The 58,123-nt window shown below is 41.4% G+C and overlaps 11 protein-coding genes and 1 pseudogene across 17 annotated transcripts; 5 read left to right on the top strand and 7 right to left on the bottom strand.

Moving 5' to 3' along the window:
- Positions 1–2,551: 2,551 nt before the first annotated feature.
- On the bottom strand, positions 2,552–4,724 carry LOC104445943 (annotated as a pseudogene).
- Positions 4,725–8,457: 3,733 nt separating this feature from the next.
- Positions 8,458–11,368, bottom strand: LOC104443566 (aluminum-activated malate transporter 12). The gene is made up of 6 exons (XM_010057042.3): positions 10,990–11,368; positions 10,611–10,748; positions 10,058–10,330; positions 9,860–9,981; positions 9,636–9,779; positions 8,458–9,146 (listed from the first exon to the last, which is right to left on the bottom strand). Exons 1-6 carry the CDS (start codon positions 11,240–11,242, stop codon positions 8,580–8,582), a joined length of 1,497 nt encoding a protein of 498 aa, XP_010055344.2. The 5' UTR covers positions 11,243–11,368; the 3' UTR covers positions 8,458–8,579.
- Positions 11,369–15,854: 4,486 nt separating this feature from the next.
- LOC104443565 (aluminum-activated malate transporter 12) lies at positions 15,855–18,785 on the bottom strand. Its single transcript, XM_010057040.3, has 6 exons — positions 18,270–18,785; positions 18,043–18,183; positions 17,635–17,907; positions 17,387–17,508; positions 17,148–17,291; positions 15,855–16,800 (listed from the first exon to the last, which is right to left on the bottom strand). The coding sequence occupies exons 1-6, from the start codon at positions 18,553–18,555 to the stop codon at positions 16,180–16,182; spliced, it is 1,587 nt and encodes a 528-aa protein (XP_010055342.2). The 5' UTR covers positions 18,556–18,785; the 3' UTR covers positions 15,855–16,179.
- A 2,601-nt stretch (positions 18,786–21,386) lies between these two features.
- Positions 21,387–21,958, bottom strand: LOC120293466 (putative ripening-related protein 1). Its single transcript, XM_039312808.1, is given in 2 exon segments — positions 21,387–21,862; positions 21,865–21,958. Coding segments are annotated over 2 exon segments (570 nt in total).
- Positions 21,959–23,193: 1,235 nt separating this feature from the next.
- LOC104445941 (MND1-interacting protein 1) lies at positions 23,194–26,396 on the bottom strand. Its single transcript, XM_010059870.3, has 2 exons — positions 24,735–26,396; positions 23,194–23,604 (listed from the first exon to the last, which is right to left on the bottom strand). The coding sequence occupies exons 1-2, from the start codon at positions 26,394–26,396 to the stop codon at positions 23,194–23,196; spliced, it is 2,073 nt and encodes a 690-aa protein (XP_010058172.3).
- Positions 26,397–26,710: 314 nt separating this feature from the next.
- LOC104443563 (eyes absent homolog) lies at positions 26,711–29,503 on the top strand. Of its 7 annotated transcripts, none has more exons than XM_010057033.3 (7): positions 26,749–26,909; positions 27,147–27,210; positions 27,316–27,622; positions 27,751–27,918; positions 28,491–28,584; positions 28,660–28,848; positions 29,025–29,503. In XM_010057033.3, the coding sequence occupies exons 3-7, from the start codon at positions 27,377–27,379 to the stop codon at positions 29,288–29,290; spliced, it is 963 nt and encodes a 320-aa protein (XP_010055335.2). In that variant the 5' UTR covers positions 26,749–26,909; positions 27,147–27,210; positions 27,316–27,376; the 3' UTR covers positions 29,291–29,503. The 7 variants fall into 7 exon arrangements, with proteins under 7 accessions (XP_010055337.2, XP_010055340.2, XP_010055335.2 ...); XM_010057037.3 differs by having other exon boundaries at positions 26,750–26,874; XM_010057036.3 differs by having other exon boundaries at positions 26,752–26,864.
- A 431-nt stretch (positions 29,504–29,934) lies between these two features.
- LOC104443562 (ferredoxin C 2, chloroplastic) lies at positions 29,935–33,208 on the bottom strand. The gene is made up of 6 exons (XM_039312583.1): positions 32,925–33,208; positions 32,510–32,573; positions 31,706–31,794; positions 30,804–30,872; positions 30,319–30,363; positions 29,935–30,141 (listed from the first exon to the last, which is right to left on the bottom strand). The coding sequence occupies exons 1-6, from the start codon at positions 33,174–33,176 to the stop codon at positions 30,097–30,099; spliced, it is 564 nt and encodes a 187-aa protein (XP_039168517.1). The 5' UTR covers positions 33,177–33,208; the 3' UTR covers positions 29,935–30,096.
- A 24-nt stretch (positions 33,209–33,232) lies between these two features.
- LOC104443561 (late embryogenesis abundant protein 6) lies at positions 33,233–34,601 on the top strand. Its single transcript, XM_010057031.3, is given in 4 exon segments — positions 33,233–33,342; positions 33,736–34,040; positions 34,137–34,307; positions 34,310–34,601. Coding segments are annotated over 3 exon segments (417 nt in total). The 5' UTR covers positions 33,233–33,342; positions 33,736–33,953; the 3' UTR covers positions 34,469–34,601.
- Positions 34,602–34,772: 171 nt separating this feature from the next.
- LOC104443560 lies at positions 34,773–38,351 on the bottom strand. The gene is made up of 2 exons (XM_010057030.3): positions 37,879–38,351; positions 34,773–35,236 (listed from the first exon to the last, which is right to left on the bottom strand). Exons 1-2 carry the CDS (start codon positions 38,152–38,154, stop codon positions 35,009–35,011), a joined length of 504 nt encoding a protein of 167 aa, XP_010055332.1. The 5' UTR covers positions 38,155–38,351; the 3' UTR covers positions 34,773–35,008.
- Positions 38,352–41,029: 2,678 nt separating this feature from the next.
- Positions 41,030–47,180, top strand: LOC104443559 (AP-2 complex subunit mu). The gene is given in 14 exon segments (XM_010057029.3): positions 41,030–41,343; positions 42,185–42,362; positions 42,832–42,922; positions 43,571–43,665; positions 43,786–43,875; positions 43,951–43,999; positions 44,073–44,211; positions 44,485–44,601; positions 44,758–44,848; positions 44,929–45,031; positions 45,034–45,070; positions 45,643–45,757; positions 46,586–46,630; positions 46,705–47,180. Coding segments are annotated over 14 exon segments (1,314 nt in total). The 5' UTR covers positions 41,030–41,260; the 3' UTR covers positions 46,786–47,180.
- A 3,180-nt stretch (positions 47,181–50,360) lies between these two features.
- Positions 50,361–55,739, top strand: LOC104443557 (AT-hook motif nuclear-localized protein 8). The gene is made up of 5 exons (XM_010057027.3): positions 50,361–51,262; positions 51,401–51,453; positions 52,854–52,985; positions 54,598–54,759; positions 55,132–55,739. Exons 1-5 carry the CDS (start codon positions 50,638–50,640, stop codon positions 55,414–55,416), a joined length of 1,257 nt encoding a protein of 418 aa, XP_010055329.2. The 5' UTR covers positions 50,361–50,637; the 3' UTR covers positions 55,417–55,739.
- Positions 55,740–56,732: 993 nt separating this feature from the next.
- LOC104443556 (auxin-responsive protein SAUR77) lies at positions 56,733–57,672 on the top strand. Its single transcript, XM_010057026.3, has one exon. It carries the CDS (start codon positions 56,975–56,977, stop codon positions 57,437–57,439), a length of 465 nt encoding a protein of 154 aa, XP_010055328.2. The 5' UTR covers positions 56,733–56,974; the 3' UTR covers positions 57,440–57,672.
- The last annotated feature ends 451 nt before the right edge of the window (positions 57,673–58,123 follow it).

Below are 58,123 nucleotides of genomic sequence, written 5' to 3'. Positions count from 1 at the left end.
TCAACACAACATTCCGGTCACCGGCTATCCCGGTATAATTTTCGAAAAATATTAAATAATTAATTAAATTATAATTAAATCATTTAAATTAATTATTTAACTAATTACCGTTTACCAAATTTAATTACTAGCTACAATCGATCACCATTTGAATCAACTATTTAAATACCTAACTAAACTAATTTATTACACTAACCTCCTAGGCTACTTTGCTAATTGAACATTTAAATTCCTAACTAAATGGCCTAACTAACTTAACTATCTAGTCTAACTATTTAGTTCTCTCCCAACTAACTTAGCTAACTAATACTTACCTAGCTAGGCTATTGGCTAATCATATTTAACTTAATCCATCACTTGATAAATGTAATTAACCCCTAATCAACACTTAGGAAATTAACTCACCTAAATTAAAAACTAATGATTTCTGGCGGCGGCGGAGCGACGACAACCAAGCTTTGGCCTCCGGGGTTCCGGAGGGGGTTCGATCGGCTCGGAACAGGACCACAAGGCCCTCAGCTCACGGTTGAGAGGCAGTCTTCTCGGTCGGTTCAGGCCGAGTAGCGGCGATGTGGAAATCGTGAGGGCAAAACAGCGGCACGGCAGTTCTGCTTGGTCAATTGGTGGGCTAAACCGACGCAACTAAGGTCTCAGCGATAGGGCAGCAACAACGGCGAAGGGGTGGTGGTCTCCGGTGAGGTTGGTGAGCTAAAATTGAAGAGGGATGAGCTAAGGAGACGCTGCAGCAACCGTGGACAGAGGTGCTGAGCTTTCGGCACAAAGATGCATGGGTCACGTCGGTTTTAGAGGGCTGCCAAACTACTAGTGGAGGTGATTGAGCAGAGATTAAAGGCCAAATAAAAAAGAAATGGAACATGAAGGGCGGCTTGGTGGAGGGTTGTGCTGGTTTAGAAACCAGCAACACCAAAACAGAGTCCCTCTCTAATTTTGGCTGCTGTTCGATTGGTTCAGCCGAAATAGGGGAAGTCGAAACACTTGAAGAAGGCCAAGACAAAAGAGTTGGTGGAAGAAAAGGGAAAGGAAAAAGGAAGGGAAAGTGAGAGGGAGAGAGGGACGATCGAGCAGGCAAGGGGGAAGGGAAACCGCACAGATGGAGGGGGAAAAGAGAGAAAAAAAAAACCATGGAGGGTCCCTCCCTTAGTTTCCACATCAAGTTGTCCATTTTCCATGGAATTTTTGGGCCATCTCACTATCAAGGGGCCTACCCCTCTTTAATGACTCAATCTTCCCCAAATGCACCTCAAATGAAGTTGAATTCCGCTTTGGCATGTAGAGCTCCGAATTTCATAGTCTTTACATTAGATTTTTCCCTTTTACACTTTGACATTTAATAACCTTAGGTAACAAAAATAAGGCCTCAATTAAATCCTTATAATTCTCATCTCCAATTTGAAGACCAAAAATCCATTTAAATTATGGCTTTTCCAATTTTTACTTAATTTGCTGCAATTTGAATTTCCCACCAAAATTTCAAGTTTGTAAAAAGGCCTTGAGAGGGTGCATCAATGTTCCTAGAATTGATTGTGACACGGTAGAACTCTTGATTTCTAAAATAAGATTAAATTTCGCGGTTAATTTTGATCTGACGCGATTTTAGCGTGACCTAAGCTACCGGGTAGTTTTTAGGGATTTTTGGTGCAATTGACTCGTGATCAATCTATCTCAAATCACAATGTACCTCTTCAACACATTGGAGACCCTCGATTACCGTGAAAATCTCAAAGTTTCAAATATGAGTACAAGGTACCAAAACGACAGAAAAATCGGTTTAGTGCTGTTCGACGAGAATTTTGTCATTAGGTGGAATCACCCACACTTAATCACACACCTCGGTCAAATCGGCCTATCTCCGATTTTTACTAGATTTTCGACTGTGCCATAATAACCCTTGCAGACTAACACAGCCGAGCAATCGATACCTGGTTGAATTCTTAAGCCCGTTGCATTAAAATTCCTTAACGACTTCCCCAAATAGACTATTTATCTCATGAGTGATCGGCTTAGATAATAGCATTATAAGCGCGTCGATAAAAAGCCCGGCTCATTCAATCAAAAACAGAAATGGAAAAATCATATTGTCACACGAGGTCTAGAAATCAACAGATTAAAGACTACTTTAATTAGTCCTCCGCCAAATGGCCTTAGATTCATGAAAATGTGTGTCTTATAAAAATCGCAACATACAATTTGCACAAACAACACCATAGTTTTGAGAAATAACAAAGAACTTGAAGCCGGTTCCATTTTAGAGAATAACAAAAAACATAGATTCTCGGCTTTTTTCTCATGAATGTGAGAAATTGAAGACAGATTATATAGTGGCATGATCGCCAGCCACTCGATGTTGGCATGCCCATTGCTCGCCGATCAACCATGTCTATCGGTGGACAATAATGATGTTAATTTTGACATCTTCGCTAATAAATGAGACATTAAAAGGATAAATGTATTTCTATACTCAAACATCCATGTAGCACATGACTGTGTAACCAAAGTGGCATAGAATAACTCCCAATTTAACATATCACTGTCACGAGGACATATAATATCTTTTACGCCTTGGTTCTCAACTAGCATGTAGTGCCTAAAAAGTTCATTGTACAAAGACGGGTAAAGTCTCATCTTATTTATGTCAATCCAAGATCAATATGGTTTTCTTAAAGGAGCAATGGAAAATGTCACGAGAGTCTCATTACTAGTCTTAAAGTCCAAGATGGCCTTATGACCCTTGTATATATGGTCTTCCAATGATTCATTCACCTATTCTGCTAACTTCACCTTGCTGAGTATCCGTTAACACATGCTACAAACAATATTTTCTCCGTCAAAGTGGTCAACTACTCTTCTTATAGTTATGAGTTAAGTGTAAATTTCAGTTTTTTTTATGCTGAAGAGTATGTGTTTGTCACCACATCAGCCTATTCCATTTACCTTCAATGGATCTTGCCGGGCCTTCTAGCTTAGATACCATAAAATTATGGAGATCTTCCCCTGACTAATTAGGAAATATCATCAGAGTCATGAAAAGGCAGATGGCGCACCCAATGGCAATTGTGTAGAGGTGCTCGTGGGCTATCTTCAACACATTTTGAACACCATAGCTCGAGTATGTGATCAAATTAAACGTCAAGAGGAATATTACGACTCCGTAACCATAGTTCTTCTTTATGTACGGAAAGAACTATAGTTGGAGCTCCTCTAAATATTGCGGCAAAAGGCAAAAAAGTTGTAAGCAGACTCATGATGAGAAAATATGACCATGAATGTTTGGAGAGAAGTCTTCAAGTGGATAATATAGTTTGTTTTATCAACCAAAATTACCAATAAGAAAAAATGCAGCTCCAATGAAAACGGCTTGAAGCACCTTACCAGAATTCGTCGTAACATATTTAATTAGAAATGCCAAGGACCCTGCCAAAACAGTGCCCAATCTTCCATTAAGTCTCTTGCACAAAGTTGTACCTATCAATGAGAAAAATAGTATGATCTATTAGGCTAAAACAATCTCATGACAAATTTGAAGGAATTGGAATATTATTGATACTCTAGCACCACAACCACAATCATCACAGCCCAAATGGAGTTTCAGCCGATCCCTTTAGATAATGGCTCCATCAAAATGGAATTTTGGTGATGAAGTCTTTGGTAGCTGATTTGGTCAATAATTTTCCTAGAAATTAGATCACAAGTCATATTATTGCAACTTGTCTGTAAACACTATCTATGATTGAGAAAATATTAGGTACCTTAAAAGTGCCACGCAATCTGTGCTCTGAACCATTCAGAGCGTGACACATGTCCGTGCGTCAGTCCACATCGTCCCATTTCTCCATTTCAAACCAACATGTGGAAACCTCTCTCTCTGCTCTCTCGAGCATAAGCCCTGGCCCACCTCTGCAGATCATCTCTCTCCTCTGACTAAGGAGAAAATCAGGCGCCATTTTGAAAAAATTTCGGACTAAGCAAGGGTTTCTTCTTCTTCTCTTTCTTCACGCCTCTCTCACTCTACCCTCCCTCTCTCTCTCCGACGAACTCTCTCACTCTACCATCCTCCCTCTCTCTCCGACGAGCAGGATGATACCTCATAGTCTCTCCATGCCCTCCCTCTTTCTGATCGGCGAACCATCGCCAGCAACTGACGAACCACCGCACTAGGACCGGCGAGGGGACCGCGAGACCTAGCTCCCTCCCTCTGCCCTCCTTTTTTCCAACCAGCGAACCAACGTAGGGACCGGTAAGAGGACCACGACCTCTCTCTCTCTCTCTCTCTCTCTCTCTCTCTCTCTCCCCTCCCTCTTTCCGACCGACGAACCATCGCATGGACTGGCGAGAGGACCGCGAGCAATCGATGAACCACTGCACGAGACTGGCAAGAGGACCGCAACCTCCCTCTCTCTCTGCCCTCCCTCTTTTCGACCGGCGAACCACCACGAGCAAATCAGATGTTTTTGTAGAGATCTCCCATCGTCGCCTTCATCTTCTTTTTCCCCATTTTTTTTTGTTTTGTTGTTTTTTTCCCCTAGTGTTCTTATGGTGGATCTCAAGTTGCATATGGAGGACGACGTGATGTCTCACATCAACCTCGACGACTTCTTCGGCGACCTCCCTGAGGCCGGCGACATCATCGGCATGTGCTTCTTGACGAACGCGTCATAGTTGTCTCTAGACTCGGGGCTCTCGTGATTCGACGAGATCGAGAACATCCTAATGAAGGATGATGAGGACGGCGGAGTTGTCGGCGACGGGATTAGGGCTAATTTGAGCCAGGAGTTCTATGATAGGTTCCTCACTAACGTGCTCATTGACTCCCCCAGAGATCAGTCCGCGGAGATAGCCGACGGGTTCGGCGACAAGAAGCTTGGATCGTCGGATGACGGTTGGGTCGAGGCTGCGAAGGTTGATGGGGCTAATGGTGGCGGTGAAGCCTATGATCCTGCTTCTAAGAAGCTCAAGAGGTACGTTGATTTGGTTCAGCGCCTTCTCTATTGCCTGTAAAGTTCGAGGTTAGTGATCCCCAAAGGGTGTGTGATGTCTACTGCGTGCGGCTTGAGTCTATCCAGCCTTACCTAATGTATACATTGCTGCAAAAAAACATGGATAGTATTCTATGATATTAACCGTTTTAATGTGATAGTAATTTATCTATTTTTATTAAGTCATAAGTGGATGCAATAACAGTCTCAGCACATAGAAAAACTGCTCATTTTGCAAAGGATTTTGTTCTCTCACTTTCTTTCTTCCTCATTTGTCTTTGTTGCTAAGGTGAGCTATGTAGTCTAGCTTGTATGGCATCCGACGATCCAGGCTCCTTGTCGCCGAACCCGTCGGCTATCTCCGCAAACCCATCTCCGGGGGAGTCAACCAGCACGTTAGTGAGGAACCTATCGCAGAACTCTTGGCTCAAATCAGCCCTAATCCCACCACCGACAACTCTATTGTCCTCGTCATCCTTCATCAGGATGTTCTCGATCTCGTCGAATCACGAGAGCCCTGAGTCTGGAGACGACGACGATGCGTTTGTCGAGAAACACGCGCTGATGACGTCGTCGGCCTTAGGGAGGTCGCCAAAGAAGCCGTCGAGGTTGATGTGAGACATCATGTCGTCCTCCATATGCAACTCCAGATCCACCATCAGAACACTAGGGGAAAAAAAACAACAAAACAAAAAAAAGGGGGGAAAAGAAGATGAAGGCGACGATGGGAGATCTCTACAAAAATATTTGATTTGCTCGTGGTGGTTCGCCAGTTGGAAAGAGGGAGGGCAGGGAGAGAGAGGGAGGTCGCGGTCCTCTCGCTAGTCCCGTGTAGTGGTTCATCATTGCTCGTGGTCCTCTCGCTGGTCCCGTGCAGTGGTTTGTCGGTCGGAAAGAGGAAGGGCAAAGAGAGAGAGAGGGAGGTCGCGGTCCTCTTGCTGATCCTGTGCGGTGGTTCACTGGTCAAAAAGAGGGAGGGCAAAGGGAGGGAGCTAGGTCTCGCCGTCCCCTTGCTAGTCCAATGCAATGGTTCGTCAGTTGCTAGCGTGGCTCACCGGTCGGAAAGAGGGAGGGCACGGAGAGACTGGAAGGTTCTTGTCGGAGAGAGAGAGGGGATGGTAGAGTGAGAGAGTTCGTCAAAGAGAGAGAGGGAGGGTAGAGTGAGAGAGGCGCGAAGAAAGAGAAGAAGAAGAAACCCTCGCTCAGTCCGAATTTTTTTCAAAATGGCACTTGATTTTCTCCTTAGTCAAAGGAGAGAGACGATCTGCAGAGGTGGGCCAAAGCTTATGCTCGAGAGAGCAGAGAGAGAGGCTTCTGCGCATTGGTTTGAAATGGAGAAGTGGGACGATGTGGACTGACGCACGAACGGGTGTCACACTTTGAATGGTTTAGAGCACAAATTACGTGGTACTTTTAAGGTACCCAATATTTTCTCATCCATGACTGGTGATAATTTGCACGTGCTGATTATGAGCAAAGGTCATGCTAATCATGAGCAAAGGTCAAACAAATATCAAGATATTGGTGCTGTGCTTGAAACGTTCGCCTAATGATGATCGTTAGAGGTAGTATTATGCTCAATCTATTCTGGTGTTTTGGTTGATCATCTACCTATTCTGCTCCAAGCAAATCATTGTGACACACATCCTCAGTCAGGCACTCACAAGTGATAGAGATCTGATCGGGTCTAAACTCTTTAAAGCATGCAACCTATCCTAATTCCTCAACTTCCTCGATCATTAGTTCAAGTCTAGCGACTAGGAGTGAGCATCGGTCTAGGTCGACCCTGGACCGACCCTGGACCGGCCCAACCCTACCGATCCTGGTCCGATTTCCAAGGAAACTAGGTTGGTCATTGGTCCTAGAATTCTTAGACCAGCACTGTGCATGTCGGTCTTTGGTCCTAAAAGTTGCGGGTTTGTCCAACCCGGACCAATATATATATATAATTTCTTATATAGAGAAAATCTTAAAATAAACGGTGTCAACAACATTAAACAGCTTTTTAATGAGGAGTTCAAATAATTTTACATTATTCTTTAATAACTTAGGTTTTTAATATATTTTACGGCGTTAATAGTCATAATTTACGAAATGGGAAAATGTTTTTGTGAGGAGTTCTCACGGCATCCAAAAAGGCATCTTATGGCATCCTCCTCTAGTATTCGTTCTTTTTTGTCTTATTTGTCTTCTTAGTCTTCAATTTGTTAAAATCGAAAAAAATAACTTCTCCGCTCGCCACTCAACATTCACCTCGCTCGCTTTGGGTCACTTGTGCCGCTCGCCGCTCAATGCTCGCTTGGCTTGCTCCCGGCTCAACATTCGATGCTCATTCTATTCAACGCTCACCCCACTTGACCCTCACTGCTTGCCTTTCTTAGCTGACCTTGCTCATCATCGAACTCATTGGATCGATACGGTCCTCGGTTGCTCTTTTAAGGAGTACAAAAAATGAAATAAAGAATTATTGGTTAGTCATAGGTTGACCTTGAAACCGGATCGAACCCATTGGGTCAGTCCAATCCTCAATCGCCTTTTTAAGGAGTACAAAAAATGAAATAAAAAATTATCAGTTGGTCCTGAGTTGACCCTGGAACTGGTCGGTCCGCTCCTTGGTCCCAAGCTCAATAGGATCGGTCCTCGATCCCAAAAATTAAGAACCAACACTATGCAGATTGGTCCTTGGGTTAGGAGGTGGATTGGCCCAACCCGGACCATGCTCACCCCTACTAGCGACCATCTCAACTAGTAGGGTGGCAAAAGCCATGAAAGGGACCGCCTTCAAGAACTCCTAGCTTGTGATGGCGATCTTGGTCAGCTGCAGCCTCAAGACCTTCCTCTCATTCTCCCTCGATTGCTCTGAAGCCCTTTAGGTCCTTGACTCCAATTAGGCGGAGGTGTCTCTTTTTACACAGAGCAATGAGACTTTGGAGGTCTCTTGGTTCTTTTCGCTGGCCTGTGCAGCTGCTAGGCAAGCATTGACGTCTGATTTTCAGCTGTGCTCTTCATCTGCCAAGGGCTACATTCTTCTTCAAATGAATGTTACAGCAGGACCACCAGTGACTTCATATTTGTACGACCATAGCTCAATATTGGCAGAGTATCACCAATCAGTTGATGCAGTGAACTTTTCAATCCCTCACTTGAGTTCCATAAATTTATTAAAAAGTTCACCACAAATACTATGCCACGTCGGACTTCCGGCACTTGGGTGAACATCTTTTATAAAAATTTTGCACATAAACGATCGATTGAAAGTTATAGCAATCAAGTGAACATTTTTAGAAGTTATGGCATTTAATGGTAAGGTAAAAAAATGATAAATAAGTCGTGGCACTCAAGTGAAAACGGTAGAAAGTTATGGCACTCGTAGTATTCTTATTTCAATAAGGACCGTGTTTCTAATACTACCATTATAACTAAAACAAATCTATCTGATCAATAAAAGAATAAGGTTCTGCCCTTTCAAATCAGTTGGTCTATACGAGACCTGTTGAGAAGATAATATGCCTAAAAGGGGCTACAAGAAGAAGAAAATAGCACCAGAACCTTAGAGGGCACTCATCCCAAAAAGTAAAATCCCCACTACTCTGCTTCCGATGGAGGGAAATGATTCTCTACGAAGTCCGATTTCGTTCTTTCAAGTGTCACAGCAACATCGTCACCCGCTCTATACTCCTTAAACCGAGCCATCCTCCCCAGCTGTTCAGCTTCCTCAATAACATGATCAAGCCTAGCCACGGCCTCTACTAGCAAAGAAGCAAATGCAGCGAAAGGAAGCGTCTCGGAGAACTCGAGGCTAGCTATAACAAGTTTACTCCTCTGTGGCCTTAACACCTTCTGAATGCCATGCACTTGTTCAGGAGGTCTTGCGGTTGCTGATTCGTGCACAGGAGAAGAATTGGCTTCCAAGCTTGCCGTAAGAGAGAATCCGGAGTCCTTTCTGTTCATCGAGTCTGAGAGAATCAGCGGCTCGGACTGTAGTGCGGTGTTGAGGTCCTGCAAAGCTATATGGAGATGACAGGAGAGAATTTCCGGAGAAAAATGGCGGCGATTCCTCATGCTGTTAGCAAGTTCCACCAACACTTCTGATACCTCTCCAGCTAAACGGGTGCACTGGTCCTTGAAGAGAGCACGTACAGATGGTGGAGTCTAGCAACATTACATTTACATTCATGAATATAGTACCAAAGAAGAAACATAATTAAATCCAATAATTAGGGAATGTTTCCTTAAGGCAGCGCAAATGATCATAGGTGTCTAGGAGTGCGCTTTAGTTAGAGAAAAGAACATACACAACGGATTTCCGGAGAAGAGATAGCCTGACAATGAGTTTAGTCTCCGATTTTATTGAAGGCAAAAATGATGCATCTATGGAAGGTAAATATTTGGTAGAATTTCTGTCGAGTAATCTACGCATGAGAAACTACTCTAATCTGATATGCCAGTATTGCGTGTAGTATAAATGAATGTCAGTAGCAATGATTTACCTAACTCTTTAAAAAATTGTCTAAATTGTTGGGCTATTGACAGTTGCCTCTACAGGACACAGACTTGCGCTTGTGGATGTCATAGCAACAGCTACTTAAGAAAACATTGGTCGTATTGATGATAACTCCAATAAGAATCGATTTTCAATACCTTGATTTCGGTGTGCAAACAACCGTGTAAAGCCATAACTGTGTAACCAAAACGGCGTAGAGCAGCTCCGAACTTCACATACTGCTGCCAAGGAGATTTGTAACACTTCCATCGGTATCTCGGCTCCCAACTTGCATTTAACGCCTGCAAAATTGCAACGAGGCTAGTCAAATATTGGTTTTTCGTATTTCAAATTGACAGTCACGAAACCAAGTGAGTAATACCATAGTTTCATCAGTGTACTTGGAATCCAATACTTTGATGCAGTTTTCGTCGATGGAATCCTTCAACAATTCGTCTTGGATTTCTTTTGTCTGAGCATCACCAAAGTACTCCCCAACACAGGCTGTGAGGAACCCACTTCAGTTGAGTTGAACCATTTCGCAAGAATACGAGCTGAAATCAAAAGATGCTTATCATACCTTCTACAGATTGTGCTAGTCCTTCAAGCTTGGCTATTGTGGATTTATGGAGGTCATCACCTGACCAAGTTGGAAAGATGAGCAGACTCAAGAAAAGACATATTCCACAACCGATTACGATAGTGTAGAAGCGGTCTCGCGCCATCCTCGTTGTATCATCAATACGGTAGTTGGACACTAGTATCAAACTGAAGGTCAAAATGAATATCATGACCCCATAGTCATAATTCTTCTTTATAGTGGGAAGGAACCTCATGTAGGTAACTGCAGCTCCTGTGACATTTACAATGTGGCACCGCCGCTGAGTGAGAAAAGAGAGAAGCATTGTATTGTATGGCGTACTTTGGCTCGAAACAGGAAAATAAAAGAACATTGACTTGATGAAATACTTGAGTAACAAAAGATGATCTATAGTTGGTATCAATTCCTTTGGCCTAATGTCTAATTTGAAATGTTAACAAGTGACGATGGAGCTTGGGATCTATCAAACTGCATAATTTAGTTTGAGGCCATTCAACAATGACTCGTAATACGCCTTAAACTTAGCGCTCACCAATGACAAAAACTGTCCATGCCATGACCACTGCTCTGGGTGTAGGCCGATCTGCCGTGAGACACTCAACAAAGAGCGCGAACAGTCCCGCTAACAGCGTCCCAACGCCCCTGTTCAGCCCTTTACGTAGTGTGGCCCCTGTCATACGAAGAATAAGTCAAGTGATTCAATGGTAAAAAATCTTTCCGATCTTGGTGTTTCAGCTGCAAATAACATATTCTCATCGCACAAAGGTAAAAGAACACGATGAAAAGGAAGAAAACTAAATCGCAAAAGCCATACACATGTTCACAAAAATTGTGAATGCCCATATCAGCAACGATCATTTCCTTCTTACTTTCTTTGTATCCTTTTTGGTTTTTGCTAAGATTGAAGTTACCTGCAGTGAACTCAAGGACAACAACAACAGTCATGACAGCCCAGATTGCATTTTGGCCAATCCCTTGAGACAGTGACTCCAACAGACACAGCATTGAAGCCAATGACAAAGCCAAACCAACTTTGATCGAGTGGATCACCCTTCTTGGATCTTCTTTGCCCACCTCCCACATCATAACACCCACCTCACCTGGAAATCTCAGCACTTTCTCAGCAGAAACTCTGAGATTTGATTTTTCATGACTCCCCGCCATTTGCAATGTAAAACTCCCTGATTAATCCACAAATGCTCTTTTCTACTTTTGTTCTGTGAAAATTTCCCAGCTGGGGAGAAGACGAATTTGATTTCTCTTTAAACGGCTGTTATTGCCTTCATTTATATAGGACACTGAAATGGAAAAGGCCCATCGTATTCGCACATCGTCAGTCAATTTAATATGCAAAATAGCCCTTCATCTTTTTAATATATACAGAGCAGACCGATCGTACATTGGCGAGCTTTTCAAGAAGACTAGTAACGTTTCTTCCTGTAAACCGGTCTTCCTAGTTTTAAATTCGGAAGTCAGTGTCAAACCAGTACCTTTTTAGCTGTTTATTTATGGGAATACATGGGTCAGGCAATCAACAATCGTGGAGCATATTAAATGTATGAAGCGGTGTCACCTGGGGCAGATTCCCAGGGTACCACTGCTTGATCCCGAGGGACAGATGGCTACGTTTGGACAAGTCTTCATGTTCTCGAAACTTGATTATGGGAATGGTGTTTCTGGGGGAGGTCAAGCTGGGCCGAGGTTGTAGGACCGGAAAAGGAACAGCAAAGATCCATCTGGGGTGGGTGAATCCTGCGGTCTTCTTTAGACTGCCTTATTTCTTCCAATCGAGGACGCGTTTGGTTTGGTTTGGAGAGACTTTAAGCCATACATGAATCAGCAGAAGTCATGAGCCAATCATGCCAAATCAAATCTCCCAGATGTCTAATTTATAAAGAGGGTGTAACGTGGGTAACATGAGCTATATATGGAAGGACTAGCCAATTGCCAAAGGTACACTTTGGCCCTATTTGATAACCGGCCAAATAATGTTTAATTATATTTTTTTATTCCTCGAAACAAAAAAAAATAAAAAAATAGAAATTCATTTGGTAACTTTTTTTGTTCCAAAGAGTAGATTGGAATAGAATAAAAAAGTTAAAAAAATTACTTCTTTGTTCCCAAAGATAACTCTAAAATCAAGTGCATTTTGCCTTTTTGCTCTTTTCTTTTCTTTTTTTCCTTTTTTTCTTCTCCTCTTCCTTCGGCCGGCCCTCACTACTTTGCTACACCCCTTTTTAATTTAGTTTATAATTTAATTTGATTAATATTATATTAAAAATCAATTTTGAGGGTAAAACGACATCGTTTTGCATATTGATTGTTAAGTAGACAATTTTAGCAAGTCATGTAAACCACATTTATTTTTAAAATAATTTCACATCGGATTCTTAATTACCTTCATTGGAGTAGGCACTTGAGTGTTTAATTTTTTTTTTAAAATGTCATTTAAGTGTACTTTTTAAAAGTTTTTGTACTTAAATATCTAGTATACTTTTGCTAAATGATTGAGGGCCCGTTTGGTTCGACTTTTGGGAAATGCATTTGCAAAAATGCAAATACCTTTGGGTGAATGGGGTTTTCCGAAATGCAAATATCATTTGGTAAAATTTGCATTGAGAAACAACTTTTGCCAAAATACCGTTTGGTAAAATTTACATTTGTAATTAACTTTTATTAAATTAAAAAAGCAAAAATATGTTTTTTTTTTTTTAAGTCCGGCCACCGGACCGCCGAATTCGGCGGCCGAATCGCCTGTTATATAAACATATTTTTATATAAAAAATGGATATGTTATATCTATATAAAATATACATAAATATATATTTTATATAAATATATAGGGTTAATACCCTAAAAAACCCCAAACCGGTACACCTATGACAAATTTACCCCAAACTATTTTTTTGACCACTAAAAACTCCAAACTGGTACATATGTGACAAATTTACCATCCGTTAGCTTCCGTTTGATTTTTCCGTTAATTTTGCTGACGTGGTTACTGACGTGGCAAGCCATGTGAAAATTCATAAGTTTAATACCATTAAAAACCCCAAACTGGTATATTTATGACAAATTTACCCCCAAACTGGTATATTTATAACAAATTTACCCCAAGCTGATATATTTACAACAAATTTACTCTAATTAATTTTTCCGATCATAAAAAACCTAAATTGGTACACGTGCGGCACATTTACCATCTTTCAATTTTCCCAAATTTGACTGAGTTGTGATGTACAATCAATTTTATTTTCCGGATTACTCTAACATTGCCTCCATATCATTAATACTTAATTTTTTTTTCTTTTTATTGGAATCATTATTAGAGAATATTCAAAGACTACCAAATGTGCACTTCATTATTGTGCCGAGAGGATGCCCATTAATTAAAAGATGGACAGATCGCTTGCGCACATATACAAAAGAAGTGCACATATTGTGATTGCTTCACTCGTTTTTGGTTTGTGACAAACTTAGCTTTATGTTTATATGTCTCAACCCCACATGGTTTACTATTTGTCTGCAATCTGTTTGTACGCTTACATATCACTTTTACTTTGCCTGGTCCTTATTAATTACGTAGTCTTTCCTACCTTGAATCGTAAGTGTCAAAATTTTAACATAGAACTTGCATGTGAATGGTATGAGTGACTCATACATCACATGCTCGTTGAAATGCTGGAACCAAAATCACTTATGTTTGTCGCTAATTTCAGGTGTGCTTTGAGTGTGATTCGTTTGTATATGTGCGCAAGCGATCTGTCCATTTTTTAGTTAATGGACATCTTCCCGCACAAAAATGAAGTGCACATTTGGTAGCCTTTGAATAATTTTCTAATAATTATTCCAATAAAAAAAAATCAAGTATTAATGATATGAAGGCAATATTAGAGTAATCCGGAAAATAAAATTGATTGGACATTACAACTCAGTCAAATTTGGGAAAATTGAAAGATGGTAGATGTGCCGCACGTGTACCAATTTAGGTTTTTTATGATCAAAAAAATTAATTTAAAGTAAATTTGTCGTAAATATATCAGCTTGGGTAAATTTGTCATAAATATACCAGTTTGGAGTAAATTTGTCATAAATATACCAGTTTGAGATTTTTAATAGTATTAAACTTATGAATTTCCACATGGCTTGCCACGCGCAACCACATCAAGAAATTAACGGAAAAATCGAACGGAAGCTAACGGAGGGTAGATCTGTCACATATGTACCGGTTTGGGGTTTTTGGTGGTTAAAAAAATAGTTTGGGGTAAATTTGTCACGATGTACCGCTTGAGGTTTTTTAAGGTATTAACCCAAATATATATTATATATTTTTATAAATATATATTTATTAAACATAAAATATAAAAATAGATATGTTTATATTTTTTTATTTAAAAATAAACATAAATATATGTTTATATATTTATACTGCATCACTGAATTCGGCGGCCGAATCGCCTGAATAAAAAATATGTTTATATTTTTTATATAAACATATTTTTATATAAAAAATATAAAAATATAAACATAAAATATATATATAAAATAGATATGTTTATATAAATATATAAAAACAATTGGAGAAAAAAATAGATATGTTTATATTTATAAATATATATTTATTTATTAAACATAAATATATTTTTATAAAAAATGGATATTTTTATATCTATATAAAATATATAAAATATATATAAACATAAAATATAGAAAAATATATATGTTTATATTTATATAAAATATAAACATATTTATTTTTTTTATATAAATATATTTATTTTTATATAAAAATATAAACATATTTATTTTTATATAAAAATATAAACATATTTATTTTTATATAAAAATATAAACATATTTATTTTTATATAAAAATATAAACATATTTATTTTTATATAAAAATATAAACATATTTATTTTTATATAAAAATATAAACATATTTATTTTTATATAAAAATATAAACATATTTATTTTTATATAAAAATATAAACATATTTATTTTTATATTTTATTTATTTTTATATAAATATAAATATATTTATTTTTATTTTTATTTTTATTTAGACATATTTAGTTTCTCCACCGGAGAGATGAACAATTTTTATTTTTAGTTGCATTCCGAAGATGCAACTTGCCAAAGGACCTCAAGAGCTGCATTGGGCTAAAGGCCCTTAGAGACACTTGGAGATGCAATTGCATCTCGCCAAAGTCGCGCTAAAAAAACGAACCAAACAGCTTTGCATTTGGCCAAGGGACTTTAGAGCCCAAATGAGCATTCCAAATACTGAATCAAACAGAGCCTGACTCTTGGATGGTCCATCCAAGCACTCGCTTCAAGCGTGCCCATCTCTCCATTTGCGATGGATTAGATTAATTGTCAGTATCAACAATGATTAGATTAATCTAGGACAATGTTCGCCGAGGACTAATTGGGTGTACCCAAGTGTGATCCTGTAATAGTATCGACAAAATTTGTTTTATAGTAGATTGTGAGTGATTGATATATCTGAAAAAAAAAAATGAAAGAACACCGGGTTCCCTCAAAATGGGTAAATTACATTCAAGACATATCGAGATTCACTGGAGTTGAGCAGATACATCAGTTAGGCCTGATGAAGCTTCAATCTCCGTTGTGTTAGCTCCATTTTTTCCTTAAAGGATAGCGGAGTGTTACGTTATTTGGTTCCTCTAGGCACTCTGTGCTAATGAAATGGTTTTCAATATCACTAATCCAACCAAGCAGGATCAATTACCTTTAAAGAGTATTACGCATATCCCGCGGGAGTCCAACCAAGCAGCCGATTGGATTGCGAAAGCACATCACACAAAGACCCTTCCTCAAGGGTGGAAATCTTTGCCCCCCAACCTCTGTGGGACATTTTATGTTCAGAATCTTCTCTTAGTGTCGCTTGTAACACTTCTACTGATGAATGAATGAATGAAATGCTCTTTTCGACCAAAAAAAAAATATCACTAATGCATGAAGAACATGATCCCAATAAATGAATCCCAAAGATGTGTGATGACAAGCCAAATCAACGTGGCTAGCTCTCTAATACGTAATTTTCTAGGGCTCTACTGCCCAGTGACCCTGTAACCTATTCTGCTCCATGGGAAGGCAAATTATTGTGACAAACACCCACAGGTGGGCGCTCGCAAGCGATGGAGATCTGATCTTCGGGTCTAAACTCTTTAAAGCATGCAACCTGTCCCAATTCCTCTACTTCTTCGATCACTAGGTCGAGCCTTGCAACCGTCTCGACCAGCAGGGCGGCGAAAGCTGCAAAGGGGAGTGCCTCCGAGAACTCCAAGCTTGTGATGGCGATCTTGCTCAACTGTGGCCTCAGGACTTTCCTCTCATTCTCCCTCGATTGCTCGGAAGTCCTTTTGGTCCTCCACTCCAGTAAGGCAGAGCTGTCCGTCTTTACACTGGGCAACGAGACTTTGGAGGCCTTTTGGTTCTTTTGGCTGGCCTGTGCAGCTGCCACGGCAAGCATGTTTGATGTTTGATTATTATTCGAACCTAGGAAGAGCCTAGGTTGGGATTTGATCGCGGTGTTTAGGTCTTGCAAGGCCTCGTGAAGATGATCGGACAGTATCTCGGGCGAGCACTGGCGACGGTACCTCACGCTATCAGCCAATTCCATCAGGACCTTTTGCACCTCCTTGGCAAGTCTAATGCATGGGTCCTTGAAGAGTGCACGGACTGCAAGTGGAGTCTAGAAATCAACAGATAAAAAGACTACTTAGATTAGTCCTCCGCCCGATAGCCTTAGATCCATGAAAATGTGTGCCCTACAAGAATCGCAACATACAATTTGCCCAAGCAGGACCATAGTTTCGAGAAATAACAAGGAACTTGAAGCCGGTTCCATTTTAGAGAATAACAAGGGACATAAATCTTCGTTCTTTCCTCATGAATGTGACAAAATTGAAGACAGATTATAAATGGCACGCTCACCACTGGTCAGTGACGCTGCTGCTCGCCGGTTATCTATATTCATGGACAATAATGATGATATTAATTTCGACATCTTGGTTGATGGATGTCACATAAAAAGGATACCTGAATTTCTGTTCTCAAACATCCATGTAGTGCGACGACTGTGTAACCAAAGTGGCGCAAAATGGCTCCCAATTTAACATATTGCCGCCACGGGGAGATATAACAGCGTCTTTTACGCCTTGGTTCCCAACTAGCATGTAGTGCCTGAAAATTCATGGCACAGAGACTAGTGAAGTCTCATCTTATTCACGTCAATCCAAGATCAATTTAGTTTTCTTGAAGGAAATGGAAAATGTTACCAAAGTTTCATCACTAGTCTTAGAGTCCAAGACGGCCTTGTAACCCTTGTATATGTGATCCTCCAATGGTTCATTCACCTCTTCTGTCAACTTCGCCTCACTGAAATATTCGTTAACACATGCTGCAAAACGATATTTTCTCAATCAGAGTGATCAACCGCTCTTCTTATAATTACGAGTAAAGTTTAAACTTCGGTTTGTTATGCTGAAGAGTACACTTTGTCACCACATCAGCACATTCCAGTTACCTTCGATGGATCTTGCCAGGCCTTCTAGCTTGGATACTGTAGAATTATGGAGTTCTTCCCCCGACCAGTTAGGAAATATCATCAGAGTCATGAAAAGGCAGATGGCGCACCCAATGGCAATGGTGTAAAGGCGCTCCTGGGCTATCTTCAACACATTATGAATGTCGTAGCTCGAGTATGTGATCAAATTAAATGTAAGGAGAAATATCACGACACCATAGTCGTAGTTCTTCTTTATGTACGGAAAGAACCTCATGTAGGTAGCCATAGCTCCTGTAAATATTGCAACAAAAGGCAGAAAAGTTATAAGCAGGCTCATGATAATAAAATATGACCATGAATGTTCGAAGAGGAGTTCATAAGTGGATAGCACAGTTTGTTTAATCACTAGCGAGAGATAAAAATTACCAATCAGAAAAACTGTGGCTCCAATGAAAATGGCTCGAAGCATGTGACCAGAATTCGTTGTAACATACTCAATTAGAAATACCAAGGACCCTGCCAAAAGAGTGCCCAATCCTCTATTAAGTCCCTTGCACAAAGTTGCACCTATCAATGAGGAAAATAAAATGATCTGTTAGACTAGAACAATCTCATTAAGAATCCAAAGTAACTAGAAATTTCTGGATATCAACCTGCAGTGAATTCTAGCACCACGACTACGGTCATCACGGCCCAAATGGCATTTTGGCCAATCCCTTTATACAACGGCTTCATCAAATACAACAACGAGACCAATGTCAAAGACAACCCGACTTTCAAAGAATGGATGACCCTCCTGGGATCTTCCTTTCCCACTTTCCACATCATTCCCCAGATTTTCCCTGGCAGCCTCTTGATTTTCTCAGCAGATTTTCCAGGAAACCTCTGCTCATTAGTGATCTCTACATCTGAAGCGCCCTGGTCTGTTGCCGCTGCCATATCCTTGCCCGCATGAACTTTAGAGAATATTTTCTGGAGGTATGATCAATTGATGCTAGCGCTATTCTGAGAAAGATAGACATAATAAGGCAAAATTTGAGATTGGCTCTGATCTCTCAGGAAGTTTATGTGTGATTCAGTATCAGGCTTGTGGGACAAGTAGGCATTATATTGATGTCAGTCCCCACATTGGCTTCTGGTTTGATATTGAGAAGGTTCGGCTTCTAGTGGCAAACTCCTCCTTTTCCTCTCAGCAAGGTCAGACTTATTTATTGAGAGGTTGAGGGAGGGAGGGAGGGAGGGAGGAGAGAGATGTTGATGCTCTACCTGGAATTCACGTGTCTCTTCCCAATAAAGTTCTTCAGGCTTCTAAAGACGGTAGCTTTCATTTCGGCCAGAAGTCAAAAGCAAGTAGAAAATATTTGTTGCTTGTTGAACTAGGGGAAAAACCGTGCCATAAAAAATCAAGAGTGTTCCAAAATCTATTGAACTCAATGGGAATTAAACACTGCCCAACTGTGAGCATGGGAACACGGGAACTAGTTAAGCATTCTTACCAATAATATATGCGCCTTTCAAAACATTAACTGTTCACGTCAAAAACCAGCGTATTGATAATTTCAACCTTTCTTAACGAATGTTGTCGTGACAATCTTTAACAAAATCCAATTTATAGCGTGGAGAACTTCTTTTCCCGTTTTCCTCTTGCTTTCATACTTGGTCATTTTTCTGCGCAGGATTTCATTACAGCAAAAAAGGTCCGTTAAGTCAGGAAAAAGTGTTTAAGAAAAGAGAAGCAAGATTAGGCCTTTTGTTATGCTTAATGAGCGAAAACAAGGTTGCGTCACAGAAGAATGTGCAGCTTATTGCAAACAATTGAACTACTTCGATCATTCATAATATGCAAGCCAAATACTTCTATATACCTCCTGAAGGACACAGGACCTCAGCTTAAACTTTGATATTGGAGATTCTTTTTATCAGTATGCATGTAAAATTCTTTAATATTATATTGTTGACTCCTCTGTGCTAAATTTTCTTGGAGGGGTATTTGCTTTTTTTGCTTCTAGTCTTGTTTCCTGAGCTAAGATAATTCTGCTGTATATGAGTTTGTATGGTGAAATGTAATCTCCTCCCAAAGAAAAAGAAGAAGAAATTTGTGAGTCAATGGTCGGTAAAATCTCCTCTACAGTCGTTGACATCAGCAAAAGCAAGCAACCTCAGCCACGGGTTTGAGCTTTGACCGACAACAAAAAGTGCAGCAGCATTGAAGGCTGGAGACGGTGAATGACAGAGACAACTGGAACTGCCCAGCTGCAACGATGCACACCCTTGGGGAGTTCACGAGCAACACAGCAACCGAGCTCATGTAAAGGGATCCGGAAAAAGTTTTCCGTAGCTTGGTAGAAAAGGAGAGACGCAAAAAGGGAGAGTTCTTGGATCGTTAACCTAACATCAAACACGCCGGGATACGTTTTTCAACGGTGTCTGTGACTTCTCAATACAGCTAGTCGCTTCATCTTTGAATGCGATGTTTTCATATGCAAGAATCAGACACGCCCGTGCACTGGTAGCCCACGAACAGGGAGCTCAGGTGATGCCATGTGGCACTCGCATTGGCCTCACAGAATTTTTTTAATCTGGCTCTAGCCCAACCACTGGATTTATTGGGCAACAAGGGAAAAATATTGGGGTGCGTTTGATAACGTTTCTGTTCAAAAATTATTTCAGGGAATGAAATAAAAAAACTATTTCCGTTCTTGGAACAATTTCTGAACAGAAAACGCATTTGGTAAACTTGTTCCTACAATAAAAAAAGAACAAAAACACATTTGGTAAATTTGTATTCTTTTAATTTTTTAATATTTTTATTGTATTTTTCTTTCTTTCTTTTTTTTTTTTTTCTTCCTTTTGGCCGGGCCCAACCACGACGAGGCTCGGCCTCACCGAGCTCGCCTAGCCAAGGCGAGGCCGAGCTCGCCCAACCATCGGTGAGGCCAAGGCCGAGCCTCACCGGTCAGCGCAAGGTTGCCGGCCCTCAACAGCCGGTCGCCGTCATGGACGAGGCCGGCGACCGGCCAAAGAAAAAAGAAGAAGAAAAGAAAGAAGAAATAGAAAATTTGTTTCTCCTTGTTTCTTGTTTCTGTTATAAATTTGTTCCCAGGAACAAAAAAATAGATTTGGAACAAAAACAAACGCATTTCTATTCTTTTTTTATTTCCGGGAACAAAAGAAAAAGATTTGTGTTCATAAACAGAAAAAAGAAACACAAACAAACACACCATTGGTGTTGTAGGCATGAAGGGACAATGGGACTCAATATGAAGCTGCGACGAAGATTTCAATCAAGGGAAATTCGAATAGGACTTAGACCGGTGACAATCAACTCGAAACTGACACAAATTGACACAACATGGATCAACACAGCTAAAATTGGAGGCCACTTGATCTGGTGATTCTCGAGCGCGCAGCGCACCTCCTTCGGGATTGTACAAATTTTAATTTATCAACCCCTGTTATTTAATGGATACAAGAGCATCTTCTCTCTAGAAAAGAAAAATATGTCCGCGTGATATAATCTATGGCAATTCATGGACCAAAATAGAAACAAGAACTAATATGAGACAAATTAATACAGGAGACCGACCTTTGGAGTCATGCCCAGGGCAGACTGTCTTGATTTTTCTAATTTACATTGCATAAGGTACAAAAACATAATTCACACTGCCATAAGCCCACACACACACGGCAGAAACAGCAGAAAAAACCAAGAACGACGAGAAGACAACAACTAGATCGACGTAATATTTCCTCCAGACGAAAAACTAGCCTTAAGCATCGGACCATGTTATGTCCATCCATCCCCAGTTGTCTTTAGGCACGCCCAGGGCTTCCCACACGGCTCTAGACGCATCGATAATGTCGTTATAGCAGGGAGGCTGATAGTCCTGGTCCGCATCACATCCCATAGTCGAGTCACATTCGTCGACCACCATGGCCACCGCGCTCCTCCCGTTGCCATTAATGGTTATGTTGTGATGACACCTGCTCATGTTGTCAAACCAGCCTGTGGATAGTGCCACGATTGGTAAGTCATCGGAATGGTACTTATTGTCGCATTCCGATGGACCGCCACCATCTTTGCCCTTCTCAAAGCTATTAGGAGTGAGGTGGGCACTAGTGTGACCAGACACCGGTGGTGAACACCGATAGACAGGGTACATTTTGCCTTCGATGCAGCAGTCCGAGCCGTCACCCGTGTAGCACTGTCCGGGCGGCGGTTTCCTCCCCCTGATTCGACTGCTGCACGGCAACTATGCGCTTCGACCTCCGTGAATTGCACGTAATTCACCACAAGAACAAAAAGCATGAAAGTGAATGGTTTGTAGCTAGGATTCTTCATTCTGTGAGATTCTGGTTTAGGCTTGATTCAACTGCTGGATGCAAGAACATGAATTAGATGAAGGTATACATAGCAACTGCTCGCACCCTGACTCTGTACAAGGCAAAAGAGCATACAAAGATGGTGGGTCTGTATAATACAAAAGAGCAAACCAAGATGGTGGGAAGGAGTAACTTCCATTTTCTGGCAATATTGAATTGACCGCTGTCTCGTACTTGAATGTGGAATTTGAAGTGTGGTGTCTCATAGAACCATTAGATTGTCTGAACCTATCGATAGTTGGATCACGAAACTTCGACGGAACCATGAAAAGAACCGCTTAAGTTGGATACTGGTGTTTACTAAATTGATAAACAGTACAGATGGATGCAAAACCGAGAGACGAAAAAGGACGTTCCTTCAGCTACTGTTAAAAGAATATAATATGCTCTTGACATGCTAGGCTAATTTGCATAACTGCCACGGCATAATGATAATAGTCATCTGAATTCGTTTAATCAGGCGCCGTCCGTCGTTTCATTTCTGTTGGTTATTCACAACACAAAATAGTAAAATTGAAAGGGATTTCAAGAATACGAAGGGAGACAACTCTTGCATCTTATATTGAGTAGACATATGAAAGAGGTGCAGTGGTGAAACCTGCTGTCAAAACTAAATCTAACTGATTTAGCTAGTCACTGCTTTGGAAGCATTTAAGGCTCAATAGAGACCCTAAAGAAAGGCGCGAATTCCTAAAACCTCTCCATAATCGACCGAGTACTTTGTGGGTGGTGTTCTATGGTGCGCTTAGTCAAGTTATTTCTTCTCCCAAAACTTTTGCAAAATGCTACTGCATCATCCAGATCTTTGTTCATTCGCTAGCAATAAGTATTCTCTCTCTCTCTCTCTCTCTCACCATCCAAACTTCACTTGAGCAATCAAAACATTCAGGGTACAAGCTATGATGAGATAAGGTTGTTTCCAAAACTTCTCTGAATATTTTTCTGACAAATTGCAGAGTAACTCCCACATTTCAATCAAAAGACGCAGGCCTAGAGAAGGCTGCTTCCTATTTGCAGCAGGAACAATGCTAGAAAAACAAAAATTTGTTCAAAGGTGATATTCCACTTGGTTTAATCACCCGCTAAGAATCTGTAACATCACTTTGTAAACTAGACCGTGTAACCCTGATATCACTTTACAGCTATATGCACCTTGACATTGTTGAGAGATGGAGAGAGAGGCAATACTAATTGCTAGCTACCTCTGAAGACACGAACCGCCTCTTCAATTGGAACTTGACACATAGGGCATGAGACTCTATCCTTATACCCATGTTGGTCACAGCAGTCAGCGCACACAACCTCGTGGGCACATGGCAAGAAGATAACAGAGACTTCATTTTTGATGCAGATTATGCATTTTCTACCATCCTGTTCGAGCTCCGCTGTTGCTTCGGTGTTTCCAGCTGCTATTTTTAGAGATGAAAGCTCTTGCTCCAATCTCAGGACTTCGTCCCTGTACGACTTCAACTCTACCTCTATTCTTAAGCGCAGATCTTCTAGCCTTTTCTTACCATCAGCCTCCGCTGCTTTCAGTGCTCGCTTTTCTTCCTCAATCTGTGCATTGGCAAGCTCTTTTGCATCTGCTGCCTGCCTCCACTTTATCTGCAGTTTAATATGATGTATAGAAAGTTGATCACAAACACGGAAATTCTAAAAGGAAAAAAATGACAAGAACAATGTTATAGTATCTCTAGCTAATTTCCAGATGCAAAAGATATCGGATGGGCAGAAACCAGATGTGCTTTATCTGCCATTAAAGTAATCAAAAGAAATGGTGGATTAAAGCTCTATTGAATATTCTTTATGTTCCCTTGAAGATGTTTCACATTAAGCTGAAAAGGCTAGACTTCTTAAGCACAGCTTCCCCTAAGAATAATCATGACAACTTAATGCGATAATGAAACAAAAATCAGCTAAGAAATTTCTGACGGTGACGAGGTAGATTTGGAATGCTAGAACAGCACAATGACCCATATGATGACTAAAGAAACGGTTGAAGCTGGGAAGAGAAGAAAGTTCTCCCCACTTCATGGAAACCAGAGAAAGGAAAATACACCAAGTAAATTGCAGGAGAATTTTTTGATGTTCAAAGAAGAACTTAAGCTAAGCTCAGCTAACCACTTCATAGGTAACTTCAAAGCTCGTCTTCTTAGTTGCCTGTGCCATTGTTTTGTGCGTACAGGGATTTGAACCGCTGATGTCACATCAAGGCCCCTATGCCAGTCTGATAACCCTAAGTCTGTAAGTGACTAAATGAGCTTAAATTACAAGGCACATACATTAACCACAATCTCATGATCAGTACATTAACAGTTCCCTCTTTTTCCATCTACTTCATCAGAAAACAACAGGAATGCTTCATAGGTTGTTGACAAGGAACGAAAAACCCAATCCTATACATTCAGTATTATCTTGTGGTGTTCCAACTCATAACTTCCTAACATCAGATATCTACAGATTGCTTATTCCTTCCACTAGTCATCCAGTCTCAGACCCATTAAAATATAGAAGCAGGTCCTCTCATCACAGAACTGAAATCAATGTATGTCAAGTCGCCAATGAATTGCCAGATAGAAGTGAAATTCCCTGTTGTACAAACTCAAGTATATAGAAAGCTAAACTTCGACAAGTCCGACAAGAGGCATCAAATCTGACCAGACGACAAACAAACATAATTACAGGTAAAGAGGCACAAAAAACTGGGTATTGCATGGACTATGAATTTAACTGACCTCAGCTTCCCTCGAGGCTTGCTCTATCCCAACCAACTGCTGCTTTAAGTCAGTGATCTTCTGTCTCTCCTCTGCAATCTCCTCTTGAAGCTTGACTTTCTCTTTCTCATAACCCGAGAGTTTCTTCAGGTTCTTCTTTTCCCTCTTTGCAATCTCCAGATAGGTGTTTGCAGATTCCGATGCGCTTAGGTTGAAAGCCTCCAATTCCGCCTTGATTTCAGCCTTCTCATTCTCAACCTGTATCATAGCTGCGTGACCAGCCTCCGCTTGGGCAGTCACCTTCTTCAATTCACTTTGCTTCTCAGAGAGTTTCATCACGGTGCTCACATCAAGAGTCGGTTTACCTTTCTTCAGTATGTGACGACTCTCCGCCATCTCCTTTCTCAACGTCTCGAGTTCCAATAAAGCACTGTCAACACTTTTCTCCGCCTGGATCGCCTTCTGGCGAGCCCACGCCTCTCTCTCCTTCACTTGTTTCTCGAGATCCTTGATTTTATTCTGCATGTGCAGAATAATGGCATCCTTTCTATCTTCTGGCAAATCACCCAAATTCCCCTCAAGATTTAAATCTCCAAGTTCACCGCGAAGTGTATCCATCACAGAGTTCACCCACTCTTTCTGCCTTAAAACACTAGAATCGTCACAGACTTCAGGCTGCGAAACCGCCGCGGCATCCCCCATCAAAGAAGCATTTGAGGGCATAAGGGTCTGGGGCAACATATGCATCGAGTTTGTCCGAGCAGCGGCAGCAACCTTGGCTACATTCTTTTTCAGCATTGACTTCATTTCCGGTGACAAACCAAACCTATCTGCGACCTCGATATATATTTGCAAACTGTGTTCATCATTCGGCTGATGGCTATTCCCTTCGTTGCCAACAGCTGACCTATTCAGGGAAACCCCTGAATTTTCTAACCACTGAATCCCCATACAACGGTTGAACCTACAGCACGGGGGCAGATGATCATCGACCCCGTTCTTGTTACTACTATCAGAGTCGGGATTCCCATCAGGGGGAGGCAATGCAATTGCCGAACCCAAATGGAGTTTGCCTAAAACGAGAGACCACAACGCCAACCTTCTACTGTGGTGAATCTGTTGCAGCACATGAACCATGCAACGCAACGAGTGCTCCGCCATAGGCATCAAGCTCGTGAACACGATCCCATTCGCCTCGAAAATCGGGTTCCTGCTGGGGCATTCGCCAGTCAAGTAAGCGAGCGCGTTCTTGACTATATTCGTCAGTATGTCCTCGTCCCCATAACAATGCCCGCTCCTGAGGATCGCCTTCAGCGCGGTATCCTGATCATACCCCATATCCAGAAGCCCATGCAACGCTTCTAGGTACATTTTCTCCAAAGCTCTCCGCAGTATATTCTCTAAACCTTGCTCCTCCGACAACTTATCGAAATCTTCGAACGAGGGACGCTCGAGCGTCGGGCCAATCGCCGGGGACGGGTCCAGGAGCCAGCTATCATCGGAGCTCAGGTCCCGGCTGGCACGATCCCCGCCGCCGCTCCTCCGAGGGGTCGAGCTGGGTCCGGTCCCCGAGATGGATCCCGGCGCTCGACCCGGTTGACTACGGGGGTTGGTTTGCGGGTTCTGCAGCTGCGGCGGTCGCCGGTTCTTGGACTTCTGCTTGTTCCTTGCGCTCTTACCCATCGAGCGTGCGGTCGACGCGGCTGCCAAGACAGAATCTTGCTCGCACGATCGCGAGAGAGAGATGAAATGGCGAAATGGGTTTGGTTAGGATCTTGGAGAGACTGAGCGACGATGGAGACTGGTTCGATCTTGGAATGGCAGTCGGTTTGAACAGAGCGCGAGCGGGAAAAGGATGAGGAGGGAGTTGAGTCGGTGAGGGGTCGGGAGACTTTATATAGGTTTCTAAAGAAGGAAGAGCGGGCCGAACGGGCGGGCTCTGGGCAAAAGCTGATCGGCCCGTCGGGCCGGCCGTTCGGGCCGGGCTTGATAATTCCACGTGTTGTCCTTTATATATCGTTCGACCATCTCTTTCTCGCCAACATCGAACTGACGACCAGACCAGATCGCCTTCGATTCACTTCGAGTTCAGCTGCTTCAGACCCTGGAAGAAGCCTCTCCGAACTTCGCACGCCGGAGCTCTCGAAGGAGGTAATTTGAGGTGGGCACGGCATTTCGGTCATCGGGCCCGAACGGGTAGAGATTGGCAGCCTTCTTTTTAGTGTCATCTTGAGCCTTTTCGATTTGGTGGGCGGATGCAATGTCTTGCGGATGCGTCTTATTCTCTGCTGCTTCTCGAAAAGTTTCGAACTTTGGCACTTCAATCGATCAGTTCTTTGATGGGTTTTTTTTTCTTTTTATTTTGCTTATTAATGATGGAGAGCTCTGTGTTGAGGTAGGTGAAGATGATACTTTTTTCTTCTTCTTTTTCAGATTTTTCTGGGGTTGTTTTCTTGAGTATTTTGCCTATGATCGGACAAAGTTTCATCCTCAATAGGTCAGCAAAAAATCGGCTGTTCAGGATTGCCTATGAACTATGAAGTTGCCATGTTTATGTCAGACATGTCTTTATGGGTTGGTGTTTGGTATTTTGAATTGACAGGGTCTCTTCGGCTCCCACAATTTCGAGTTTGTCGAATTGATTGGTGAAACAGATAGAATTTATGGGTGACACGTCTGGGTTTCCTAGCAAAAGGGCCAAGAATACAGATGCGAAGATTGAGGATCACAAAGTGAGTGTATATGTTTGGGACATGGATGAGACTCTTATACTGCTCAAGTCTTTGCTAAATGGGACGTACGCGGAGGCGCACGGCAGTTCCAAGGATGTAGAGAAGGGTAAAGAAATTGGCAAGATGTGGGAGAAGCTCATACTCGACCTGTGCGATGATTATTTCCACTATGAGCAAGTGAGCTTCCCCTCTCTTTTCGCATGTTCTGCTAGGAAAAATGTCTTATACTGAATTCTAGCGAATATCAGCATCAATTCTTGGGCACGGTTGCTCCTTTCAACTTACATCAGATCTCGGTCGTGTAGATCGAGAACTTTAATGAGCCCTTTCTTGATTCTTTGAGCAAATTCGACGATGGGCAAGATCTTTCTGATTACAACTTTGATCAAGATGGACTTGGTCCTCCAAAAGATGATGCCAATAAAAGAAAACTAGCATACAGACTCAGAGCCGCAGGCTATATGTATGAAAAGGTATTGTCTAATATTTTCTTAGTTCCTTAGCCATCCTCATTGGGTTGCATTGTTTCTTATGCTTGTTCTGATATGAAATCGAGCTTCTTTGAGTGTGGTGTAGCTTAAGCAAGCTTATTCTAATTATGGTGCTTTTAGTTCTTTATACATAGGCAGGCCAGCATTTAATCTCCAATCTCCGAGTCACATGATAAGATTTGAGAGAATCCTATTGAGCCTGGACATATACAAAGCGTGAATAGATGTATGCATGTTCACTCTTATGTGTTAATGCAATAGCTTCTCTACAGGGATGTCAGGAGAACATTATATTTAGATGTAGACTCTCAAACTGCTTTGGACGATTGACGGATCTTAGTCACACCACTCTACACAGTGATTGTTTAATCAAGTTGGTGGTTAGGCATCCTATACATGATAATTTAGTTGTGCCATTGTGTGGGACAATTTTACCTCATGAAGTCCTATAGGTTTTTAGCTTGTTAACTACCAATGCTAGAAGTTTACAGATCCTGCTCAATTGTCATACTAATAAGAGAGCTATTTTTTGGATTCAAACTTTATTATTTCAGGGTCTGCGCAATATCTTTAACCAAGACTTAACAGAAAAGTGGGATCACTTATACCAAATGACCGATGAGTACACGGACGGTTGGCTCTCCTCGGGTATGGTTTCTTGCGACTGTTACTTTGTTGTCTTAAATGATCATTTTGAAGGTAACATCCTTATTTTAACTGCAGCCAGGTCCTTCCTGGATCAATGTTCCACTGGGCAGGAGGATCCAATTGCTTGTCCTGACTCGGCCAAAGGAAAGGCCGAAAAGAGTAATTCTCATTGCATAAACATTCTAGTGACCTCAGGATCATTGATACCCAGCCTTGCAAAATGCTTGCTCTTTCGCTTGGATGGTTTGATAAAGCACAAAGATGGTAAGTGATGGATCTTGGTCCTCTTGATGTCAATGTATCAACTTATTGGACCTGTGATCGCATATATACCAGTAACAATTCCAAAATTGTAATGAAAAACTTTGTGAATTGTCTCGTAGATTTTAAGATAGCTGTGGTCAGGATTGTGAGTTGAAATGCACCGTGTTTTTTTCCAGTGTACAGCTCATGGGAAGTGGGGAAAGTCCAATGTTTCGAGTGGATTAAGGAGCGTTTCGGCGGTCCCAATGTCGAGTTCTGTGTGATTGGAGACGGATGGGAGGAGTGCGAAGCGGCAGAAGCAATGAGATGGCCATTCGTCCAGATCGATTTGCGACCAAACAGTTCTCACAGGTTTCCTGGCCTTACACTGAGAACCTTGGGATTTTACTTCTCCATTGTGTATGGGAATCGTGGTGCTGCGACTGACGAAGTCGAAGAGTGAGTTAGTGACTTACTTTGCTAAGAAAGCAGTCTAGACGAAATAGCATGTTCCGTGTCTCAGGTGGAAAATCCTGGTTAAATTAGTTTATTTGATTCACCTTGGCTGTCAATTTCTTATCTCTTCATGTGTATTTTCCTCGAGTATATAAGAGTTTGATGTGTGAAGGGCTGCTTCTTTTCACTCTCCTAATGTTACTTGTACAGTTTCTTCTTCTTTAGAGCAGACTGATCTTTACAACGTTTCTTGCAAATGCCTTATCCATGAAGAGGCAAAGTTTCAGTGGAATGGTTATGAGAACCGATTAAATTGCTATAGGAAATTGGATGAATGGGACAACCTCCAGTGATTTTCCTTCATGATAAATCCCAATTCTTTGATTAACTTTGTATGTGAGTGCTTGGATACTCATGCATAAGTGCATAAGCGTGCAGCGAGGGTGGTCGTGCTTGGATAAGGTTGTGCGCTTTCCCATGCGCATGCGTGTTTCCATTATGATTGCCCTTCGTTTTTCGATAGTTCAGTCTAGGCTAGGACTAAACAACCTCCACCTCCAGGATGATGCTAACAGATTCTAGACTACAAATGATGGCTTCATCCTGGAATGCATGGGCAGATCGTTGAGTTGGCAGTGTACGTTTTGCATCTATGGAAGACCATCTCGTTTGCCAACAATAAGAGTAGGTACAGTAGGCTACTATTGAGAGAATTAACTGTTATTTATAGAACGATGTTTCATAGTGAAAAGTCCGACTCGGGAAAGGAGAAATCATCTCGAACTATCGTCTCTAATTGCACATCTGGTCGGCTTATTCATCACCCAAAGCTAACTCTAGAGCGTAATCATCTCTATCCTGCAGCAACAGAAACAGAAAAAACAAGCAATGTTTCAGGAACAGACCATTGAACATCCCAAATCAGGCAGTTGGTGTACGATGATTTATAAAATCAACTGCTACTCCACATCTCTGCATTTCTCATTCAATTTAAATGTAAAGTTTTATATTGATAACAAGGTATCTAGATCTTACAATTGGTCCTCGTGCAAAATATCTTCCAAATTGAAGCCAATAGACCTGCAAGTCACATGAATGATGTTTCAAAAATTAGGAACAGAACATCTACAGCGAACTTTTTGACAGATTTACTTCATGCAGAATGCAAAATCTATGCTCTCCCCAACTCATCACATTCACAGATTAGACATGTTTCCAGACCAAAAGGATCTACCAAGAGCACAACCTATACTTGAGCTATGATGCTCCAGCAAAGCACCAAGTCTTTGAGGAAAAGTGATGGCATGCTTTTTACTGTCAAAAAGAGGAAAAACTAAACCAAAAAGATATACCGTGTCAAATGAAGTAAATTGGTTCCAACATGGTGCATGAGTAGGTACAGCTTCCCTCACGAATCATGGGCACAAATTACACTCCACTCATAGCAGCAAGGGTTACTCTACAGAACATCCTAAGCTCATAACCGGAGACCTCATTTAGATGATCATTAAGCACATTACCTCATCTTCATCTTGTGTTTCCACTTCAAGGTCTGAGGAAGGATAGCCAACACAGAGTAGTGCATACCCCTGGATTGCCAAGAAAGAACAAATTATCCAAGAAGTTACGACTGCCATACTACAGAATAGGCAAGTCAATGGCATCTCCCTCATCTACAAGGTTTGTTAGCTGAATTTGAGCTTCTGATAGGTAGATATTCAGAGAACTAAGAATATAAAACCTACCTGATTTCGAAAAACACTTCCAATTGTTAGGGAATTTAGTTTGCATATTTTAACAAGCCAAATTTCCTCCCAAGATCCAACAATATCTCCAGACTTAGCAGAAAGTTAGCTTTAGCACTTGCATCAACTGAGCAGAAGGATACATTATCTTCAGATTATTGATCTTTTTGATGATCACATCAGATAGGTAAATTTCTTCCTAGTCAATGAATTTACGTCTAATGAGAAACAAATGTGAATTCCCTAAAATTCACTTTGCCGAAGAAGCCTCCTGGTCAGTTAGATAAACCAAATTCCGGAATTGGAACTGAATTGTTTGGAACAACTGCAAACTAACCAGAGGACCTGCATAGTCAATTTCACCAGTCTCACCCATGGCACCTAAACAGTATCATTACAGATGTCAATACAACACGCCCCTTCCTAAACTGAGTCTCTCCACTATCTAACTACACAGGATCAAAAGATCCAGCTGTTAATGTCCTTGCTATGAACTAGCGAGGGAAGCAGTAGGCGAAATACATAGTTCAAACAAGAAGTGTCCCTTCCCAATACCAAGATAGACATCCTGTGCTATGTGGTTTCGGGAGTCTAAAATATGCTTAATGTTGCATAAATGCAGGATTGTCAAAATTCAGTCATCATTTTGTTCCAAGTGGAATAGGAATGTATGGTACCTTTGACTTTAATTCAGCAGAAATCCCCAGTGCTTCAGGCTGCCTGAGTTGTCCTGATTTTATTCGAACAGCACAGCTAGTACAACAACCTGTCACAGTAGCTCTCAGCAAATTTGTTTTATGTGCTTTGCAAGTAAGATAGCACAAGCAGTAGTAACTTGGACAGTAAAACCACTGCATGAGATGATATAAAATCCAAAAGCTCCTCAAGCAAGCAAAATGGGCCACTTTATCATTCACTTTCAGGTTACAAAAACAGTGATGACACGATGGTGAGATCCAAAGGCAGGACTAGTGCATGAGCAGGGTGGTCCATAGCAATCGAGCCCACTGCATTTATCTCAAAGCACTGACATTAAAGGATATTTTGGCGGTAAGTGTTTTGCAAGAACTGATTTTCTCGTGACAGCAAACCGACAGCTCTTGCAAAGGTTGCAACTTGAAGGTGCATAACACATAGTAGGTGCATGGACAATGCATTTCTTGCCTCATCAAGGAAGCATTCGTAGTAAACCTTTCATTCTCTCTGTTCAATGAGGTTCTTACATTTGTAATATGAAAAAGTAAAAGACGAATTTCTCGTATTTGGTCCATCGGCTAAGTACATTCCGTGAAACTAATGAGGATCCAAGCTAACACCACGATAACGAAATTGTGGGAAAACAATAAATAGAGCGTTACTAAAGTAAAATGCTGGTTGCTCCCCCACCTATCCTTGAACACTTAGAGCAAAAATCTGTACCATGCACAATCTAAGCACAGCAGACCGACATGTTCTCGAAAATTACAGTGCAAAACCAATACCGTGCCTGCAAGCGAAAGGAAGGGAGACGTTCTGAGCCTCGGCCGTGTGCAGTATGTACTGATCCTGCGTCCGAATTCAAATGCACTGACATTAGACAAAGGAAAACCAACACCATGACGATAAGCCACTAGCTAATGCGCTTCAACGGCACCTCCCACTCTCTTTTTTCTATCTCTTTCTATTGCGGTGAGCCATAAGCATCTCGGAATACAATGTCATAAATAAACTCGCAGACGAACTCGGTCGAAGTTATGCAGCTCAGTCCGGTCGATGACGTCGCAATTGAAAACCTACATACGAGTCGTACGCGCTCGCTCCACATTATCTCCGTGCAAGATCGTGACGGCGTAACCGCCAGACGTGGAAAGGAAGCGATGATCCGTCTACATCATCGCCTCCGCACGGAATTCTCACCTCGGGGACGGAGAACTCGTGAACAACGCCTCGCTGCCGATCGTGGACGGTGACCTTGTGGACGGGCACGGAGGCCGGGTAGCTCCCGCCCCGGCCGTTGGGCCCGGCCGCCGTCTGGAGCTCGCCTGACGTCGTTGCGCGGCGGCATCCCGCGGAGGCGAGGCGGCGGGTGCCGGCGCCGGCGCCGGGAGGAAAGGGGCGGCGGTGGCGGTTGAGCGAGGCGGAGGGAGTGAAGGTCAATGAAATGTCCATCGGAGAGAGAGGGGAGCTTCTTCGTTGCAGAGTGCTGTGGGACGGTGGTGTGGAAGAAGAGATAGCGCTGGTGCTTCGAGAGAGAATTCGGTCCTCTTCGCTCGGACCGTGTCTTGGTGTGAGCGAGCTGATCAGCGTGCGTTCTCTTGACTCCGTCATGACAAAAGTTAGTCACTCATTGCCTTTGACTTAGTTTATTTTCACTTATTAGTTTGCTTACTTTGTTCGTTTGCGTGAAAAGATTGTCGTGAATTGGTATTCTGGACTTTCACGAGTTTAATTTACTAAAAATCATTGGTCAATGAAAAATTATTTATGATGAAAGAAAATATGTCTACTTAAAATTAGGAAAATAAAGTCTCTAATCTGAAAAGTAGAAGACATCTTCCTAAAAAATAATTTCACGATCTTTATCATGAAACTTTTTCCGATTATTTAAAAAGACTTAGGCAAATTAATCGAAACTCGTATCGATTATTTAATTGACCATCAAGTATCTAAGATCAGCTTATCGAATATTTTTCTCCTCATTAAGCTTCGGGTTTATGTGAGGTTATAGTTGCCTCTTCTGAGGTCCAACGTGGCAACGCATCCGACGTTTAATATTGCATGTTGGGCACGTGGCGGCTTACGTGGCGGCGGATTGAGGACCCACCACACAGACATTCCCTCGGTCTTTTGCTACCTTAAACGAGGCTCTCCCTTTCCCATTCATCATCACCCAGCATTTGCAAAACCCAGAACAGAGAAAGCAAAGCTCAGACCGAGTGCAAGAAAATGCAATCCGCAGGAGAGAAGCTCAAGAACGTGGCCAGTTCTGCCAAAGAGCACATCGACATAGCCAAAGCCAAACTTGAAGAAAAGGTCCTCATAGACACCCCCTATACCGACTTTGCATTCATTGCAGGGCAAAGGAGTCTCGCTCCACAGGAGTGAGTAACCGAGATTTGATATTTGCAGGTGGAGAAAGCTACGGCGAGGACGCCGGAGGAGAAAGAGATGGCGCACCAGCGAAGGAAGGCTAAGGAGGCCGAGGCCAAGATGGAGCTGCACCAAGCCAAAGCGGCGCACGCAGCTGAGAAGCTCGCTGCCAAGCATCCCACCTTGCCAGGCCATGTCCACCACGGCCGGCGGCTCACCACACAACAACCCAGCCGGTGGTTGGAGCCCCGGGGCACCAGACCCGACACCGGCCTGTCGGGACTGTAGATCCAATAAGCGGAACCACCGTCCCAACCTACCCTTTAGGAGGGCACCCGCCCCACTCGGGACACACGCACAAGTACATGTGAACCGTAGAAACTAGAAGGGTTTTGTGTTTCAAGACTTGCTTGGCCTAGACATTAGCACTTTTTTTTTAAGTTCCTTGTGGTTTGTTTTGGGGGTTCTTTTCGCTAAAAGTGAACTTATTTAGAACACAATGAGCTGTGCAGAGCTGTTTTGCTCTTATGGTTTACTGTGAATTGCAATCTTGGTGATGCACACAAGCAAAGCAACCCAGCAACTCTCAACTGCTAAAGAATCCGAGAATCCTTGATCTCGGTCAAAATCAGCTCTTAACAATGACAGGGCAGATGCTTCATAAGAATCCAGCAGCAAAATCAGAGTAGGATATGACATTTTCATAAGGGAAAGTTTAAAAGTTATAATATACACTATCCCTTTTAATAAGGATACAGTAATGTCTGCAATATGAAGTTTCTGTCTATCAGTACAGTTACAAGAATAATTCGCAATGAATTGCCAAAAAAAAATCATGCAGGATTCCCAGAGGAGAGGATAAAAGTTCCTAGAAGTGGAGTAGGGCATTCTTCCACGGGTGCTTGTTAGGGTCATACCCACTCTAGTCTACCATGGTGTTCCACACAGTGTTGGACCTTGCCATCGTGGGAAATTACCTGATTCTTGACCGTAGCTGGTCGTGTACTGTACCGCGCAGCGAACTTCGGCTGCGGCCTCTCCTCCGGCTCAGCAGCATCCGGCAACACCTCATCAAGAAACTCATGGGCCACATCCCCATCTTCATCGATCCTCAGTCGTTTTGCGCACCACAGGAGACCCTAAAAACAAAACAAACTCAAGAGATTTAGACCACAGAAATCTTGTAGACTGTAAAAATTCCCAGGACTGAGGGGGAAAAAGGTGCTGCTCTACAACGACTGCACAGAAGTGGAACGTGAACAAATCCAACGAGGCCTGAGACACTTGGCGTGCCATTATAGAGAACTTTAGCTGCTAGTTCATGAGCACAAATTGACATCACATGTGAGAAAATGAAGCTTAAAAGATCCTAGAAGATACCCGTCTGCCAATATTGGCTGTTGGGTTCAGAACTAGCAATTCTCCTCCGACCCTTCAGACTGCAACTCATCAGGGTTCGATACAAAATCCGATGGCTTTTTCAATAATTCAAAAAAAGACATACCGAAGGGGTCAAACAATATATGTCGTCCGTTCGCTTTTAGGGAATTTAAGAAACCACAAAGGTTTAATGGTGTCGATAGAGAGAGGTCATGATTGCTAAAAACATAAACGAAACAAGAGGCTTTCATCTACCTTCATAGCTCAAAAGGTTTGTGCTGATAGCTAGTGGATGAAGTAAATCATTTAATGCAGTCAAGGCTTTTTGAATACAGGAGCACGTGAATAGGAAAGTATTGAAAATGACTTGATACAACTAGCATCACAATCATAATGGACATATGATCTCCAGAAAATCTGCGGAAACCTTTGATCCGTGACTTGCATGATATTAGTTAAAGAACATATGTCCATCCATCACGAACTCTTCCTTCCTGCTATCTCTCCCAGCATCAACATTTCTCTAATCCAACAGCTTGGATGTGGAATTCCTATAGTAATGCCCAAAGGACTAAAGGAGGCAGCAACACTAGTAGCCCCCTCTCATATTCTTTTCCTAGCAAAAAAAAATCTCAATCTCAAAGTAACTTGCAACAAGAAATGTCAAAGTTCCAGAATTCAACAGATTCCCACAATTCATAGCGGCAGGAATATCTTTCTTTGTAATATGGCTTTAGCTCTATCCCAAAGGTAAAGCTAGTTAACTAAGCTGCAGCTTCTAGCCAAAACAACTAATTGATTCTTGTGCAGGAGTGGGCAGCCAACCATAAAACATTATAAGAAACCCAAAAAGGGCAGGATCTTAATGCCAAGTTCAGGACATTATGTTATCCTAACAAAGGTATAGGACCACAGAAAATTTAGTTATGTCCCCAAAATTTGATCATCTTTGCCAAGGCACCAGATGCAAATAATTCACAACAATCAAGTTCCTGGAATTAGCTTTCACATATGACAACTTCAATAGCTTAAGGGGCTTAGGACGATTGTCTCATATGTTGCATCTTCATATGGACACTGGTTTTTCTTAAGTGTGATGCTGATGTAACCAACAGATACTCTAAGCTTTTAGACAGTGAGCCTGCAATAGCACCAGTACCATCTCAGACTAATCCCAGATCACGTCTCATTTTCCATCCTTGTAGTCAAACCCTCACAAGATGACTGTTATACATGCCTTTGAACCAATGGCTGGTCTAACTAGCCATTCAGTGGATGTCATAATCAAACAATTTGACATGGGCCCTTTTCATGGTAATGGCCCCATACGAACTTAAGTGAAGGCTTGCATCTTACAGCATCTCTAGTGTTCAGACATGTGTTCGTGTGGTGTTACTCTGAGTAACTTTAGTTTGGAACCGCAGGTGATTTAGATTTGAGTGTCACTTAATCGATAAAGAGTTACACACAAGCGTCCTAGACAAGATGCTGCAACCTAAAAGATCTTGACATGGCAATACAAGAGGAAAACAAGACACGAAATTACTTCAACATCACTGAACAGCTCCTAATCAATGAATGAAATATGAATGCATCCTTGACAACAGAGGATGAAGGAATCAATCTTTGGCTAGATTGTATTTCACAACGTAATAAAATAGACCTACAAATATGCCAGATGAAGCACAAGCTCATTTCATCAACACCAATCTAATAGTAGTGCCCATAACTAATCTAGCTAATGGAAATCCATTGTGAATTGCAAAATGACAGAAAAATTTGCCGCTCAAGTGGACAGCAGACTCCATTAACATCCCCATGATGACTCTAATCAACTAGGTTCTGAAAAAGAAACTTCAAGTTCATGCTCAATCATATTTAAGCATTGTCAATCCACTGCCATTTCACCATGGCAATGTTCTTTCTCTCTCACTCTCCTTTCTATCCACAACTCCCAAGAAAATATTCACATCACAACTCTACATAATCAAAAGAAGCTCAGTTATGGATTTGCGGGTATCCAGATATTCTCCTGGCAAGCTCCTACAAGCTAATCAGCTCCCGGTCAAATGGAGTTCCAACATCTTATGAAGACGTGTGATACTTCCATCTTTCAAAGACTAAGATCCCGAGCCAGTTATCCCGCATGCATGTCAATTTCAATAGCAAATCTGCATTTGCTTCAGAACAAATCCAAGTCCAATGAGCCCCGATCGATGCCAGGGAACGAGCACAAGATAATGCCACGCTGCCCTAGCTCGGAATCACTGAGAAACACCGCAATTTAGGTGAAAGAGACCCCCATAACCAGCAGAAGGCAGTATCAATCGAGCCTAAACTTCCGAAGCTCGCACAAACGAGGAAAGAGAAACCGACCCAGATAGAGAAAACGAGAGACGACCTGAACTCCGCCGTCGCCGGAATCGCAGGGGAGGAGGACGGGGCCCGGGCGGTCGACGGCGACCTTGACCGGGACGCTGAACCCTCTGCGGGGGGGGCCGGTCTCCTGGTAGCTCCGGGCCCCCCTGCCGGCCGGATTCGTGGGATCCTCCCCTTCTCCGTCACCGTCTCGCCCTTCTCCGTCGTCTCCCCGGTGATGCCGCTGATCCTCGTCGTCCCTGTTGACCTCGTCCCGCCCGAAACCTAGGAACCCCGCAATCCGCCGTAACAATCCCATTGCGTCAAGTCCGCTGCGCGCGCGAATCTCGGCCTCGGATACGGCGGCGGCGGCGGCGGCGGCGGCGTCAGTGGGGCGGCGAGGGGGAGAGCTGCGGGAGCGTCAATGGAGGTCGAGCTTGGGGAGGTCTGGGCAGAATATACGGAGAATTTCGCAAAGTTCTGTTCGTTTCTGGCGGAGGAAGGTGGAGATGGCGATGGATTGTTGTTATTTTCTGTTCTCTTTTTTTTTTTTTTTCTTTTTTCTTTTTTCTCGCTTTTGTTATTGAATAAAATAATGGCATGAAAGTTTTCACCTGCAGATCTTCTTCTCTCTCTTTTTTTTTTTTTTTTTTTGGTCGTACTTGTGCTTCTTTCATTTCACGAAATAAAACTTTCGACTAAATTTTTCTGAATTTTTCGACGTTTGATTCACTAAAAATAAACAATCAAAGTAGAGAAAATAATTTCCTCTTTAATCATTTCCCCTCTTCTTTCTTTCACCCAAATCAAGAATGTTCCCCTTGCACGTTTTTCTAATTATTTTTATTTTATGTTATTTTCTTTTATTTCTTTTTCTTTTTTCTTATTCTTTGATTAAAAATAAAAAATCAAATGATAATTTCCATTTAATCATTTCCCGTCACATTCTTTCACCCAAATACAAGAATCACTTGAGGCCAATGAGCCTTATTTTACTTTTGACCGGATATGGCAAGGTGGAGCCTAGCTCGAGGTTGGCTCAAGTCAACTCACTTGAATCCAATAAGCTCGAGCATCAATCTAGCAAGGCCTTGGACCTTGCTTACACCTGGTAAGCTTAACCTCGTTGAATCTAGGAAGTTGGAGCATTGCCTAAGGCTAGCAAGCTCTTCCTCGCTCGTGACTAGTCCCTAGCCATTGTTCGATCAATGATAAGTCGAGAAATAAAGAAAAAGAAAAAATAAGTAAAAAAAAAAACTTGAATACTTTGGTAATTTTCCTTAGAAAAATCAAATTAAATTTTTCATACTAAACAATATAGAATAATTTCTAATTCATTTTCAAGTTTCAATCAAACATCATAAAATATTGTCGCTTTTCTGCAAAATTATTATTTTGGAAAATATTTTTCAGAAATGTCACATTTTTCTCAAAACAAATGAGCCTTAGATTCAATTTAATCCCACATTTTTTTACTATTCAATTTAATCCCACATTTTTTCTTAGTAAAGAAAGTCATAAAAAAATATCAAATTATGTCAATTATGATACATTTACTCTTAATTTTGTTGTGACATAAGAAACCTTAAATTATACCCATGTAATACATTTACCATTCTACAAGATTCTCAACATTAGCACTAGACATTTGATCTCTGTCTAAAATTGACTATATGGACTCAATTAGAAGAATATAAAAATGGTAAAAATTCAATCGGTGAAATTAAAAAATTTAAAACAAAATTGACAAAGGGCAATATGTTTAAGACCTCCTAGGCAATTTTCACTTTTTTATTATGCTATCAAATTGGTTATATGATTGTTTTCACCAAAAAAAAGTCTAATTTTGGTTATTATCGACAAGTGATAAACTTACTCGATGAGAACAATATTTGGTCATTTATGAATAGAATCATTGACAAATTAAAGAATCAACAACCTAAAAAATTTACAAGGTGATGAATTAGCAACTCGAAGGAATCAACAAAAAGTGGAGTCCTTATATTGAATGCAACCGTTAATTTAGAGGAACAAATCAACTAGATATGACCTCCAAATAATAGGGGTCAAGGTCGGCCGGTGAGACGATTGAGATAGTAAACTTAAAGAAACTATCAATGTTGAAGTAATTAATCTCTATTTGTAGTCTCCCTTTGCAACTTATGTTTGGAACTTTAATTTATAATGGTTTAAAATAGTCACATCGTACTCTTCAAGGTCCTGCACAAATCAAATAAATCTACCATCTTTCTTCTCTCTTGAATCACACTTTATTTTCCTTAGTTGTAGCTTCAAGATTCACATCATTAATTAAATTTTGACCGTATCTTTATCCTAAGTATTGTGTCATTGATTAAATTATGACTTAGTACTTCTACATTCTTAGGCTGTGTTGTTAATTACATTCTAATATTGTTTGTTTACATCCGATAACTTTCTTTGGTCTATATTTTAAAAGTCACATTATTAATTAAATTCCAGTACAATTTACATCTGTACAATCTTATTTTGTATGAGGTTGTTGGTTGCTGATCACTCATGATATTTTTCTATCCGAAATTGGCAAAGAACCCTATTTTCCTTTAATTTAAAGTCGAAAAACGAATTCCAATGAAAAATTACTTCATCAAGGGAGCAATTTTGACCAAACAAAAATGTCGGTGAGAGAGATCTTATAAATCTATCCACTTTTAATGTTCTATCCACTTCCATTTAACATTCTTTTTTTGGATAGAAAATAGAAGTGCATTTTGCATGCTTATAGGAACATCTTGAATCTATCTTCCCCCCAATGAGGACGATCGGTCACACGAATTCTCTAATTTAGTTATATTGCATACAAATTTTCGCAAATACTTTCTCTCTGAGGTTAATTTCATTAGGAGATGGCATCAAATTGATTTACAAAAGTATATTTCTCTTAGTCAAATTGGATTTCTATTTTTCTGAATAAGATTATGCATTTCGCAATTTTATTTCATTTCTATTCGAGAAAAATGAATACTTTAGGAAATATTTTCCTAAAAATAATCGTTTATATCGTTTGAAATAATTAATCAATAAAATTATTTTCATCATCGACATAATTTATATTTGCTAAAAACGAAAGTATTCGAAAGCCAGGAGGAAGAGCACGTGCCGGCGGCCTCGTGTCACGTGCGAGGCAGATTCAAGAAATGCGACCCAATTTCGCTGACCGCAGCTCGCCATTTCCCCCAATTCCCTCACACACTCTCTCTCTCTCTCTCTCGAATTCAATCCCTCGTCCTCCTCCTCCATTCGTCGCTGAAATTTCAATGCAGTAAATCGTTCGCTCGTCTCCGAAGATCGTTCCTGCCAGATCTCCGAATCCGGCGGGGGGGGAAGAAGGGGCCTCCGATCGGTTGGATCGCCGGTGAGCAGCGGGAGGAGTAGGATCGGCGACGATGCCGGTGGCTGCCTCCGCCATCTACTTCCTGAACCTCCGCGGCGACGTCCTCATCAACCGCCTCTACCGCGACGATGTCGGGTAAACAGTCGCAATCCGTTGCTCTGGTCGATGTTACGCGTAGCTGGATTCGGCGGCTCCGATCCCGCCGAATCCCGTCGGCTAGGCCGATCGTTCCCCCACGTTCCTTCGTTTCGCGAGCTTCGGTGCGACGTCGGTTTCTTCCGATGAGCGAACTGCGGATTCCTTGTTCGGGGAGCTGAGTGGAGTTGAAGTTTCCGGATGGGATATCGTTATGACTCGTCTGCTGTTGTTGTTGTTGTTGTTGCTGCTGTTAGTTTGAGCTGCCTATCGGAAGTTCTGTTGCTAGAGCTTGAGAAATATAGATTGTTCTGGTTACCAGGTGATCCACCACAGGGCCTGTTTCTAATCGGGGTTAGGTGTTCGGTACGGTAGCAAAGGTGCGAGAATTGGATGGCGTTGTGGAAAATTTTGGTGCGACGCGTTGGCGTAGTGTTGCTTTGAAGTGATGTGCGTTTGCTGTCATTGGATCCGTATTAAAACTGCTAAGAGGATTGCGATCGCCGTGAAATTGTATGGGGTGGTGCTGCCGGAGGTTTTGTTGTGATCTTTGTGTATAGTGTACATGCAACATGACGGCTTTATGGCCTTCGATTGTAGTGTGTTTACAAATGTAAATGCTGATTTTATAGAGAGGTTCCCCACGCGTATTCATCATGCCAATTTATTATCCGTTTAATTGGTTGTCATCATGTAAACCTTCACATTTCTTTAGTGAACTCAATATAACACTTTCAGTAATAGGCCCTCTAGTTGTTCGCTGCAAAACCCACCCATTAGAACTGCTTCTATCGTATCTCTCTTGATCTCTCCTATTATTCTGATGGGTAGTTTCTTCTAGGGGAAATATGGTGGATGCTTTCCGCATGCACATCATGCAGACAAAAGAGCTCGGTACCTGCCCCGTGCGCCAGATTGGTGGTTGCTCGTTCTTTTACATGAGAATTAGCAATGTCTACATTGTGATAGTTGTCAGCAGCAACGCTAATGTAGCTTGTGCTTTTAAATTCGTCGTGGAGGTAAGCTTCTTCTGCTGTATGGCATCTTCATTTGAAGTCGGCAAATTCTGAATTCCTGTTTAGTGCATAGGGTACTTGTTTGGTCTCATTGTGAAATTCCACCACCATTGCCACTAAGTCTTTGTCAGGACAGGTTACACCCACTTTTATTTTGATACCTGAAGTTTGTGCTCCCATTAGCTGTTGACTTGGTCTTTTTCTATTTTCTGTGGTTTCAAAGGAGATGTGAATAGACTGCTTAGGACTTTCTTCCACCAAAGCATTTTAATTTCTTTCACAGAACCAGAACAATAACTGCTGCAGGCGTCAGAAAATATACATGATTGTGGAATAATAAGAGGGGTAGAATGAATGATGTAATTGATAAAGCAGCAAGTGTCTTTTTCTTAGACAAGTGTCGTTGTGGTGCAATCATATTTTAATTGAAAAGATTGCTGTGAATGCCTGATAGAATTTCTCTTTCTTCCAGGCCGTTTCCCTTTTCAAATCTTATTTCGGAGGATCCTTTGATGAAGATGCTATTCGTAATAATTTTGTTCTCATTTATGAGCTTTTGGATGGTAAGTTAGAGGCATGAATTAATTATTTGTTTGTTTCTGGTTGCGATGAGGTAAATAATCCTAGGCAAAAGGTCCTGTGCGGTAGACAAGATTCTGGTCTTTGTACTGGTGGAGCAAGCGAGAGTAAAGTTTCTAGATATATGCCTACTTTACTGCATACCACTACTGTTCATGTTGATCAATTGTCATTATGCAGTATGTAAGATGGTAGACTCTCTTTCATGCCAACGCAACAACCACGAGTTTTCTGCTTATTAAAACAGAATCTTTGATGAGTTTTGAGAGGGCACTAAATGCAGTGTTAAGCTAACTTAATGCAGGACATCAACCTATAATGGATTTTTAGGGTGGGATGTTTGGGTGTAGGATGGTTGATAATACTGCTTTAAAAGCAAAGTGAGAAAGCATGACTACAGAATTCTTAGTAAATATATTTAAGCATGTGTATAATCTACATAGTTTAGTTTTAGTTGATTCTCAAATTATGAAGAATATTTGGAGCTCACATGCATGTGCTTGGGGTGCCTGCTAGCTAGATGTATTCTCTAGAGCTGCGAAATCGTTGAGATAGTTCTGTTCAGAATATCATCTAGAATCTCCAATACAGGAATGGATTATTTACATTCATCATTGTAACGTTCATTTCAGAGATCATGGACTTTGGTTATCCCCAAAATCTTTCTCCTGAAATCCTGAAGCTTTACATTACTCAGGAAGGAGTGCGCTCACCATTTTCTTCCAAGGTTGGCATCTTATTGCTTAAATTAATCCGGACATGGTTTTCAAAAGTGTTCTCTGCATGGTTCTTTTTCTTCTTCTTCTTTGGTGATATCTAATTGTGCTATTTCCTGTGAGTTTAACAGCCTTCAGATAAACCTGTGCCAAATGCTACCTTACAAGTCACTGGTGCTGTCGGTTGGCGGAGGGAAGGGCTGGCTTACAAGAAGAATGAGGTGACTTTGAGTTTGTCCCTTTGCTCTTATCCATGATATTGCCATTTTATGTGATCACAAACTTCTTTTCTACAGGTTTTTCTTGATATCGTGGAAAGTGTGAATCTTCTTATGTCTTCAAAAGGTATTTCCAATATTTTGGATCTAAAGTACCATATTGATTTCTTTTGTTGCTCACCACAAATTGGTATATACAGGAAGCGTCCTGCGTTGTGATGTGACGGGGAAGATTCTTATGAAGTGCTTTCTCTCTGGAATGCCTGATCTGAAGTTGGGTTTAAATGATAAAATTGGCCTTGAGAAAGAGTCGCAGATTAAATCTCGTCCGATTAAAAGGTAGTTTGTCACTCATTAGTTCCTCCAAATCAAAAGACTCTTGCTTCTTGTGCTTGATGATGTTCAAGTTGCTTGAGCATTGAAATGCACATTGCGCACGACCTTGCTAATATCAATTCTTTCCCAGCTCATTGGACCAATCATTTTGTCTTCAGGGATTGTGTTTCTTCAATGTCTTTCACTTTACGCCCTTTAGATTTTGGCCTTTAAGTTTTCACTTATTATTTGTGTTTCTTCAATGTCTCTTCTATGACACTCAAATGTTTTTTGCAGTGGTAAAACTATCGAGCTCGATGATGTCACATTCCACCAATGTGTAAATTTGACGAGGTTTAACTCAGAAAAAACTGTTAGCTTTGTGCCTCCTGATGGTGAATTTGAACTGATGAAGTAAGCTTGTGATTTCCTCTTTTGCATCATCTGTTTATTGTCTGAACAATACAGAGAATTGCTTATTTTAGGGTTTGTTACCATTTATTCTATGTATAAGTACCTTAATGCTAGTAATCATGCGTGCTTTTAATTGATTCATCTTATATTCTGTAGGTATCGAATAACGGAGGGTGTTAATCTTCCATTCCGAGTGTTGCCGACGATAAAGGAACTTGGTCGGACAAGAATGGAAGTAAATGTCAAGGTTGGTAATGATTATTAGTAAAGCAAAGTGATTATGCCTTGTCTATGGTCCTTTGGTTTCTCACCTGTCTTAATCTCCAGGTCAAGAGTGTTTTTGGCCCAAAAATGTTTGCTCTCGGGGTTGTCATTAAAGTTCCTGTACCAAAGCAAACTGCAAAAACCAGTTTCCAGGTGACATCGGGACGAGCAAGTATAATGCTGCTATTGATTGCTTGGTTTGGAAGTGAGTATGTTAACTTAGTGGATTATATAGTTTTGGAATTTGTTTTGGTTTCTCCTTTCCAGCATATGGTCTAGCTCTAATTACCTACTTCCATTTTGAGTCCATGATGGGACCTTGTTGTTCTCCCAGGCCCCTCACCGCTTTACGAAAGCACATAATATAGGATGATAGACTCCCATTTTGATCGTTTGATCATGTCATGAGTAACTGGAGTACAAAAATGGATTGTTTTTAGAATGGTTGGACTTGAAATTGGAATTTCCAGGGAGAGAGTTACATCTAACAGACTGCTGCTTTGTTGAGAGTGAGCGTGGGACATTAAACACTTGTTATTGTTGGTTCTGAACCTTGTTACTACTGTACCATATCAGCCGTCTTGGTTTCGCCACATGGTGAAAATCATTTTTCTTTGGCATGGTTGATAGTTTCCAGGGAAACTATACATAATTACATGGGGTTCATTGAAAAAAAATTTGTTCCGTCATTCTTTCCTGGACTTATATTCAGACAAAAAGGTTCTCTCTTTTCTTTGGTTGAGAAACTCATACTTATCATGTCTTGTGAATCCTCAGGATAAGAAAGTTCCCTGGACAAACGGAACCAACTATGAGTGCAGAAGTTGAGTTAATATCAACAATGGGAGACAAGAAATCTTGGACAAGGCCACCAATTCAGATGGAGTTCCAGGTGAAAAAATTACTGATATTTTGTGGCATTCAATCGAATCTAAAGGATATGGTTCCCTTTTTATAAAATTAAGCTTCTCTAAAATTGACTTCCTGCCCGTTTCTCTTCCTCAGCTGAATATTTAAGATTAATGCGTGATTAGTAATTTTCTTTCTGGAGGATTGATAACACAAGTGGATAAACTTTTTTAAAGTTTGTATAGTGTAATATTTATTCTCTTTGGTGCCATTTCTTCACCAAATTAACTGGTGAGGAAAGAAGTTATGAACACTTTTTCTGCCATAAGGGATATAAGGTTTGTTGTTTATTCGACAAATTTCACATCTCATTTCAGGGATGCTTTTATCCTGGACCACTGATTTTGCCCGTGCTCGGTTGAGCTCGATTGCTTCTTCCCTTATCCACTAGCAGTGCTTTTATCGAGTATCCTTCCATGTTGCAATCCGTGTCCTTAGGCAGTTTTTCCTCCCATAAATCCTTTAGAGGATTACAATTACCCACCTGCTGGTCCTGTATGTCTCTCTCTTATTTTGCTTTTTGTTTTGAAATGGGGCCAAAATCATTGATAAGAACTTGGCATTTTAAAGTGTTTGTTTTTATTCTTTGGCTTGTTTGTCTCTGTCCATTCACCCATCAACTTTAGTTTGCCTGCAGTAATTATGGCAGTCTGACTCGGCATAAACAATAGTTGAAAATTAAGTCGTCAACTAGATATAGTTTGTTTCAAAGCTTGCAATCTCATGGCTCAGTTAGGTGTATTTTTACATGCACTGCCGTGTCTTTCATCCACCCCCTGTTCTCTAGCGATCTCATCATTCTTGTTTGCAGGTTCCTATGTTTACAGCATCTGGATTACGTGTACGCTTCCTGAAGGTATTATTGCCATGTGTATGATGTGCCTTTCTCAGTGTGACCAAGGATGGTTGCTAACATCATCTTCACTGCAGGTGTGGGAAAAGAGTGGATACAACACGGTTGAATGGGTCCGTTACATAACAAAAGCAGGGTCTTATGAGATTAGGTGCTAAGCATTTGTATTGCTGCCTCGGAGCTCATAAGCATTGGAGTAGCAGCAGAAATTATGAGAAATTGTCAAGTGGAGTGCCGTCGAGAGTGGAAAGCTTGGTTATCCTTGAGCAGCAGAATACGATTTGCCTTGCTTTCTGCTCAATTGTCCTGCGGAGGAATTTTCCATTTTTCAAATATGAGCCTGTCAAATATGGTTTACTGTTGTTAATTTGTGGTTGTAAAGGCTTTATCTTTCGTCACAGGGACGTTTTGAATCGCGCTTGTAGGTCAGGTCTTATTAACTTCTGGAGCTTGGAATTGTACATTGATTTATTCATGTAAGCGACGAGAATCGGTTGTGTTATTTGTCATTGTTTCGTCTTCCACTCACTTGCGTAAGGCTTTAGTGCGGTAACATTGTATCCTGAAGTTCTTGCAGTTCTTTCATCTCGTCCTCTCTCCTACGTGCTTGATCTTTTCATATAGTCTCTTGCACGAGTGAATCGATGGTGGAATCTCGGTGTCCCCGGAAACAGATGAGTGAAAAGGGCCGATCCGGTGTGCAGCAGGGGTGAGCAAAAGAAGCGGACCGAACCGGATTGAATTGGCCGGTTCTGGGGCAGTTCTTGTGGGAACGGAGCTTTGGTCGCTGGGCCTTAGTTGATTTGGACGGTCCACATTTCGTTCTTGCGAAACAGGAGGGAAAAAGGGGTACCATTGGGTCCCCCATCGACTTGATGCAACCAGAATCTTGAAAAAGGGGTGACTTGGGAGAGGCCAAAAGCTGTCACCTTTATGTTTGAATTTGGCATGACAAGTTTGACTTATGATGCCTTTAAGCAAGCGTTAGGGCAAAGATCGGCGCTTTGGATTCACTTTTACCTGCCTGGCCCCTCCTCCAGTTTCCTGCCCTGATTAAAATATACGCAGATGTGAAGGGACTTGAGATGCAACTAGGAATCTCCAAAAGATTAATAGAAAAATTGCTAAAAAATTTGAATAAGACAACTTAGAGCCGAAAAACATTCTCCTAAAATGAATAGCTTGAAATAATTAATCAATAAAAATATTTCATTATTAAAAATAATTTATGTTTAAATAATTTTTTTTTTTGTGGATGGCGGAAATTCTTTTCGTTCTTTTATTTTTATAAATGATACAAGCAAAATGTTTTTGTAATGTTATTATTCGAATCACTCTTTTTCCATAAAACAAATGAAGCATAAATGCCATACATTTTATCATTTTCCACTCGAAAATTGTTTTTCATATTTTCTTGATAATTTAGTACTTATAATATTGGGGTGGTCTTTCACTGATAGATATTAGTGCATGAAAGGTCTTAAGTATCCACTTCATATCGGGATGGGATAGAAAGTTATGGCTCATGGGCTCGAAACAATGCTCGCTAGGAAATGTCCGGGCATTCAAGTTCCCTGGAATCGCTTATTTCTCCTCTCATACTCTCTCGAGGCACTACTTCATCCTGGTTATTGGCATCCCAAGAGGCATCATCTTTCTAGTTGATGTTCCTTCTAGATTTTTTTTTTTTTTTTCATAATGAGCAGTTTGACAACAATTATTACATCGTGATCTTTGCAAAAAGAACCCAAACTAGCAATTAGGGCCAAAATGGGACATTGCCTCCCAAGCATAGTCTGCAACTGCAATACAAGTAACCATTTCGATTTTTTTTTTTTAAATAATATTTTTATATCTTTCACATAGGAAAATATGGCCATCTGTTAATGTTCTTCCTAGTTATATCCGAAGAGATCAGATCTTTCTCATTAATGTCCATTCTAGATACTCTTTCTATAACGAGCAGTTTGACCAGCATTTATTACATTGTGACCTTTGGGATAATCCAATCTAGCAATTAGGCATAAAAAAAAGGGACGTTGCCACCCGAGCATAATACGTAACTAGAAAACAATTGACCTTTTAGATTTCTTAGGTAACTATTTCGATTTCTCGAAATGATGGATTAAATCTTCCAAAAAAGTTAATATCGCGACCATCTACTTCAGTAAGAAAGATCTCCAAATGAAAGTGGTTAATAGATGAGTGATAAGGATAAAGTTTTTTTAATTTCATAAATGGTATTATAATCGATGACATCAAATTTCCGTAATTGATATGTCTAGTGGGAACGAATCATTGGATGAGTTATGCCTAATATGTAATTGACCAAACAGTTCAAGAAATTCCTACTCGTAAGGAATGTAATTTAGAATTTGTTCCAAAAAAACTTTTCATATGAGCAACGTTGAAGAAGGGAAAACTGAAATTTCATCTTTTATTCATTGAGCACTTAGCGGTTGGAGTTTTTTTTTTTTTTCATATAAGCGATATCAAATGAGGGAAAATTGAAATTGAGGATTCACTTAACAATCGAGCATGTGCAGGTTCGGAGGATGCAAAAGTATTTTCCAAATAAAGTTAGCCTGTGTTTTTGTCTTTGTTTTGGTCTCCCGCTTCTTTTAGGGAGTTTTCTTTTTATATCGGCTCCCTTCCACTCATTCTGATCTGTTGTCACTTTGAGTGAAAGTTTTTGGTGCCGATCTTATGTACATTGGTTTATAGCTATTTATATATTCTTACATTTACCAAAAGAAGAAGAAGAAGAAAGCATTTTCCAAATAAAGTTAGGTCGAACGAGGAAAAATCGAAACTAACAATTGGTAAATGATTGAGCACACACGAGTTGGACATGTACAATTTTTTCCATATAAGCCATGTCGAATGAGGAAAATTTGAAATTGATAGTCCATGACTATTGAGCTACATCTGAATTAGGATAAAGTATTCTTTGTTTATTAAGCACTTACGAGTTCAATGTGTACGAAATATTTCTATATAAGAATGGGGAAAATTTGAAATTGCGAATTCTTTTTGACAATTAAGCATGTATAAAGTTTGAAGCACACAAAATTATTACGAAAATAAGTGCCGTCAAACGAGGGAAAAACCGGAATTACCGATTGTTAATGATTGTGTATGTACAAATTCGGCTATGCAAGTATTTCCAAAATGAACCTAAGTCGAACCAGGAAAAATCAAAATGAACAGTCCTTAATTATGGAGCCCGATATGAGTTTCGGCACACACATGCAAATTTCTCTTTCTCCAAATGAGCCACATTGAACGGGGGAGAAAAACCGAAATTAATGGCCACTCACGATCCGGTTCGATGCATGCAAGAATTCCCTAATAAGTCATGCCGGATGAGGGGGGAAAAACATGAATCTAATGGCAGCATGTGTGGATGGATTAGAGAGGCGTGCAAATTTTTAGGGATAAGATTGAAATGGTAATTGCGATCGGTCACGGCCAAGCACGTATGAGTTTGGTCAAGATAGTAGATTTGGCTGTTTGGGCTTTTTAGATATTGGGCAGCACCACCCCTGTGTCTATGCTGTAGACATAGGACATTGAAGCACCAAATGGATCTAATGACCAAAAGATTAAGAAGCCAAATCCCCCAAGAGAATCCACACCAAAGACACCCCAAACTGGCAATGTATTTAAAACCCTACCTATTCATCTTGCCCTTCCCCCACTATATAAAACCGCCCCAATCTCCTCCCTTCTCTATCTCTCTCATCGAAAGTAGAAGTAGGGTCTCTACTTTCAAGCTTGATTAAAAAAGAGAGAGAAGGTTAGAGAGAGAGAGAGTTCAGAAAACCAAAAAACCCACCTGCATTCACGCTGCCCATTTCCCTCTCTTCGCTTCCCAACAATAAAAATCTCACCTTTAGCCACCCGAGAAACCCACCTTCCTGCAACACCCCCGCCCCAAACCGGAAGACTGAAAAAGGGGCCAACTTTCCGCAGATCAAAGAGGGGAATTCTCGAAGCGGGAGCACCTGATGGACTCAAGGGACGCGCCACCGCCACCCGGGATGGTGGGGGTCGTGGGGTCCACCGGCTCCTACCCCACCGGCGGCCCCCAACAGGCACCGACCCAGCAGCAGCAGCAGCAGCAGCAGCCGCCGCAACACCTGATCAACCCCAATTCGTCGGCGGTCATGATGCAGCACCGCTTCCCCTTCAACTCCATGGTGGCCTCCGGGCCGCACCCCCCGCCGCCGCCCCAGCAGCAGCAGCAGCAGCAGCAGCAGCATCAGCAGCATCAGCAGGCGGCGCAGCAGGAGGGGGGGATGGATGCCCTCGGTAATGCCGGCGGCATTTACGACGGATCGTCGCAGTCGGGGCTGAGGCCCGGCGGTTTCTCCATCGAGCCGGCCAAGAAGAAGCGTGGGAGGCCCAGGAAGTACACTCCCGAGGGCAACATTGCCCTAGGGCTCGGGCCCGCCTCGGTGCACTCCTCCTCCGGCGGGGATCATCATCATCACCACCACCATGGCGGCGGCGGTGGCGGAGGAACCAGCGGCGGCGGAGGTGATGGGAACCTCACGGGCTCGTCCGAGCCGCAGTCTAAGAAGCACAGAGGGAGGCCACCTGGGATGGGGAAGAAGCAAATGGATGCTTTAGGTGATTCTTTTCTCTTTTGCAGTTTTTGGTGGATCGCGGGAGTCGGTTGGGTTGAGCATTCTCGTGTATGTTCTGGGTTTTGAATGTAAAGGTTTGATCTTGACGAATGTTGATCTGAGTTTTGTTTTATGGTGGCAGGAGCTGGTGGAGTTGGTTTCACTCCGCATGTGATCCATGTCGACGCTGGTGAGGTATGTGGATTTTTTTGTTTTGTTTTGTTTTGAATAGAGAAGAATGTGGTGACTGAATTTCAGCTGCACTAGGGTTCTGATGTGTGTAGTTTTTGGATGTTCTTGATGGTGGTGCAGTTATGAGCGCGACAAGCAGTAATCTTTCTCTTGTTTGTGCTGATGCAATGCTGATTGTTCTGGAGTTTCTTAACTACTGTGTCTTTGGCGAAGAGTGTTTCTTTAGTTTGATGTTCGTCCTGGTTTTTTGATTTGAAGTTTTAGATGAATGTAGGTGATTAGCTTGATTGAGAAGCCCGAAGTTCCGGTATACTTTGTAGATGGAAGTAGCCCAGCTGTCCTCTTTTTTGTTTGTCTATATAGGGATGCCAATAGGCTATAATCGATCAAGTGAATCTTATGAGCACGTCGGCACACACATGAGAGAGGCTCTTTCCATGGAAAGGAGAACCTCATGTTGGAAATAATATATAACAATTCTCCCAAGAGAAGAAAAAAGAAAAACTCTAAATTAACTTCATTGAAGATGATATATGATGACCGCACGCTCCTATGATTAATCTTTATTATTGGCACATGATCCATCAATCATAAGGTGTTTCATCTCATCTATGCAAACTGGAAAAGGATTAATTTAGAGTGATGGATCATGTGCCAATAATAAAGATTAATCATAGGAGCGTGCAGTCATTATAGATCATTTTCAATGAAGTCAATTTAGTGTTTTTTTTTCCTTTTTTATTGGGAGAATTGTTATATATCGTTTCCAACAGCACTACAATAAATGAGGTCCTCTTTTCCATTGTAAGTTCCTCTCTTATGTGTGTGCCGATGCACCCATAAGTGCTGGGTATCTTCATTTAGGTGCCATTAGATGGCATATATGAGGTTCTGATGCTATACTCTCTCTTGTGCATGCCCACACAATTGTGAGCTCGTATAGTGCCTTTGTTTAGGTGCTCCTGGATGGCATAGTAGGGTTTTGTAATGGATAATTTTTATTAGAGTCTAAATTGGACACTTCTCATTCATAAGACTTGTCAATAGCATTCTGATATTGGAGGATTCTAAGCCACTATGCTGGTTTCTAATGCTTCTCTGACTCCAGACAAAATATTTTCTTATTGACATAATCATGCTATAATTCAAGTCTTTAAAGCTGATTAGCCAAACGGTTTTTGCTAGATTTGTTTTCTGATGAAGTCCGAATCATAATGGAGAATTTTAGACTTCATTTCTGCTAATTTTTCCTTTTGACAATGCAATGTAGAATCTAATCATTTAATTTTGCACAAATAATGCTTGCACTAAGTACCTATTTGCTTTCTCTTTGTTGTTAGCAGAAATCCATAGTTCCAAATAGAGATACTCTGGTCCTCAGCTATATTTTTCTGGATTTGCAGGACGTAGCCTCTAAAATTATGGCCTTTTCATTGCAAGGACCCCGTACAATTTGTATTCTCTCAGCAAGTGGAGCTATCTGCAATGTAACCCTCAAGCAGCCAGCAATGAATGGTGGAACTGTGACATATGAGGTGATCTTCATGTTCTTGCCTAATTAGCCAGTCTTTCGTAAGTAGCATGATATAGACACAAACATAGAGTACATTTGTCTTAGTTGCTAAATGCTTACATGGGTAAAAGAAAACTCTTTCAACACTAGAGATGTTGCTACTTTGATAATGATGAGGAAGAGCGGAAATAGTGTGTTGGTGAGAGAACCTAAAATCCTCAGATAGAAGTTCCTTGAGTATTGATGTGCTAGTCATTGGAGAATAATAGAAGTCTATAATCTATACTGTTGAATCTGAATTAGGAAACAAGTTAGGGGTGCATATGAATTTAATATTAGTTCAGTTGGGAACCAGGATTTGATGGATTTATTTCTAGATATGGTACTTTATTGAGCAACATACTTGTGCATGCTGTAGATGGACTTTTGAGGAAGGATAGGGATTCTTTTGCAAATAGGTAAAAAAAAATGTGACAGTGACTGACAAGATTTCTTCTTTTTGGTTGGTTGGTTGATAAGATCAATAGTAAAAAAAAAGGGAAAAGTCAAGGATGTATAACATGCCAAAATTTTCCACGATTGGTGACGTCTCCACCACTAGTTGATAATTCTCTAGCGAATTGCTTTTTGCTCTTTGCGTTTTTAACATTACGGGGATAAAACATTTGTGGGCTTTTAGGGAAAGTTGAAGAGACAAAATAGTTGAGGATGAGAGAGCGATATAGTGAACCTGGATTTTGGCAATGTTTTCTCTCTAAAGTTTGCTTTCTGTTATATGTGCAATTGCTGACCTGACACTCTAGAGCAGTTGATGCAATGATTGGTTCATCGTTGCCTAGTCAGTTGATGCAGGTCAATACTATTTGCTCCAAACATTTCAATAATGTTATGGAATGCTTGAGGTGCTACTTCACAACATGCACGAAACTTTTCTGACTGTATGTTGCATGACTATTGAGATTATAATGCGACAGGCTTGATGTCTAATGCAGTGGCATTGAGAATTTTGGATGTTTTGACTGACCTTTTGCCATCTACCATCTTCATCCGTTTCTGTTCAGTTCATCAAAAGAGTACTTGCTCTGTCTTCATGGGGGAGGCCTTCCATATGACTGACGGTTGTCTTTGTGAATCAGATTTGCTAGACAATTCTACTTGTTACTTAGTCGGTTGTTTCTGTAGTTCATTGGGCAGCCCTTGCTGACTAATGTTAATGTGCCGTTTGTCTCCTGACTGTACGTTGGCTTTAAGACCTATAGATGTTCCAGTCGCTATTTGCCTTGGGACTAGATAATTCGAGTGAATATTCTTTGTATTTCAAGCATCGCTTTCCCCAGTATTGTCAACTATTCATGTTGATGCCTAAAATTAATTCCTTACGCCTTTTGAAGCATCACAACTGATGATCTCATACTGATTTAAGGATTTTCTTTTAAAGCTTCAAAAGAGCAACTTCAATGTCAATTCATGATGTAAGAATTTTTCATTGTCACTGGTGCTGTTAATTCTTAAATGATTGAGTGATCCTTGGTCCTTTGTAGAATAGTTTTCTGGACTATTCTGAAAGCATCTCAGACTTTGAATTTCTTTTAGCATCACATATGACTTGCCCTTCTCTCTTTGACAACTTTCAGGGCCGATTTGAGATAATCTGTCTATCTGGATCCTTCCTGTGTCCAGAAAATGAAAGTGGTCGCAGCAGAGCTGGTGCATTAAGTGTGTCATTAGCAGGTCCAGATGGTCGAGTGCTCGGTGGAGGGGTTGCGGGATTGCTAATTGCCGCTACACCTGTACAGGTAAGTCAATTTACATAATTCTTGAGAAAAGATTGCATTGTTCAGAGTGGAAAGGCAAAGTCCCATCCATGTTTTATTGTTATGTAATCTGTTTATCCCAGAACAGGGGCATTGCTTGGGGAAAGGTCTCACTAGAACAATTAAAAGTTAACCAGTTCTTGAAGAACTTATTGCTCTCTCTATGTGTCCACAAAAGTCAGGGAAATTTGTTCTTCCATGTCCTGGATCATTAAGATAGGAATTGGGAGGAGAAGAATAGTTACTACCCCGTCGAAAATTAGGTGGAGTGAAACTTAGAAAATGCCCTGCTACGGTGAAACCATGTTGTCGATACATATTTCTCTCATTACTTCTTTCCAAATTGTGTGACAGGTTATTGTTGGAAGCTTCCTTGCAAATTCAAAGAAAGCATCTTCAAGTGCTCTCAAGTCCGACGCTTCTCCAACGCCACAGGGTCCACAATCCCATATGTTGAACTTTGGTACAGCTGGAACAGCAGTGAGCCCCCCCTCTGACGGAGCATCGGCCGATTCATCTGATGAAAATGGCAATAGCCCAATTAATCACCGACCTACCGGAATCTACAACAACACTAGCCAGCCGATCCACAATATGCAGATGTACCACCATCTGTGGGCTGGCCAAACTCCTCACTGAAGAAGTTAACTGAGATATAACTGGCTTTCTGGGTACTACTCAACTTGAGATCATTGTTCATCGTAGCCGCAGATATATATACATTAGGCCAACTTGGCAGGCATCACCCAAATGACATCTTAATGAGGCATCCTCTCGTCGACTCCATTTTATTTCTTGTTTAGTCTTTATTCTCTTTCTGAACTTGGTTACTGGGGGTTTGTTAATTTGAATCTTATCGGAACATGGTGCTGTTGTTGATAGTTGATAGCATGGGAAGCATTTTCTTGAGGATTCTTTGCTTGTTTCGGCAATTACTTCCCATCTCTGGTTTCTTGTTTCAATTGGTGGTTTTTTGTTGGGAGTACTTTAATTTCTTGCTCTAGGTAACTCTCAGAGATGGCTTCTGGCAATTTGTCCTCGTGCATGGCTTTAGCAATAGAACCTTGGCGAGCTGAGAATGAACAGTTATGTACATTCAGTTGCCGCATCAGTGCGGTCCTGAAGACATAAACAAAGCACTGAAGGCTTGCAGCGCCTATGCTTTTAAGCGTGTGGAAGCTTGGTCATCGGTAAATTCGATGAGTCACTAGTAGGAATTGCCGGTCAAGCGATTATTGAGAGTTAGAGTTCGAATCTGTGGATATGCACTTGTTCCCGCGGTCACAGGTGGTCTAATGTGACCGATATACAATCGCATGCGACATTCTACTCCACCACGCTTTATGAGTTTTTGAAAATGTGAGGGGACTACTGTAAACTAGGAAGCAGCAATAGTCAGGGTCCTCTAAAGTGATTAAAGATCTAATGTCTGACCAACACAGGAGGATGCTTATTTGTTTAGGGACTCCAAAGTAAGCGAAGCCGGGGCCATGTGAAGGGATGGGTAGATTATACAGTACTATTGATATGATCTTTCAACTACTACTACTACCTACCCATGTGGAGCTCCGGTTTTGCCTCAGGCATCCCTAGTTTTCTAGAGTTCGCGGTTCAGGTCGATCTTTATCTCACTTAAGATCGAATCCACCTCATTAGAGTCATCGGTCTTATGGAGATAGGTAGATCGACTGTTCACATCGACGGTAAGGAATCGAACCCGATTCGCGGCATCGACTTGAGAGTCTTGGACTGGTATTCCCAATGAGTTATTTTCAACTACTGATGAATTCATGCATTAAAGAGCACTCCACTCGTCCTCTCTCCCGCCCTCTCTAGTCGGCCGTCTTATTCTAATTCCTACCTCCCCGCTCCAGCAGATGCTTAATTCTCACTCCAACGCCCCCCTCCTCTTCGGCCAACAACAATCTGCGTAGGGATATTACCTACGTACTCTCTGTCTCTGTCTCTGTCTCTGCCTCTCTCACTAGCCGTTAGCTGGCCAATTCAAGAGGAGACCTTGTCAAAGGCTTGTAAAATAATCTCCTTCCTCATTATAAAAAAAGGCCTTCCCTTTCGCTCCCGATTTAACAATGCTCTCTCCACACGCTTTTTCCTCCAGAATCTACGAAACCCCATTTCAACCCTTTACTCATTCTTCTCCCTCTCTAACTGTACCATATATATAAGTTGATCCTGCATGCACATCTCTTCCTTCATCCCGACTTCAAAAGCTCCTCTTGCCCTCGCACAAAAGTTATCCGTCGCGTGGTATTTCATGGATTGCTTGGTACGGCCGGTCGCTTTGTTGAGCCGGCGGTGCTCGGGATCAAGGCTGCGCTACCAACAACTCGTCGAGGACGGGCTGGGCGAGCCTGACGGCCCTGTGACCGTGGTGGTGGGGAAGGAGAGGAGGGAGTTCTTGGTCGATGCATATGTGCTCGAGGAGAACCCGTTTAGGGTACTGATCGACGCCGTCACGAGAAAAGAGGGCGGAAGAGGTTCCGATGCGAGGAAGCGGCGCGAGCGGAGGGAGAGGGTGATCTTCATTGACGTCGACGCAATCTTGTTCGAGCACATGCTGTGGCTGATGCACAACGACTGGCCGTCGCTGTTCCAGCTGAACGTGGAGGAGATCATCGACTTCTATGCTCAAGAAAATTAGAGACGAAACATACAAGCACAAGCACCCATTTGGAAAAGGTCCAAAGGTAGAGAAACCTTGCGAACTAATTTAATAATTCGATCGGTACAACTATAGTTATTTTTTCTTCCTTGGCGTGAGAAATCCTCTAATGGTCCTTGGTCAGAACCCTAAGTTCTTGATTTGGATGTATATATACAAGTAATGAGACATTAATGTATTCACCTATTCTCTTCAGAATATGCTTCTTCTTCTGATGCGTGTTTTGGGTTATTAACTATAACTATTTTAAGATCGAAAGGATAAAAAAAAAATTGAATTGAAGCCCTAGACGTATATATCATCTGAGGAACAATAGTAAAAATTTGGTACATTGATTGTCTGTCGTCGATCCAGCACTATGCATGCACATATCGCGTCCTACGTACGACGACGCGAAGGTTCGTGTTCTTGTCACGGAGCGTTCTGATATGCCGTCGATGTTTGCTTCTCGATTATTACATACATATCATCCATGACGTAGACTTTACATTTTCCATTATTATAAGTGGCGAATAATTGAAAGGCGGTAGACTCGTACATGTTGAAAATGTCGCCAACACACATCGTGACCCACTTCTTGACTCATTCATCCGACCAGATAGATGGATACCGCATTTCCTTGTTAGATTGGCAACCCGATTGATTTATTCAAAGGCTCATCCA

Source organism: Eucalyptus grandis, chromosome 5 (genome assembly GCF_016545825.1).
Source record: "Eucalyptus grandis isolate ANBG69807.140 chromosome 5, ASM1654582v1, whole genome shotgun sequence".
NCBI classification, from domain to species: Eukaryota; Viridiplantae; Streptophyta; class Magnoliopsida; order Myrtales; family Myrtaceae; genus Eucalyptus; species Eucalyptus grandis.
This window is presented reverse-complemented; position numbering and strand designations above follow the sequence as displayed.

Coding starts and splice junctions, on each gene's coding strand:
- LOC104443566 (XM_010057042.3), bottom strand. CDS start 11,242: ATGGCGGGGAGTCATGAAAAATCAAATCTCAGAGTTTCTGCTGAGAAA. Junction 10,331..10,610: donor ATGGACAGTTTTTGTCATTG/GTGAGCGCTAAG, acceptor TAAATGTCACAG/GAGCTGCAGTTACCTACATG. Junction 9,147..9,635: donor GTTTGCACACCGAAATCAAG/GTATTGAAAATC, acceptor TAATGTTGCTAG/ACTCCACCATCTGTACGTGC.
- LOC104443565 (XM_010057040.3), bottom strand. CDS start 18,555: ATGGCAGCGGCAACAGACCAGGGCGCTTCAGATGTAGAGATCACTAAT. Junction 18,184..18,269: donor GGTGCTAGAATTCACTGCAG/GTTGATATCCAG, acceptor CCTCATTGATAG/GTGCAACTTTGTGCAAGGGA. Junction 16,801..17,147: donor GTTTGAGAACAGAAATTCAG/GTATCCTTTTTA, acceptor GTTGATTTCTAG/ACTCCACTTGCAGTCCGTGC.
- LOC104445941 (XM_010059870.3), bottom strand. CDS start 26,396: ATGGGTAAGAGCGCAAGGAACAAGCAGAAGTCCAAGAACCGGCGACCG. Junction 23,605..24,734: donor AAGCCTCGAGGGAAGCTGAG/GTCAGTTAAATT, acceptor ATTAAACTGCAG/ATAAAGTGGAGGCAGGCAGC.
- LOC104443563 (XM_010057035.3), top strand. CDS start 27,377: ATGGGTGACACGTCTGGGTTTCCTAGCAAAAGGGCCAAGAATACAGAT. Junction 27,623..27,750: donor ATTATTTCCACTATGAGCAA/GTGAGCTTCCCC, acceptor TCGGTCGTGTAG/ATCGAGAACTTTAATGAGCC. Junction 27,919..28,490: donor CAGGCTATATGTATGAAAAG/GTATTGTCTAAT, acceptor TTATTATTTCAG/GGTCTGCGCAATATCTTTAA.
- LOC104443562 (XM_039312583.1), bottom strand. CDS start 33,176: ATGGACATTTCATTGACCTTCACTCCCTCCGCCTCGCTCAACCGCCAC. Junction 32,574..32,924: donor ACGAGTTCTCCGTCCCCGAG/GTGAGAATTCCG, acceptor ATTCGGACGCAG/GATCAGTACATACTGCACAC. Junction 31,795..32,509: donor TCCTTTCGCTTGCAGGCACG/GTATTGGTTTTG, acceptor CTACTGTGACAG/GTTGTTGTACTAGCTGTGCT.
- LOC104443560 (XM_010057030.3), bottom strand. CDS start 38,154: ATGGGATTGTTACGGCGGATTGCGGGGTTCCTAGGTTTCGGGCGGGAC. Junction 35,237..37,878: donor CCGGCGACGGCGGAGTTCAG/GTCGTCTCTCGT, acceptor TTTTGTTTTTAG/GGTCTCCTGTGGTGCGCAAA.
- LOC104443557 (XM_010057027.3), top strand. CDS start 50,638: ATGGACTCAAGGGACGCGCCACCGCCACCCGGGATGGTGGGGGTCGTG. Junction 51,454..52,853: donor TCCATGTCGACGCTGGTGAG/GTATGTGGATTT, acceptor CTGGATTTGCAG/GACGTAGCCTCTAAAATTAT. Junction 54,760..55,131: donor TTGCCGCTACACCTGTACAG/GTAAGTCAATTT, acceptor ATTGTGTGACAG/GTTATTGTTGGAAGCTTCCT.
- LOC104443556 (XM_010057026.3), top strand. CDS start 56,975: ATGCACATCTCTTCCTTCATCCCGACTTCAAAAGCTCCTCTTGCCCTC.